Here is a 72,089-nt window from a genome sequence, read left to right on the forward strand (position 1 = left end):
CTACCAGCTGTGTGACCCTGAGCAAATCACTTTACCCTGTCTTCCTCAGTTTCCTCATCTGTAAAATGAGCAAGAGAAGGAAATGGTAAATCTCTCCAGTATCTTTGCCAAGAAACCCCTCCAAAACGGTCATGGGACTGTGGAACAACTGGGCAAAACACTATGCTAAATGTTAAATAAAAATAAAAAATAAAAATAAAAAAATAAATAAAAGCCTGTTACTTTAGGCATTTAGTATCCTATCTGACTCTTCCCCCAAGCCTCTTTGAGTTCACGAAATGACAGAAATTCCTAAATCAGAGAGGGTAGAAGGCAGTTTCTGAAATTCCTTCTAGCTCTAAATGTTACATATACCTATATTCTATAGGCTCTTCCATCTCTGAGTCTATACTTCCATGTTCTAATATTCTGTGTTCTGTAATAGTTAAAATTAAATTATGAGGCTGCTAATAGTTTTATTACATCAAAGAGAGGGAAATGTAGGAAAGAGGTAAAGAGTAAAGAGTTGCTTAGCTTAATACTCTGCTGTTTGATGGATTGAGGTTCAGCACTGGCAGGGGCTCCTTCAGGTTCCAAACTCCAGCTGGAAGAGGGAAAGGGAGAGAGAGAGGGAGAGGGAAAGAGGAAGAGGAAGAGGGAAAGGGAGAGTGAGAAGGAGAGAGAGGGAGAGGGGGAGGGAGAGGAGAGAGAGAGAGGGAGAGGGAGAAGGAAAGAGGGAGAGGAGAGAGAGGGGGGAGAAGGAGAGAGAGAGAGGGAGAGGGAGATGTGAGAGGGAGAGGAGAGGAGAGAGAGGGAGAGAGAGAGGGAAAGGGAGAGGGAAAGAGGAAGAGGGAGAGAGAGAGGGAGAGGGAAAGGAGAGAAAGAAGGAGAGAGAGAGGGAGAGAGAGGGAGAGGGGGAGGAAGAGGAGAGAGAGGGAGAGAGAGAGGGAAAGAGGGAGAGGAGAGAGAGGGGGGAGAAGGAGAGAGAGAGAGGGAGAGGGAGATGTGAGAGGGAGAGGAGAGGAGAGAGAGGGAGAGAGAGAGGGAAAGGGAGAGGGAAAGAGGAAGAGGGAGAGAGAGGGGGAGAGGGAAAGGAGAGAAAGAAGGAGAGAGAGAGGGAGAGAGGGAGAGAGGAAGAGGGAGAGGAGGAGGAGAGAGAAAGGGAGAGATAGAGGAGAGAGAGAGGGAGAGGTAGAAGAGAGAGGGAGAGGGAGATGAGAGAGAGGGAGAGAGAGAATGAGAGGGAGAGGGAGAAGAGAGAGAGGGAGAAGGAGAGGGAGGGGGAGAGAGGGAGAGGGAAAGAGGAAGAGGGAGATGGAAGAAGGAGAGGGAGAGGGAAAGGGAGACAGGTCCAGGACATAGGCAGAGAAGCATGTTTAGAGTAGAAAAAAGGAAATTCTTAAAATTGGTAGCAGGGGAAGCAGCTGGGTGGATTGAGAGCCAGGCCTAGAGTTCCTGAGTTCAAATCTGGCCTCAGATACTTCCTAGCTGTGTGTCTCTGGGCACATTGCTGAACCCCAATCGATTGCCTAGCCCTTGCCTCTCTTACATCTTAGAATTGAATCTAAGATGGAACACCAAAGGTACTTGTTTCAAAAAACATATTTTCCCAGAGATAAGCTACCAGCCAGTGGGGGTTCAAGTGCAGGTTGGATCAGTTTACTAGGACTGGAGGATGCCTCCCCTCCCAGGGGTTATGTTATTAACTCCCACCCCATTCCCCATCATTTGGACTTTAGGCACCAGGCTACACACTACTCCACATTCTAACCTCTTTCAGGAAGTTTCACTTATGAGTCAGGGCTCACAAAACCACTCTTCCTGACCTCAAATGGGCAGATTTCACACTAAAGCTAAAAGTCATTCTAGGAGAGTCTAAAATAATATGTGCAGGGAACAGAAAGGCATAAAAATTGTCCATTTGGGTCAAATTTGTTTAAAACCAGGCAGTGTCTTCTAATGACTATATTGCATGCCTTTCAGGTATGTTTTTACTCAAAAAGAAGCCAGAAATTTTAAAGGGGATCCTGTTGTACTTTTATTGTTATTATTTTGTAGAAACTCTGGCCAATTCCTAAGTCACTTAACACTTATTGCCTATCCTTTACTGCTCTTCTGCTTTGGAACCAATGCACAGTATTGATTCTAAGACAGAAGGTAAGGGAAAGGAAGAAAGGAAGAAAGGAAGAAAGGAAGAAAGGAAGAAAGAAAGAAAGAAAGAAAGAAAGAAAGAAAGAAAGAAAGAAAGAAAGAAAGAAAGAAAGAAAGAAAGAAAGAAAGAGAGAGAGAGAGAGAAAGAGAGAAAGAAAGAAAGAGAGCGAGAGAGGGAGGGAGGGAGGAAGGAAGGAAGGAAGGAAGGAAGGAAGAAGGAAAGAGGGAAAGAGGGAAAGAGGGAAAAAGAAAGAAAGAAAGAGAGAGAGAAAGAGAGAAAGAAAGAAAGAAAGAAAGAAAGAGAAAGAGAGACAGGAAGAGAAAAAGGAAGAAAGAGAGAAAGAAAGAGAGAGAGAGAGAAAGAAAGAGAAAGAGAAAGAAAGAGAGACAGGAAGAGAAAAAGGAAGAAAGAGAGAAAGAAAGAGAGAGAAAGAGAGAAAGAAAAAGAAAGAGAAAGAAAGAGAGAAAGAAAGAAAAAGATAGAGAGAAAGAAAGAGAGAGAGAAAGAAAGAAAGAGAGAGAAAGAGAGAAAGAAAGGGAGGGAAAAAGAAAGAAAGAGAAAGAAAGAGAGAAAGAAAGAAAGAAAGAAAAAGAGAGAAAGATAGAGAGAAAGAAAGAAAGAGAGAGAAAGAAAGAAAGAAAGAGAGAGAGAAAGAAAGAAAGAAAGAAAGAGAGAGAGAAAGAAAGAGAGAAAGAAAGAGAGAGAGAGAAAGAGAGAAAGAGAGAGAAAGATAAAGAGAGAGAAAGAAAGAAAGAAAGAAAGAGAGAAAGAAAGAAAAAGAGAAAGAAAGAGAGAAAGAGAGAGAAAGATAAAGAGAGAGAGAAAGAAAGAAAAAGAGAAAGGAAGAAAGAGAGAAAGAGAAAGATAAAGAGAGAAAGAAAGAAAAAGAGTCAACATGGAAATATAGAGATCCCCAGTTTATTTAGTTTGAGTGTAGAAACCCCAGGTTTTGACCTTGTCACCGGAGAGGTTTCCCCCTGAGGGAAGGTTCCTCTCCACCAGACAATGGACTTCCCCGTTTGAGTGGGAACAGCTAATCCCACCCAATATTAAGCATCCCTTTTGTCCCAATGGTTTCTCCCCCTAGGCTAAGGTCCATTACCAAAGTGGCCCAGACCTGGGCTGAGTCTTTCCCTTTTGTGGGGCATCAGCAAAACACTGGATTTCTTCTGCCTTTTTTTCCCCACCATCCGTCTTGCATCTTCCTGATCTCACGCTGCGCCTTGGCTTGGAGAGACTTGAATCTGTCCTTTTTAGGAGCAGAGTTTGGGTTATTTTGCCACTCCATAAAGGCTTTGTTCTTTATGCTCAATAGGTCTTCAATAGCAGTGTTGTTCTCGTTGAACCAGTCCTGGTGGTTGCGTTGTTTGGGGCCTAGGACTGCCTTTGATGTTTCCTTCACTGCGTCTCTGAACTGGTTCCATTTCTCAGTTGAGCTTCCAGTGAGTGGTCCCTTGGCAGACAGCTTGTCGTCCAGACAGGACTGGAATGTTTGCAAATAAGATGGATCTCTAAGACGACTCACGTTGTAAAATGTGCGAACTGTCTGGGCATGTTTTGGATGTCGAGGCACAATGCGCATTTGAAGAGTCACTCTAACCAATCAGTGGTCTATCCAGCATTCAGCTCCTCTCATGGCTCTGGTGATCTTTACATCCTGGATGTCTCGCTGGCGTACAATGATGTAGTCAATGAGATGCCACTGTTTTGATTGTGGGTGCATCCACGTTTTATATTTGTTCACCATTCTGAACACAGTGTTCGTGATGGTGAGTTTGAACTCTGAGCATTTGCTGAGTAGCAGTAGGCCGTTGTTGTTCATTTTGCCCACCCCATGTTTGCCGAGCACTCCTTTCCATCTTTCATGGTCCTGGCCAATGCGGGCATTGAAGTCTCCCAGTAGTATCAGCTTGTCATTTGTGGGCACTGAGTGCAGGGTGGCACTCAGGTCAGAGTAGAACTGCTTGATGGTCTCCTCTGTGCTGATCAGTGTTAGGGCATATGCGCTGATGATTGTGGCATACCAGTCTTTGCTGAGAGGCAAACGGGTCTTCATGAGCCTCTCGCTGATGCCCACAGGCAAGTCTGGCAGCTGTTTGAGCAAACTGGTCTTGATAGCCAGGCCAACACCGTGGATTCTGTCTTCATTTGTGGCTCTACCTTTCCAGAAGAAGGTGTATCCAGTGGTGGGTTCACTGAGTGATCCCTCTTCTGGTAAGCGTGTTTCGCTTAAGGCTGTGATGTTGATGTTTTATCGCACCAGTTCTTTACCGATTAGAGCTGTTCTTCTCTCAGGTCTTGGGGTATTCTCTCTGTCAAGTAATGTCCTGATGTTCCATGCTCCTAGTAGGAGTTTCTTCGTATTTTGTTTCTTTTGATTTCGACCGCTTAAAGGGATGACCCGCCAGCCGTGGTATGCTGACCGGGTGTTTGTAGGGCAGGCAATGTTTGGGACACCTTTTCTAGTCCCCTCCCTTGATTAGGGTGAGCAGTGCTGTACTAGAGAGGGCTGCTCAGTTGTCCAGGATGCTGCCGAACGTCCCTGCTGCCCATAGGGCTGAGTGACCACTGGTCCGTGGGCCATCTACGTGCAGGATCATGACTACAACTGCCAGTGGTCACCTCCACCTGTGGTCACCTCCACCTCCATCAGTGTTTTGCTGATACGAAAAACTACAAACAATTTTTCAGTGCCCTCAAGACTGTCTATGGGCCATTAAAACCCACCACCACTCCCTTGCTATCCTCTGATGGTGACACTCTCATAAAAGACAAAAAAGGCATCAGCAACAGGTGGAAAGAACACTTCAGTCAGCTTCTCAACTGACCCTCTTCAATCGACCAAAGTGCCCTTGACCAGATCCCCCAAAACTGCACCATTGAACAACTTGACATCCCTCCTTCAATAGAGGAAGTCCCAAAAGCCATTCAACAAATGAGTGCAGGCAAGGCACCCGGTAAAGATGGGATCCCAACCAAGGTGTACAAGGCCTTAAATGGAAAGACGCTCCAGGCATTCCACATAATGCTGACCAGCATATGGGAAGAGGAAGACATGCCCCCAGAACTCAGAGATGCCTCCATCATAGCCCTATACAAGAACAAAGGCTCACGAGCAGCCTGTGACAACTACAGAGGCATCTCACTACTCTCCACTGCTGGAAAGATCCTCGCCCGTGTTATACTCAACAGACTCCTGTCATCTGTTTCAGAGCAGAACCTGCCTGAATCACAATGTGGCTTCCGACCAGATCGCAGCACCATCGACATGGTCTTCACGGTGAGGCAAATGCAGGAAAAATGCCTTGAGCAGAACCTGAGTCTCTACATTGTCTTTATAGACCTGACAAAGGTGTTCGACACAGTGAACAGGGACGCATTGTGGATGAACCTCAGCAAGCTCGGTTGCCCAGCAAAATTCGTCCAACTGATCCAGATCTTTCATGTCGACATGACAGGGGAAGTCCTATCTGGTGGAGAGACTTCTGATCGCTTCAACATCTCCAATGGCGTGAAACAAGGCTGTGTCCTTGATCCGGTACTATTCAACCTATTTTTCACCCAAGTATTACGGCATGCTGTGATGGATCTAGACCTGGGCGTCTACATCAAATATCGGCTGTATGGCTCACTAGTCGACCTTCGCCGTCTGACTGCAAAAACAAAGACAACAGAGAGACTCATCCTGGAAGCTCTCTTTGCAGATGACTGTGCTCTCATGGCCCACCAAGAAAATCATCTCCAAACCATGGTGGACAGGTTCTCCACCGCAACAAAACTGTTTGGCCTGACTATCAGCCTCAGCAAAACAGAGGTGCTGTTCCAACCTGCACCAGGGAGGCCAACGAATCAGCCGTGCATTACAGTCGACAGCACACAGCTTTCTAACGTCAGCACTTTCAAGTACCTGGGCAGCACCATTGCCTGTGACGGGTCCCTAAACCACGAGATCAATGCCAGGATCCAAAAGGCCAGCCAGGCACTTGGGCGGCTGTGCTGCAAAGTCCTCCAACACAGCGGTGTAAGCACTGCGATGAAGCTCAAAGTGTACAACGCAGTGGTCCTCAGCTCGCTCCTGTACGGTTGTGAGACATGGACACTGTACCGGAAGCACATGAAGCAGTTGGAGCAATTCCACCAAAGCTCCCTCCAGTCAATCATGAGGATCCGATGGCAGGACCGAATCACCCACCAGGAAGTCCTCGACAGAGCCAACTCCACCAGCATCGAATTCCTGGTCCTCCAAACCCAGCTATGATGGTCTGGACACGTCATCTGCATGGACCCACAGCGAATACCAAGACAGGTATTCTATGGTGAACTGTCAGCTGGACTCAGGAAACAAGGCCGACCAAAGAAAAGATTCAAGGATCAGCTAAAGTCCAACTTGAAGTGGGCTGGCATGACACCAAAGCAACTAGAACTCGCTGCCTCTGCCAGAAGCAGCTGGAGAACCCACATTCACCAGGCCGCCACCACCTTTGAAGATGAACGACGTCGACGTCTTGCTGCTGCGCGTGAGCCGACACCAGGCCACAACCGCACCTCCCGTAACAACGGGCGTCCCAGGCCCCATGTGCCACAAACTCTGCCCCTCAGCCTTTGGACTCCAAAGCCACATGAGGGTACACTGTAGATGAAACTGCACAAAGACAATAGTCATTCTCGATCACCGAGAGACTACCAGTACTGGGGCATCAGCCCCTCACTGTTATTCCTGTCTGGAACTCCTCATTTTCCTTTCTTACCATTGTAAAGTCAATCAACTGTCCCTCTCACCCTAAGCCCCCAGGTCATCTAGAGTGGTATATAGGTTCCCCAAATTCTTTTGTTCCTCAGAGTCTAGTGTTGTGGCACTCCCTAGGGATAACATCCCCAGAGTCCAGGGTTTGCACCCTGAAAAGTTGTGGCTCTGAACTCCGAGTAAAGGGCCAAATTGAACTTATCCCTATCCTGATTAAAGACTTGGTTTTTCTGACTATTTAATAGTTCTGTTATTTCTGAGTTAACAGGACCATGAAGAAGTTGTGATTTAATTTACAAGCTGCCTTACACACGGTGGTATCTTATCCCTAATAAGCTGTCCCTTGCCATCTCTTGATTTCAGGGTCCTTGACTTCATTCACCTGGACAGCTGGAGGTTCCCTTTAGCATGACTAGTTTTCATTGTTCAGTCCTTTTTAGTCATGTCTGACTCTTTGTGACTCCACTTGGAGCTTTCTAGGCAAAGGTACTGGGGTAATTGGCCATTTCCTTCTGCGGTTGATTTTCTAGATGAGGAAAATGAGACAAACAAGGTGAAGTGACTTGTTCAAGGTCACATAGATTGTAAATGTCTGAGGCCAGATTTGAACTCATGAAGATGAGACTTCTTTATTTCAAGCCCAGTGCTCTATCTACTGTGCCACCTCACTGCCCAAAATACTATTAAGGTTGTGGATAGAATTTGGGTCTGAAATGATTATTCTAGACCACACTAACCAAACCAGCTTGTGGTCAACTATCAAAAAAGGGTAGGGGAGATCTTCAGAAAAATCTAGCCCACACTTTCAGGAGGCCATTCTTCAGTTTCTGCCTTCTGTGTCTACATAACCCCCTGAGGTCAATTTCAGAGGCAAATGGGCCTCTCAGAGTTATTATCTTATCTTTGTTGTTTTTCAGTTCTGTCTGACTCCATCTTATGACCCCATTTGGGATTGTCTTGACAAAGAATTGCCATTTCCTTTTCCAGCTCATTTTGCAGGAAATGGAGGCAACTAGGGAGAAGTGACTTGTCCAGGATCATACTGCTAGCAAGGATCTGAGGCTAGATTTGAACTCAGGTCTTCCTGACTCAAGGCCTGGCACTCTATCCACTGGGCACCCTATCTGCCCTTTACTATACCTTGAGTCCTCATTTAAGTTCACTCAGGAAATAGCCTGCAGACAATTTCCCCCAGTTTGTGGGTTTCTGATTCATCATCATGCCTCCAAAATAACTCAGGCTTCTAATTTAGTGATTTTACTAAAATAGAAGTGTTCAGTCCATTGCACGGAACCAAGATAAAAACAGGATGAGGGAGCCTGGGCTTAGACTTAGAAAAAACACAGAACTATTAAATAGTCAGAAAAACCACGCTTTAATCAAGAGAAAGGGGTTCAGTGCAATAGCAGGTTTCTACACAGAGCTGCACATCAATACCAATGAGAGTCCAGACACTGATCCTTGGGAAAGCCAACTTAATCCAAAATCTTTCTGAATCTCCATGAAGCACTGGGGCAATTCTCCTTACAAAATGTGTAGATCTCTAAACTGGCATTTCCAAGAGCATTCTGGTAAATGTTTAACAACTGACTTTCCAAAGGAAAAAAAGTATCCAGGACATAACTTTTATTTTCTCAGAACCCTTAATGTCTGTCCTAGAAACAATTCTAAGATAGAAAGGCAAGGGGCCAGGCAATTGGAATTCAGTGATTTGCCCAAGCTAGGAGGGCAGATTTGAACCCAGGTCCTCATGACTCCAAGCCTGGCTCTCTATCCACTAAGCTACCTAGCCTTCCCAGGATGTGTTTTCAAATTTAATCTGAATTATTAGTTACTGTTATCATTTCCTCATCTCTTTCTTAAATTGAGATAATCAACAAAACAAATAATTCAAGTTCTGATTGTTTGCTGATTTTTTTTTAAACCCTTACCTTCTGTCTTGGAGTCAATACTGTGTATTGGCTCCAAGGCAGAAGAGTGGTAAGGGCTAGGCAATGGGGGTCAAGTGACTTGCCCAGGGTCACACAGCTGGGAAGTGTCTGAGGCTAGATTTGAACCTAGGACCTCCCCATCTCTAGGCCTAGTTCTCAATCCACTGAGCTACTCAGCTGCCCCCCTGTTTGCTGATTTTTAAGGTATAATGCTCACACTAAAAAGGGTTAAGCTGGTTTCAGCACATTCCTGTTTCGACTCCCTCCTCTCCTTTTTTTACCCATGGTAAAGATCTGTACCCATCTAAAAAGAGAATAAAATAGGACAAAAGGGACTGAAGAGAAAGGGAGAAGGAAAAGGAGGGAGGAGGAAGAGCCTGAGACAGAAAGCGTCTCAAATGATCATGGAGAGTCGGAGAATGACCCAATCCAAAGACCATCCATGATAGATGGAAAGAGGTCTCCAGTGGAATGTTCCAGGGAGTTGTTTTGTTTGTTGTTTTCATCAATTACTTTGATAAAGGTATAATTCGCATGATTTTAAGCCTTTGAAAGGTTATCATATGCAGAATTATTAGACTTACTTGACTTGGCCCTCAGAAGTCAGAACTTAAAACAGCTGGTAGATGTTGCAAAGAGTCCATAAATTAGATCTGAAGCAAAGAATGCCTTTGTAATAATTAGAACTATCCCAAATAAGAATGAATTGTATTGGGAAACAATGTGGTCTCAAACTTGGTGATCTGCATTGACTTAGAAAACCACAAATTAGCATCATCTATCTTGGATTATATTTTTATTTATTCTGTTGAACATTTTCTAATTCCATTAAAAAAAAACAGCACCCTTACCTTCTGCCTTAGAATCAATACTAATTATTGGTTTCAAGGCAGAAGAGTGGTAAGAGTTAGGCAGTGAGGGTTAAGTGACTTGCTTAGGGTCACACAGCTGGGAAGTGTGTGAGCCAATTTCATTTTAACTGGTTCTGGCACCTTAGATGGATACAGTAGGTCTATAAGTAAAGGTTGAATGACCCGCTGGCTAGATATGTGCCAGAGGTATTATAAGTTGGCTTCTGAGGTCTTTGCTAATGCTAAGATTCTGTAGTGATTAGGAATCACTACCTCCCAAGAGACCCTATTTCAATTCTGTACAGTTCTAATTATTAGGATTTTAAAATTTTCTCTGAAATTTCTGCCCTAGGGTTGAACAGAACAAGTCTAATGCCTCTTTTAAGTGAAAGTTCTTCAATACTCAATTACTCAATGACAGTAGCTGTTCCTATTCTTCTCTTTTCTGGGCTGAACTATAAAGGAAGTGACTTGTTCAGGGTCACATAACTATTAAGTTACAAAGGGTTTAAATCCAGGTCTCTCACTCTCATTCTAGATCTCTTCCCTCTATGTTACCTCTCAGATTCCTAGGAGCAATAGACCTAGGGGATGACACTTGTCCTGTCAAGCCATAATAGAGAGGAAGTAAAAAATGGTCATTTTTCAGGGGAGGAAACAGGAATCCCTGGGAATACTCAAGTTCAGGTAGGTGGCACAGTCATGTCCAACCCTTGGTTACCTCATCTTCCTGGCCTCAGATACTTACTGGCTTGTATGACTCTGGGCAAGTCACTTAACTCTGTTGGCTTCAGTTTCCTCCTTTGTCAAATGATTGGAGAAGGAAATGGCAAACTACTCCAGCATCTCTGCCAAGAAAACCCCAAATGAGATAACCAAGGGTTGGAAGTGACTGAAATAGTGTTCAATAATGGAGATAAAAATATAAGGGGGAAAAAAGACCAACAAAGAGTTTACATTCTAATGGGGGAAGACAATCCCCCCAAAAGCAGCTGAAAAGTGGGGAGGAGGGAAGGTATCGGCTCCCCCAGGGACACTTCTGTGAAGATCTCATAAACCTGTGACAATTAGAAGGAGAGGCTTGGAGGTGCAAATTCTGAGATCCTATCAAGTCAGTTAACAAGCATTTTTAAAGCACTGACACTGTGTGTGAGAAGCAGGCTTGCCCTAAACCCTTGGGTCATGCTGATCCTCTTTGTGAAGAGGAGAACAAGATAAAAGGGATGATAACTATATTTAGCATCTCTCTTTTGCCTGTCTCTTCATTTCCTTGGAACTGAGTCATAAAGCATCAAGACTGCAAGTTGCCGAAGCTGGAGTCTGTTTACCCCAAATCAGCAAGAATCCCAAACCGCTACTGAGTCTGGTTCACATAATCTGATAAGAGATTGAGGAAAAGAAGCAGAAGCCCCTTCTCCAAGGATCCCTTGTGAACTGTTGCTGTGTGTGTCCTGGAAATGTTTCTGTCAGTCAGGAAGACAGAGGAGGGACTGAAGTAGGAATGACAGAGAAAGATAGCTTTCTACAGTGCTCTTCTGGCCATCAGATCTCCTTGGGAGAAGAAGGAGTGAGGCTGAATTTCTTTTTTATTTTCTCCTCCGTGCAATAAAGCCAAGGTGATCACGTAACAGGTATCTACAAAGTGACTTTAATAGAGATACTGAAAGAATCAGTTCTTTCAAGAGGATGCAGGCAGAGATCCAGAAGTACCAAATTTTATTTCTTTCCCTAGATTGCAATCTACCCCAGAGCAAGGGATAATTGTTTTGTAGCAGGTATCTGGGCTGGAGCAGGACTAGGGAGCACTGGAATTATATGGATTGGGAAGCTAGTTGAGTCTTTAAATATTAAGCTTTTTACCCAATAGGAAGGAAAAACTCTGGGAGACAGAATATTACCTGGAGGACTAATTCACATTATTCCCTACGCTTTATATAGGGGTCAATGCTCCAATTCAACAACTTATATATGTATACAACATATCTGTGTATTATGATTTTTAAATCTCCTCCATCTTGCTTGGTCTAACACCCAAAATTGTGCATAATTCTAAGGCCTAGACTCCCTCTGGCTCTTCCAGAAAGTTGGGATAACCTCTTTCCTTGTCCCCTTCTTTCCTTCTCTCTCTCTCCTTCTTACTCCCGTTGTAATTAAACTGCCATAAAACTCCATTCTGACTTGAGTGTTTCATTTAGGAATTTCATAAGTGAATACCTTGGCGACCTTAAATCAATATATATCAGTCTTTAAAAGTGATTTCACTGCTACAGTATAATGTTAAATGCATCTTTGAGAAGGAACTATGTTGACCGCACTAACTTCATGGATGGAGAATTGTTGTGGAAATTTATTACTCCTAGAGCCTTTGATTTGATCAGACTTTAATCATGGCTGGATTAATTCATCAATGTCTAGATAACTTAATTAAACAGTGAATAACTAACCAACTAATCAAATCTAGAGCTTTTGATCTCTTTAAATGTTAGTTACCCCTCCCCATTGCTCCCCCCTCTGAGCACTACCCTGTTTATTGTGAGGTAATTGTGAGGTGAACTACAGTTCTTCTAATCTAATTACTCTTCTTGTTACTTTGGTAGTCCTTTTTGTTTCAGGTTGACAGTATTAAAAACAAATCACCCCCCAACACACACACACACAAAAGTCATGAAACAATGAGAAATTAAGTTGTGAAGACAAAGGAAGCTTCAGCCTGGTTCATGAAGAATTTAGGTACTAAGTGTGAACTTTAGATTACTCCACCCTACTTAGTCTAGCAAAAATCAGGAATGTCTACACCCATACTTAAGGATTAAATATCTAGGAGGATGGCTTTTGATAGACATGTGCTTGCAAATGACAAATCAGAAACAGCTGACAGACCCCTGGGCTGTCCTAAGTCAAGCCTAAGATATCATTGGTACATGTGAGATGCATCTATATATTTGGCATCACGTCCTCTCTCTGGTCTATTTGGTGGCAGAGAGGTCTCTGGCTGGCAGCATGCTGAGCATTTCAGCATCTTGGCGTGGCGGCAGCTATTGTCCAGTTTGTTGGTGAGTTTTCCTTGATACTATTCTGGAAGAAGCTGAGTAGCTAGTTCAGGTTGAGGCATCCTTTAGATTAGGTCACGACCCTAAATTATCCTTACATAAGTAAAGGTGCCACAAGTCAGCTGTACATTGACTCAGAAAACCACAAATTAATATTATCTGTGTTGTATTGTTATATACTTTCATTTTGTTTGTATTTTTGTATTGTACAACTTTGTATTGTTGTATTGTATATACTTTAATTTGTTAAACATTTTGCAATTACTTAAAAAAAAAACCCTTATCTTCCATCTTAGAATCAATGTTATGTATTCCTTCAAAGGCAGAAGAGTGGTAAGGGTTAGACAATGGGGATAAAGTGACTTGACCAGAGTCACACAGTTAGGAAGTGTCTGAGGTCAAATTGGAACCCAGGACCTCCCCTCTTTAGGCCTAGCTCTCAATCCACTAAACTACCTACTCAGAATTGACTCCTCAGAATTAGATGATGTCAAGGATTTCTCCTAGATGTAACATTGGACCTCCAAATATTCTACAGTTAACTGTAACATTTTGTGTCCTCACATCCAATAGATTACTTTCAGCTCTAACATCCTATGTTTCTAACATTCAAAATTCCAAGGCAAAATAATCAATAAATCAGTCAACACTTATGAAGGATACAAAAAGGGGCTAAAGATAACCCCTGTGCTCAAGGCACATGCAATCTAATTCAGAAGATAAAAACAAATATATATATATAAATAAGCCATATACAGGATACACAGGAATAAATTATCAGAAAGAAGGCACTAGAATTAAGAGGGGGTGGTAAGGCTTCAGGTAAAAGATGGGATTTAAAGGGAGGCTTTAGGAAAGCCAGTTAAGTCAGGAGTTGGAGCTGAGAAGGGGAGGGCATTCCCTGCACAAACAGCCAAGAGATGGAGGATCTTGTTCATGGAACAAGTAGGAAGGAGGTCAGTGTCACTGGGTCAAAGAGTAATATGTTGAGTAAGGTATTAGAAGACTAGAAAGATAGGAGGGGAGGGACCGAGGTTGTGAAGGGCTTTGAATGTCAACCAGATATTTTGTTTTTGATCCTGATTTTTTTTGTTTTTTTTATTAATTTTTTAAATTTTTGATTAATTTGATTAATTTTTGATTACCTTCTTCAGAAATAGGGAAGGAGGTGGGGGAAGATAAGCACGGCTTAGGAGGAAAGAAGAGTTCTCTTTTGGACATGTTGAGTTTAGGATGTCTACCAGACATCCAGTTCAAGATGTCTGAAGAGCAATTTGAGATGCAAGATTGGAGTCAGCAGAGAAGGTTGGATAGGTTAGGTAGATTTGAGAATCACCCACATAGAGATAGTCATTAAAATAACAGGAGTCAATGAGATCACCAAGTATTATAATAATAGTAATGAAAATAGCTAACATTTATAATGCTTACTATGTGCCAGGCACTGTGCTAGGTGCTTTATAATTATTACCTCATTTGAACTTCACAATAACCCAGAGAAGTAGATGCTAGCATCACCCTCACTTTACAGATGAAGCAACTGAGGCAAACAAATGAAGTTCAAGACTCCTATCTCTCAGCTCTATACTCAATCCACTGAGATATCTAGCTGGTTGAATAATATATTCAGTAGTATTAGAGGGAGACAAGAAGAGGATCCAGGCAGAAGAACCCTGAGGGTCACTTGGGGTTAGACGGTACAATCTGTGAAGCTCTCTCAAAGGAGCCTGAGGAGTGGTCCCACAGGAAAACCAGGAGAGAGGAAACTTAGAAAGGAGGATAAAAGTGATCAAAGGCTGCAGAGATCAAGAAGAATGAGGACTGAGAAAAGAGTCCCGAATTTGGTCCCTTTCAACTCTAACCTGCTATGTTCTAAGGTCACTGCTAACACCAACGTTTTATATCCTAATAATCTAGATGGTCAGTTTGAGCTCTAACACTGCGTCCTCATATTCTATAGTCTAAGGTTACTTCTCCCTTCACGCTGCCTTCTAACATGCTATGTCTTAAAATCTTTTTAAGCTCTAATACCGGAGTTCTAACTTAATATTCTAAGATCACTGCCGGCTCTGACATCGGTGTCCTAACATTCCACATCTAAGGTGCCCTGCTGGTTCGGACACCCCGTGTTCCACACTCTCTCCCTTCTCGGGTGAGTGTCCCCCTGAGGTCCCGAGGTCAGCCCTGACCCTCTCTGTCCTGATATTTTAGTCTAAGGTCCGCTGGCTCGGACACTGTGTGTTCCATGCCCACTCCGCTTTGGCAGGTCTGTGCCCCGCTGAGGTCCCGGCCAGCTGTGCCGTCGCCTTCTCCCCGGGGACCCCCAAACACTGACATCCTGCTGGATTTCCCAAGGTCCCTACCCGCCCTGACATTCACTCTGTGTTGATTCCTGAGATCCTGGTCCCATCTCGGGGCGGGGAAGGGGTAAATGCCCCCGCCCCCGCTCAGGCCGCCCCTCCCTTCTCTCCCCATGCAGGCCAGGCGGGGATAAGCGAGGTAAGGCGAGGGGACGAAGCCTCCGACCACCCTCCTCGGGCTCTTCCCATTGGGCCCCGCCCCTAGTCGTCACCGGAGGGGCGGCTCCCGCTTAACCAATCGCAGAGGGGAGAGGGGGCCGGAGGGTGTGCGTTGCTGCCGCTTTCTCTTCCTAACCTGGAGCCCTGGGGGAACTTGGAGCAGAAGGAAAACCTGGTGGCGGAGGGCGGAGCGCTCTCGCGGGCGACTCTACAAGTAAGGCGGCTCTGCTAGTTCAGGTGAGGCTGGGGGCGCGCGCGGCAGGGGCCACGGATCGAACCGTGGAGGGAGGAGAATCGAAGAGCGGCGACCGCAGCCGCCGCCACTCGGGGGGCGCTGACCCGGGACTGCCCCTTGCCCCTTGCCCCAGCGCGGGCCGCCCCAACTTTGCTTCGAGGGTGGCGGAGCCTGGGGCTCCCCGTCGGGCTAGGGGGCGGACCCGAGATGGGGCAGGGCGGGTCCGGCGGGTCGGAACCCTCCTCCTTCCCACCCCTGCAGCGACGGGCACCTACGTAGCCAACGTTCTGGAGTGTCCCTACTATTTTACAATTGGAGAAACTGAGGCCCACCGAGGTGCACTTGCTCCGGGGTTGCCCAGATAGCAAGTATCAGAGTTAGGATTCCAGCCCTGCTCTCTTTACAGCTCAGGCATTCAATAATTCACCTGGCCCAAAACCTAGACTAATCCCTATATAAATGTTAGCTAGGCATCACCACCACCAATTTCATCATCAGCATCAAGGCAACCACCCATCCCACCTTCCCCAACATACCTCAGCAGCTTGCCTAGGGTCAAAGTAAGTAACCAAGCCACACTTGAACCTTTCCCATCTTTGGCCTCACTATATACAGGCAAGCCCCTCTCCCCTTTATGAGCCCCTGAGTTTTGTCAAGGATAAAATGCTAAGGAGAATCCTGGTACTGCTCCTCCTCACTCTGGGAGGTGAGTAACCCGGAAAATGCGTGGTCTCCTCTAATTTGCCCATTTTGCAGATTAAAATCACCTGAGGTCCAGAGCCTGCTTGATTCCCTTCAGAGTCATTCATTAGGAGATTCCAGCCTATGCCTTCTTTTTACTTATTCTCCCCAAGCACTTTTTCCCAGAGATCTATTAAATCTACCTTTTCTAAAATTTCATTCACTTCCCTTATTGTTTATTTGTTTGGTTAGATTTATCAGATTCTGAGAGGGGAAGGTTGGGCCCCCCACTAGTGTTGTTTTGCAATCTATTTCCTCCTGAAGCTGATTTAATTGAAATTTAAATTTGGAGACTTGTACCTTTTGGTGCATGTGTATTTAGTGTTGTTTATTGTACCTTTTTATCAAATGCCTTCTTTTTCTAACAGAGACTGCCTGGGGCCAGAAGGGCCAGAAGAACCTCAGTTGTGTGGATTGATGATTCTAGAGGCTTAGTCCTTGGGGATGGCTAGTTGAAAAGACGGAGCTGCCCTTTGTTATCTGCAGGCCTGGTGATGCCTGTTGTGGCCAGGGGTAAGTAAACCAGCCCTGCCTTCCCTTGCTTGACTCTGAGACTGACCTTTGAGTAAGTTGAACCAGATTTTTATGGGTTACCCAGCTGACTGGAGGCCTGCCCACTGGTGACGGCCTGGAGCCTTTGGGTCCTGGAGTTAGTGACTTGGACTTGGTTGGTGGTTTTTGTTTTAGATGCTTGGTGGCTTTTTGTTTTGAAACAAACACTTAAACTGAATAAAATTATCCAGTATTTTGTGCATTTGAGTTGGTAGGAGTAAACTTTGGGTGTCTAATGTTATACGGTTCCAAAATCTTGTTTGTCTTTTCCTGCCTAAATTTATAGAAGTTTAAATATCTGTTGTGTTAGATTTAAAATAGTTTTGAGTGTTAAATAGTTGTAGATAAGAGAGTGGGAGCCATAAACTGTGATAATTAAACTGTTTGGGAGCAAGGGAAATATATATATCAATTATGACCGCTGAAATATGTTTTCTACTGTGTCTTGGTTTTATATAAATATAAGATGGTCGCCAGGGAATATATTCCCAATTTATGAATATGCCCAAGCCAACTGGGTTTTATAGAGAAATTTAATTTATAATATACTGATTAATCAATAGAAAAAGAGAGAAAGTAAGAAAGGAATAAGAATGAATAAATCAGTAAGTTGGGTTTATCACTCACCCAAGATCTCTCCAGGTAAGGCTTCTCATGCCAACCTCAGGCTCCACCTTCAAGAGAGCCTCCTTTCAAGAAATGTTTCCAGAGAATTTTCCTCCTTCAGAGCCAGCCTTCTCTCCTGGTCCTCCCACAGAGCAACCTCCTCAGTCCTCCTTCAGAGCCACCTTGCTCAGAGCAAAACCTCTCCCTCCTCTCCTCAGACCCCGCTATCTTTAAGGAAACCATCTAAGTCCCCTCCCTTCAATTCTCACATCTACCAATCACTGTCGATGTCTCCCCTGTGCCAATGGTGGCTCTAGCTTAACCCAGGACCGCCCAGAGGTCTGTTTCCTTTGCACATGTCTGTTGTAGGTCATATTCTCAAATAATTAAATTTTGGTCTATGCTGCAGCCCTTCCTAAATCCTGTTAGACTGAGTAGGGTGGAGATTGGAAGTTCCAAGACCTGGTTCTGTCATTCCAAGTATCTCTATTGTATCAATTCTAAAATCAATCATGACTCAAAGAACTTCCTGTTCTATGCTTAAGCATAGGTCAAAGCCCTTTCCATTGTTTAGCAAAAGGTTTCTGTCCTAAAGTAGTCTTAGGTAGGGAGGAGAAGGACCCTCCCATGCCAAGGGTTTTCACATTCCAATAGAGTTCTTACTATCAGTAGGAAATTTTTCAAGTATTAAATTTCCCAATGGGGAAATTTCCAACATTCATAAGTCTAAGAAATTTTAAGGTTTACAGTTGAGAAGGATATTAGGATTTAAAACTGGAATTAGCTTCATAGGCTTGTTGACTGGGAAAGAGCACAGAATTATTTAATAGTCAGAAAAACCACTCTAAGCAAAGGGGTTCAGGCTACTCTGGTCACTGACCCCTGGGAACGGGGACAGCACTAGATGGGACAATTCTGAGGAGCCATGAAAGTGGGAAGCTTAAATAGGTTTCTTGGGGAACTTGGGCTGAGGATGGGAGGGATAGTTGATTAACTTCACAATGGTAACTCCAGACAGGAAGAACAGTGAGGAGTTTGATGTTTTACTTTGGACACAAAAGGGAAGGATCCAGCCCAGGGCTGGGCCACTTTGGTAAAGAACTTTGGCTTAAGGGGAGAAACCATTGGGACAAAAGAGATACTTAACATCTGATAGCATTAGCTACTCCCACCCTAACTACCTTAAGGTCTATTGTTAGTCTGAGACTAGTGAAGTTGGACTTTCACTCAGGAACTCTCTAGAGATGTGGTCAAACTTTTCATCTTTAAGCTAACTAAACTGGGGGTCCTGGAATCTCTCTGGGCTACAAGTTTGGGGTCTTCTAGATTCCACATTCACAGGCTCTTAGAACTGGGAGGGACTTTAGAGATCATCTTATTCAGTCCCCTCATTTTATTATTTATTTTTTTAAAAACCCTTGCCTTCTGTCTTGGAATCAATACTGTGTATTGGTTAGTGGTTAGGGCTAGGCAAAATTGCCCAGGGTCATCCAGCTAAGAAGTGTCTGAGGCCAGATTTGAACCTAGGACCTCCTGTGTCTAGGCCTGGCTTTCAATCCACTGAGCCATGCAGTTGCACCCCCCCCCCCCCCTTATTTTATAGATGAAGAAAGAAATTGAGACCTAGCTAAGTTAAGACTTGTCCAGGATCCCACTGATGGTCAGTAATGGAGATAGGACTTGAATGCTGGTCTTCTAACACTAAATCCAGCCTTTAAATGCTTTGAATTCTTTTAAAGGACAGTGCAATAGTTTCAATATATATTTATCTGTCATTTTAAGTCTTTCTTAAACTTTGAATTCTTTTTTTTTTAGGTTTAAAAAAATCTGGTTCTCTTCAAGGAATAGCCCCATCCAGTCTAATTTCATAATGTCCAGCACTATGTCCTGTCGGATTTTAAATTCAGCCAGAAACAGCATTTCTGCCTTACGAGGAAAAAGACATTTGTACTCAAGATTGGTCCAAAATGAGAATAAGTTGAAATGGAAGGATTTTTCTAAAAGGCTATTTCGACCAGTAGCAGTGGATTGTAGACCCCACAATCATGGCTTTTTTCAACAAAAAGCTTTCCGACACACTTCTACCGAAGAAGATGACTTCCATCTGCAACTCACACCTGACCAGATAAGTGTACTCTTGAGAGCTGGTGAATTATCACATAAAGTTCTCGAATTTGAGGGCAAATTTCTCAATCCAGTGTTAAAGTTTGAAAGCAACCAGTTGGCTGCCAACTCTCCGGTTGAGGACCGTCGAAGTATAGCGTCGTGCCTTCAGACTAAAGGAATGATGTTTGGTGTCTTTGATGGGCATGGGGGCCATGCTTGTGCCCAGGCAGTGAGTGAAAGGCTCTTCTATTATGTTGCGGTGTCCTTGATGTCTCATAAGACCCTGGAGATGATGGAGGATGCCATGGAGTGTATGAAACCTCTGCTGCCCATCCTGCAGTGGTATAAGCACCCAGGTGACAGCATTTACAAGGAAGTCACATCCTTGCACTTTGACCACCTCCGGGTCTATTGGCAAGAGATGCTTGACCTGCATATGGAAATGGGGCTCAGCATAAAGGAAGCCTTAACGCATTCCTTCCAGAGACTGGATTCTGACATTTCTCTGGAAATTCAGGCTCCCTTGGAAGACGAAATTCTAAGAAACCTCTCCCTGCAGGTGGCATTTTCTGGCACAACAGCATGCATGGCCCATGTTGATGGCATTCACTTGCATGTGGCGAATGCTGGGGACTGTCGTGCTATACTTGGGATTCAGGAGGAAAATGGGACGTGGTCTTGTCTGCCCCTTACCCAAGACCATAATGCTTGGAACAAAGCTGAGATCTTGAGGATAAAGAAGGAGCACCCGAAGTCTGAGGAAAGGACTATCATTGTTGAAGATAGGCTGTTGGGTGTTCTTATGCCTTGTAGGGCGTTCGGTGATGTCCAGTTAAAATGGAGCAAAGAATTGCAGCAGAGTGTGCTGCAGAGAGGTTTTGATACTGAGGCTTTGAATATTTATCGGTTTACCCCTCCTAACTATTACACTCCACCTTATTTGACGGCAAAACCAGAAATCACGTACCACAAACTGAGACCTCAGGATAAGTTCCTTGTTATAGCTACTGATGGACTGTGGGATTTGCTGGGTAATGAGGATGTGGTGAGGCTTGTCGTGGAACACCTTGAGGAGGCCAGTAGGCAGAAGCCTGAACTAGATAAGAAACCAGCTAATTTGGGCCTCATGCAGAACCTGTTACGCCAGAGAAAAGCAAAAGGGATCCATGCTCCTGACCAAAATGCAGCCACGCATCTAATAAGGCATGCCATTGGATGCAATGAATATGGGGAAATGGAGCAGGAGAAGCTTGCTGCCATGTTGACTCTGCCTGATGATTTAGCACGGATGTATAGGGATGATATCACAGTTACGGTGGTTTATTTTAATTCTGACTCAATTGACATGTTTTATAAGGAGAGCCAATAAGCTTCTGCCCCTTTCCCTACCTCTTGCAAAGTTAATTTAAGTATTGGGATATAAAATTTTTTATTTGTTTAAGCTGTCATATTTGAACTTAACTGTAAGAAATGGAAAGCAATGTTCAAATTTATGCTGAAAATATTTAATTTAGTTGATTGGGCTAGATTTTAGCCTAATTAAGTTAAATGGAGACAGCAGTCTCCATTGTGTATCTGTTGCCAAAAGCACAAAGAAACCCAATCTGAGGTCAGAACATAGCTGGGATAACAGATAGGTGATGGTATTTTTTTAAAGAGTATTTGAATTGGGAAAATTTGATCCTGAATGATCCCTGGAGCTTGAATTACAGAGTAAAAATATACCAGTAGTTTCTCTCTCAACATTTCCAGCCTACTGTTGAACCCGTCTTCAGGAATATATAAATTTAAAAGCCATAGCTTTTTAAAAAATGAAGTATGACAGGATCATCTTTGGTCACATCCCTCTACCTGTAAACTTGATAATTCTCATGAATGATTCACCATTATAGACTTAACACGCTGTTGTACTATTTATACCATGGTATACATTTTGTAAAGTCATGTTCTACTTAGAAAATGTGAACAAAAACCTTGCAATTAGATCTCTGCATGGATGCCTTAAAATCTATAGGAACAGCTAGTTCCACTGTGGCTCTTCCGATGCCTTTAGTTATTGGTAGAACCTTCTTCCTACCCCGTTCCCCCTTCCCTAATTTAAGTAGCTGTTAGAATAATTATACAGGTGAATTCTGACACAACTGTCAGTATCTATCTCTATTTTCTAGCTCTTGGCAGAAGACCTACATTTCTAGGTATAGTTTCCCCTGTCGTGGCCCATGAAGATCCTTCTAGCTTAATACCTTTTGATGCAGCAATCCTTCCTTCCTTCCTTCCTTCCTTCCTTCCTTCCTTCCTTCCTTCCTTCCTTCCTTCCTTCCTTCCTTCCTTCCTTCCTTCCTTCCTTCCTTCCTTCCTCCCTCCTTCCCTCCCTTCCTCCCTCCCTCCCTTCCTCCCTCCCTCCCTCCCTGCCTTCCTCCCTCCTTCACTTCCTTCCTCATTCCCTCCCTCCCTCCCTCCCTCCTTCCCTTCCTTCCTCATTCCCTCCCTTCCTCCCTCCCTCCCTTCCTCCCTCCCTCCCTCCCTGCCTTCCTCCCTCCTTCACTTCCTTCCTCATTCCCTCCCTCCCTCCCTCCCTCCCTTCCTTCCTCATTCCCTCCCTCCCTCCCTCCCTTCCTCCTTCCCTCCCTCCCTTCCTTCCTCCCTCCATCCCTTCCTTCCTCCCTCCCTCCCTCCCTTCCTCCCTTCCTTCCTTCCTTCCTCCTTCCCTCCCTCCCTCCCTTCTAGCTAACAGGATTGTTCAGATTACCTCTGCTCCTTTGACCAAGCCTTCTGTTTGCTGTTGCTGGCAACATAAAGGGGAAATGCTATAGAGAGGAAAATTCTACATTTTTGCTTCTTCCTAAATACCACTTGCAGGAGAAAACTGAGAATCAGATAGATGGGAGCCTGTATGGGCAGAAGAGCACTAAGGGCTAGGCAGTGGGGATTATGGGACTTGCCCAGGGTCACACAGCTGGCTAGGAAGTATCTGAGGCCACATTTGAATCCAGGACCTCCTGCCTCTAAGTCTGGCTCTCTATCCCCTGAGCCACTTGGCTGCCCCAAATGGTAGTTTTTATTTTTTAATCAAAACCCTTACCTTTCTGTCTTAGAATCAATATTATGTATTGGTTCCAACACAGAAAAGTGGTAAGGGCTAGGCAATAGGGGATAAATGACTTGCCCAGGGTATATAGCTAGGAAAAGTCTGAGATCAGATTTGAACCCAGGACCTTCTGCCTTTAAGCCTGACTTCTTAATCCACTGAGCCTCCTGATGCCCCCCAAAGGGGAGTTTTTAATAGATGTCTGAGGTAGAGCTGTATTTGCTTTTTTTAAAAGTCTTATTAATGTGCTATGAATGAACCACATTCATTTCCTTTGGGGTGGAGGTTGTTGACTTTTAAAATTTCTCTTGCTCTTCCTATTCTCCTTCATTCCCTTGTGAAAATGGAACATTCTTCAAACAAGCGATCAACAACTGGGACTGCGCCCATTGGGAATGGAGTCCACAGCTCAGTTGGTGGCATCAGAAACTCTTCACATCTTTGAAGGGGACAGAAGAAGCCATAGGAAGGAGCTAGGGGACAAACTTGATCACTTTTTCTTTTTTTTTTAACCCTTATCTTCCATCTTAAAATCAAGAGGCACAAGAGGGGTAAGGGCTAAGCAATGGGGGTTAAGTGACTTGTCCAGGGTCACATAGCTAGGAAGTGTCAGAGGCCAAATTTGAACCCAGGACCTCCCCATCTCTACCCATTTTAGTTTTAACATAGATTTGGTACTGTTGAGTACCAAAACCTGCCTCTTGTATATTTATCGAAAATAACTAGCAACTGGTTTTGAGTAGGCCTATATTTTTTCATCTAGACAAATATCTTTGTCCCCTCATGTCCATGATAGTCGCCTTATGGATGAACTCATGTGACTTGCTTTAATTTTGTTAAAGAAGTTGCTTGAGTCAAGGACCTGGATTTCTTGGAATACGAATGCTGATTCTGACAAGAAAATTCCTATGAATTATTTTCCTGTCAACAATTGAGTTGGCTGCTAGTACTGACATTTCATTCAACTTCCCTCTTTTTCTTTTAGCTTGCTAAACATCAGCATGTTTGCAGCAGGGTAGGGGCGAGGGAGGAAAGCCTTTTAAAAAATTATAGTCTTAGAGATAGATTTGAGCCGTCCTTGAGACTTGAGCTCTCCGTGTTCAGCATTATGATGATCACAAGTCATTTATTGCATAGTGTGATATGGATCAAGATTTGGAAGAAGTCCAGACTTCACTGCAATAATGCACTTTGCAGGCAGGGTGGGTGCCTGGAGATCCTTTCTTCTGCTTCGGAGAAATTCTCTCCTACCTGGTATATTTTCTCACGTTCTGGAATGATGGACCAAAAGAAGTGACTTGTATTCCATTTTGGGGATAGCTGGAAACATTAAGACCCAGCCAGCAAGCTCCAGAGCAGTTTGTGTTAAAGAATCAAATCACGAGTGTTTAGAAGGCTTCAGCCCGATGGACTACGAACTCTTGGCTCAGATTTACCTTCTCTGGCATGTATTTGGGTGGGAACTTTTATGGGATGAGAGCTGAGCAATAAAGTTCTCTTAATCTAGGAGAGAAATGAATATAAATGTGTAAAGCCTATTGGATCATGTGTCTCATCTTGTTTTTAGGTTCTTCCAGATTATCTTGTATTTCAGTAGCAGTAGGAATCAAATGGTATTGCAAGTTTGTTGTAATTTGGCTATAGATTTTGCAAACATAATTTGGTGCTTAATGTGACATTCTTAAAACTGAACAAACCTATAAAACTCAGGTAGTATTTGCAATAATCCTTAAGAATTGTTTTATTCACAAATAATTTTTTTCCATCGGTTACTCGGTGGTGTCGAGCCTAAACTTTTGTCAGGGGGATGATGGTACTGATTCCAAGTTCTAATGAATAGGGCTGATTTGAGTTGTTCAGTTTAGCATTCCAAGCCACGTTCTGTGATTTTGCTGACTGCTAATGTGTTTAGAGAAGCACATTAATGCACAAGTACATTCTAAATTAAGAAATGCTCCCCCCCAAATTTGATGGATTTAGATCTATCTTCCTTAGCGCCGATTTAGATACAAAAGTTAATGATTTTTTCATTAGTAAATACACAAAAAATGGAATCTTAATGACTGAGATGAACATTTTTCAGGACAATCTTATGAATGAGGAAAAATCTTACAACTTGTGCTATTTCTAGTATTCATCTACTAGTGCCACTAATGCGGATGTACTCATAGCACTTACTTTTCTGATGATTTCTAATCAACACTGTAACAGCACACAAATTTCCTTAGCTACTTTTTAGCAGTCCAGAGAGTCACTGAGTAGTTACTTCTCTCCGGGCTCAGAATAGCTCTTTAAAAGTCCTTTTGAAGCATTGGTTTTGGGGCAAATAATATCTGTTACAGGTCAGAGTGATGTTCTTTTCACTGTGAACATGAAACGTGATTTGACAGAACAGGATATGCTAACTGGCTAAGCACTTTCTAATGGATTCCATATCTTTTATCTCCAAATTCCTCAGGCACCTGCCAGTTTAACTTGCCAGGAGAAAACATATTTGTCTTTTTTTGTTAAAAATTTATTGTGTTGGGGGAAAATAACAATGCTTTTTAATAACTTCTGAAATTTGTAATATATATAGATGTTCATAAGACTGATTTCTTTTCTTTTGAAGGTATTTAAATGAGCAATTGTGAATAAAGCTGTGAAACTAATCTTTGCGCTTGTATTTCTATTTTTTTTGTAATTTTTTTAAAAGGCCTTAGATTGGACTAGCTTCAGTTTCACTATCTATATTTGACCCCGAAAATTTTCACAGACTGTTCAAAGTCTACCTTAAGAGAAATTGGATGGATACTCTGTGTACTTGGTGGCTTGTAGCACAAGAAGTTCCCATCACAGTATTTGTTCTCCTTCCTTTAATGTTCAGTTTAGTAACCTGAAATGGGGAGCAATTGGATACAAGAGGGCTTTATTTAAGAGACAAATAGGTTCTCTTAATTGCATGTGAGCCCTAGTTGGGAACACATTCAAATTCTTTAACTGAGCTTTTACTGAATTTTTATGTTTATTGTTTGGCAATTTCTTGACTAAGTGATTACAAAGTATAGAATTTGCTTTGGATGCAAGGAGGGCCTCCTTACTCCATTCTTCTATTCCCAGCCTCATAACTAAGAATGGATCGGTTTTGAGTTTCTTTGAAAAGAACAGGGGCAGTGAGGTGGCTCAGTGAGTGGATGGAGAGTCAGGCCTGGAGGTGGGAGAGTTCTGGGTTCAAATATGGCCTCAGATAAGTCCTAGCTGTGGGACACTTAACCCTGAATGCTTACCCCTTATCCTTTTTCTGACTTGGAACTGATTCTTAGGATCAATTCTAAGCCAAAGGCAAGGGCTAAAAAAAAAAAAAGAATTGATATTGACAGTAAAGATAGGAAAAAATAACTATCACTGTTTTAAGGATCCAAGATTTCATCTGTGTGAGTATTCTCTCCAGATGCGTTCATAGCTTCTCCATGCCTTTGTTTAATGAGTTACCATGACCAGAATATTTATCTCCTAGTTTACAAACCTGGTGATCAACTCTGGTCTCTGAACATAGCCAGGCTAGTCCACAGTGAGCAGAGATGGAGTCTTTTCTTTAACCCATAGTCCAAACCTTTCCAGCTTGGCATTACTTTATGAAAAACAGCTATTAGTATATTAAAAATATATTAAAAGCTATTCATATGTTAAAAGTAAAAATTGATTTAAAATATTTGAAAATAAATGTTTTATTTTTTGGGGAAAACATTTTTAAAGAATTTTCCCATGGTTACATGATTGATCTTTCCCTCCCCTTTTCCTTCCCTCCACCCCAGCTGACAAGCAATTCCACTGGGTTATACATATGTTATCACTCAAAACCTAAAAATTTTAAAAGTGAGGTACTTCCCCCTTTAATATATTAAAGTGGACAAAGCAATGAGTAAATGTTTATTGACTGATTGACCATTTTGAAAAGTGTCATCACCAGTCCTGGACTTTCTACCCCTGGCCCCCCCAATATTAAATTTGAGGGCAGGGACTGAACTTTTTGCTGATATTGGTAGTCTCTGTCCTTACCAAAATGTGTGGTACAGAGTAAATGTTTAATAAATCCTTGTTGAGGGGCAGCTAGGTGGTTCAGTGGTTAGAGTGCCTAGAGTAAGGCAATAAGAATCTCTAGAACAAAGGTTGGGGTACTGGGTAACCCCTAGAATGGCAGGCCTGCCTAGACTTCAAATTTGGCCTCAGACACTCACTAGCTGGGTGACCCTGGGCAAGTCACTTAACCCTGTTTGCCTCAGTTTCCTCATCTGTCAAATGATCTGGAGAAGGAAATGGCAAACCACTCCAGGATCTTTGTCAAGAAAACCCAAAATGGTGTCATGAAGAGCTGGACACAACTGAAACAAATAACAAATAGGTATGGTTTGTGTCTTGGCCATCCCAAAGGTAGGTAGCTGGTTCCCTTGTGGAAAGGGCACTCAGGTACAAAATCACAATCAGGTGTAAGACTGATCCCAGAGGACTGGCTGTTAGCTAGTTTGAGATTCCTGAGCCTGCCTGAGGTGTTGTCAGTGTGCGAGGAGAGTCAATCAGGTAGCAGTGGGTAAGATCACTCACTGGCCTTCTTTCAGAACTTATTTAACTATGTGATCTTGAACAATTCAACCTCTCTGCCTCAGATTCCTTATCTGGAACATGGGGATAATAATAATAGTACCTACCTCACAGAGTCATAAGGATCAAATGAGATAATATGTTGAGTTTTTTTTCTTAAACCCTTTCTAAGACAGAATGGCAAGTGATAAGCAAACAGGGTTAAGTGACTCTCACAGGGTCACACAACTAGAAAGTATATGAGGTCAGATTTGAACCCAGGTCCTGTTGACTCCAAACCTGGTACTCTATCCACTGTGCCATATAACTGCCCCAAAATGTAGAGTTCTACAAGCTTTAAAGTAGTTATAAATACCAGCCCTTATCAGGTAGATGAACTAGTGTCAGTTTTCCTGACTCAATGGAGTCTTATTTTGGTGTTCCCTCTTCCTCCACCACAAGAGGATGCCTAAAAATATTCCAAATCTCATAGATATGCTCTAACCAAAAAAGAAACAAAGGCCAAACCCGTCACACTCATTCTACTCAACAGAAGGGTAAAGAGCACTTGACCAACTACTAGATAAATATTTAAGATGTTTCCTCTCCACCTTGGACTTATACTGCCAGCTGTGTTGTGAGCATCAGTCAGAGGAACCAAGCAGGAGGGCTTCAGTATCTGAGAGGTGGCTTCAGTAAACTTCAGTAAACCATTCCATATCCGACTGCTCAATCCTGCTCTGGACATCTGGAAAAACCTCCTGTTCTCATTGTGATTTGGGGAAACTCAACTTTCCTGACTCCAGAAGGGACTTAAATCTTTCTGATCTTTTGCCAGTCTGGTGGCAGGCTCTTTGTCAAGAAAATCCAAAATGGTGTCATGAAGAGCTGGACACAACTGAAACAAAATTTTGAGTCCTTGATGTTAGTCCTGTGTTCATTTACTTCCCCTCCAAGAAAGTAGGTAGTTATGATCATAGCTTGCAGGGAGGGCAGACATAGCCACACGTTGCTCAAAAATGTTAAGCCTCTTCAGATGGCTTCAGAAAACTTCAGCCTCCTAAAACTGAACTTCCCAAGCTCCAGGTCCACAGGCAGAAGACCAAGAGTTTCTTCAGAATTCTCTCAGAACCATTTGAGTCCCATAAGTCTTTGCCCCTTCCAGCTGTCACTCCACTTCTGTCAATCATCCTCAGAATTCCAAACCTCACTGTCCCATCCTAACACCTGTCAACCTACAAAGGTTAGTCACAGCATCCAAGGACATGGACACAGAAAATAGGTAATGTGGGACTGTGTAAATAGAATTTTGTACTCTTGAACTACATTTCCCAGCATCCCTTTCCCTTTGTCTCTTCATGGTTGCCAGAAATGTAAGATTAAAAATTAATATGCAATAGAGTATTGATATTAATTTTTAATCTTACAAGGCACAGCTGACTGTTGGGGTCACAGCACTCCAGTCCTCGTGTCAGAGATGCCCATTACCTGGTGTGAATCAATATTCATCCACCTTTTCCCTCCTGTGGAGTGCCTGTGATAAGTGGCTCAAAGACAAAGGGGCATTAAAAAGCTTTGCTTCTGTAGGGAAATGTCCTGGGGTGAGGAAGGAAGGTTCCAAGTATGGGTTTAAATGTGCTTCTGGTGCTGTTCACATCTGCAGTAGGTTTTCTGGGTGAGGGGCACAACCTACCTGCAAAGGCAGACCTCTCACCCTGTGACCAGCTAGCTCGGTCATAAAAGCAGCACAAAATGCTTTCGTTGTCAAATTAATCGAAACAGAAATGCCTCTGTTGACGTCAATGTTGATTTTATTTGAAATGTATTTAAGCAGAGAGGCAGCAGGGTATAGGGCAAAACACTGGAATTGGAGTCAATCAGTAAATGGTGATGAAATACCTACTATGTGCCAGGCACTGTGCTAAATACTGGGGATATTTGTTGTTTGGTCATTTTTCAGTTGGGTCTGACTCTTCATGACCCCATTTTGGGGTTTTCTTGGCAAAGATACTGGGGGTGGCTTGCCATTTCCTTCTCTAGCTCATGTGACAGATGAGGAAACAGGCAAACAGGATAAAGTGACTTGCCTAGGGTCACACAGCTAGTAAGTAAAAAAAAACAAAACTCTCACCTTCTATCTTTGTATCAATTCCAAGACAGAAGAACGGCAAAGGCTAGGCAATTGGGGTTAAGTGATTTGCCCAGAGACATACAGGTAGAAAGTGTCTGATGCCAGATTTGAACCCAGATCCTTTTGATTCTAGATTGTGCTTTCTAGCTACCCCTAAGATCAGATTTGAATTTGGGAAGAAGTGTCTTCACAAGTTCAGGTCCAGTACTCTAGACACTGTGCTGGGGAATATAAAAAGAGGCAAAAGAGAGTTCTTGTTGTCAAGGAATTTGCACTCTAATGGGGGAGACAACATGCAAACAAATATATACAAGATGTATACAAGATAAATAGGAAATAACTAACTGAGGGATATCACTAGAATTTAGGGGTTTGGAAAGGCTTTTGTTCTGGGTTCAAATCCCAGCTCCAACATTTACCAGCTGAATCACATTGGACAAATCACTCAAACTTCTCTGAGCCTTAGTTTTCTGATCTGTTAAATGGGAATCTTAGTCTTTGGGTTACTTAAATAACCAGACTATAACTATCTAATTATGTAGAGTTATTATTATATTATATTATTTCATATAATATAGTATATAACAATTATATTTATTATATTTTATGGTGCATATTATAGATAAAATGAATTATCTAAATATGTTTCTATAGATAAACAGGTCTCTTTAGGTATTTATATCCAAAAATGCAAAGTGCTTTGTAAACCATAAAGTGCTATAGAGATGTGAACTGATGTGATTGATTATTTACAGTTTTCTTCTCATCTCTTGGGCCTTTTTCTTCAGTTGATAACAAGACTCATTTTGAATCCCACAGATCAGAGACTAGAGATAAGCAAATAACTTTATAGACCAAGTGAAAGTCATGCTGGATTCTCAAAGTTCACGCAACAGCCTTCTGGGCTCCTTGACACAAGCTAAGTTTATGTGCCTCTGTGCATGCCAATGAACCGAAGGTTCCCCATGGCTAAGCAAATTGACCCTAAGTCCCATTTGGTCAATTTCCCACTCTCCCCATACCTCATCTCTGTATGACAACTCTTTCTGTTCTCCCCTGTTCAAATATTGTTTCAATTTGCATCTGATTCCATCACCTTTGGACCTTCAGCCAGTCAATGACTTTGTTGTTGTTATGGTTCAGTCGTTTCAGTTGTGTCCAACTCTGAGTGACCCCATTTTGGGGTTTTCTTGGCAAAGATACTAGAATAGGTTGCCACTGCGTTCTCTAGAAAATTTTACAGATAAGGAAACCAATGAAAATAAGGTTTAAATGATTTGCCCAGGGTCAAACAACTAGTAAGTGTTTGAGGCTAGATTTGAACTCAAAGATGAGTCTTTCTGACTCCAGGTCCTGTACTCTTTTCACTCTGCCACCTAGCTACCCTTGGCTAATAGCTCTATAATTTCATTGTCAAGTCACCAAGCATTTATTATACTATCTAAGCATTGTGCTAAGTGCTGACAATACAATGGCTTGGCTCTCTACACATTGAACCCCCTTTTATTTTATTTTTTACATTTAATTTAACTTTTTGAAAATTGATAATATTCTCTGAAATTCACCCCTTTCAGACACTTTTGAGAATTCATCCCTGAAAACTCAAAATTATCACCTCCAATACAGTTCATTGTTTCCATAATATAATAAAGCTATTCTTCCTATCCCTGCATACATTCGTGTTATCTCTATTTTATGAAGCATTCAGGGATTTTGGTGTTAGAGTCCAAAGTTGCAGTAGACTTTGCTTTCATTGATGAAGAACATTTTGTTATAGAAATTTTTGTGGATCCTTTCCATTTTAATAAATCCTCCTCATTGTCTTCCTTCCATTTTTATCCAAAACTACTGTAGGATTTTGCTAAATTGTGTCTCATGCCAAGCTTTCTTCAAACGTGTTTTTCTTTTCATTGCTTCTAATTATTTTATGAGGCAATATCATTTATCATCTTCATCTTCTGCTAAGATTTTACAAGCAAGTTTATATTTTAAATTGGTATTTTCCTTGGCTGCTAGCTCTCTCTGACTGGCAAAGATATATATCACATTTTATGACTGAGTGTTTCTAGGCTTTTTTGCAATTAATTTATCCTGCTTAATCTCTCTCTCTCTCTCTCTCTCTCTCTCTCTCTCTCTCTCTCTCTCTCTCTCTCTCTCTCTCTCTCTCTCTCTCTCTTTTTAAAATAACCTTTACCTTCCATCTTAGAATTGATACTATGTATTGGTTCCAAGGCAGAAAAGTGGTAAGGGCTAGGCACTGGGAGTTAAGGAACTTGCCCAGGGTCACCCAGCTAGGAAGTGTCTGAGGTCATATTTGAACCCAGGACCTCCCATTTCTGGGCCTGACACTCAATCCACTGAGCCACCCAGCTGCCCCCTTGGTTAACCTTCTTTAGTAAATAACCATAGGCCAATCAATGTCTATTCTATTATTCATTTCCCGTTGGACAGGCTCAGTTCATTTCAAAGACCTTGTTGAAGTTGCTTCATTTCTTTGCAAGATTCTCTTATCGTTTTAAATCTAATTTGCAATACCTTTTGATCTTTGCTTTAAACTGATGTTCTAGTTGTACACGGACAAGCCAATTGAGGAATGACCTCTACATTGGTAACTACTTGTTTGCTGACTGTTAAACTATAATCAATTTCATTGTAGTGAGTGATGGTTTTTGTTATTTTTGAGAAGCCAGTGGAGTTGTTTTTATCTTGAATCCAAAGGCAATAAGAGCTACCATCTCATGGGATTCTTGACCATTTCCTTTTGTAGTGCTCCTGAGACCACCATGAAAACAATGATAGTTTATGTGCTATTGGCTATTGCAGAGCATGGGAGGGAGACATTACATGAATACTTTAAAAGATCCTCCAAAATCAGCTTATACTTTAATACTTGGTGAATTCAATACAATGATAGGTACGTGAGACTACAGTGAAAAATAATGGGAAATGGAGTTCCGTAGTAAGACACTGAGAGAGACCATAGGCTCCTGGACCACATAGAAGCCCACTAACAGCACCCACATCTGTGTTCGTCTCCTCTGATATTGTCCCCGTTCTGAAACAAGCCTTTATCTCCTCACTCTTGTGTCTCCCCACTTCAGTCCATCCTCTACCCAGTGGTCAAGTGACTTTCCTAGATCTACATGAACTGATGCAGAGTGAAATAAGCAGAACCAGGAGAACAATATACACAGTAACTGAAATATTGTACGATGTTCAGCTGGGATAGACTAAGTTACTCTTAGCAATACAGTGATCCAGGATAGTTCTGAGTAACATGGTAAAGAATGCTATATACCCCCAGAGGAAGAACTGTTAGAATCAGAATGTAGATCAAAGCATACTATTTCCCCCTTTAGTTTGTATTTTTATTTTGGAGTTTTGAGTTTAAATGAGTATTTTCTCACAGCAATGAAAAATATGGAAATATATTTTGCATAATCATATACATACATACACACACACACACATACACACACACATATATATAAAACCCAGATCAAATTGCTTACTATCCCAGGGAAAGGTAGGGAAGGCAGGGAGAGAGATAATTTGGATCTTAAAATTTTAGAAAATTATTACATGTAATTGGGAAAATATTTATTAAATCAAATGATTAAAATATTAAAATGTTTTATTAAAATATTAAAAATATTTTATTAAAACAAAAAATGATTTTCCTAAAACACTAAATCTATATCATGTCCCCTATTTAATACACTCTAGTGGCTCACTAACATCTGTAAGATCAAATATAAAATCTCTGCTGGTGTCCAAAGTCCTTATAACCTGCTTCCATTTCCCTCCTTTTGCCTTTTTACACATTTCCATTTCATCTCCCTCAGGTGCTCAGTGATCCAATGGCCCTGACCTCCCCTCCTGTTCCCCCAAATAAGATATTCCATCTTCCAATTCTGTCCAAAGCTTGGAATACTCTCCTTCATCTCTGTCTCCTGGCTTCTTTGGCTTCTTTCAAAACCCAGCAAAAATCCCATCTTCTATAGGAAGCCTTTTTTCAATTCCTCTTAATTCTAGAACCTTCCCTCTGTTGATTATTTCCTATTTCTCATGCCTCCATTTCACCTGGGAAAGTCTTCACATATCTGGGATAGGCATCCTCCTAACTCCCTGATGGGTTCAAGGCTTTATTGGTTACCCTGGTTTAGCTTTGCCTGCCAACATTGCAATTTTTTTTAAAAAATATATTTTATTTGATCATTTCCAAGCATTATTCGTTAAAGACATAGATCATTTTCTTTTCCTCCCCCCCACCCCCCATAGCCGACGCGTAAGTCCACTGGGCATTAGATGTTTTCTTGATTTGAACCCATTGCTTTGTTGATAGTATTTGCATTAGAGTGTTCATTTAGAGTCTATCCTCTGTCATGTCCCCTCAACCTCTGTATTCAGGCAGTTGCTTTTCCTCGGTGTTTCCACTCCCATAGTTTATCCTTTGCTTATGAATGGTGTTTTTTTCTCCTGGATCCCTGCAAGTTGTTCAGGGACATTACACCGCCACTAATGGAGAAGTCCATTACATTCGATTATACCACAGTGTATTAGTCTCTGTGTACAATGTTCTCCTGGTTCTGCTCCTCTCGCTCTGCATCACTTCCTGGAGGTTTTTCCAGTCTCCATGGAACTCCTCCACTTTATTATTCCTTTTAGCACAATAGTATTCCATCACCAACATATACCACAGTTTGTTCAGCCATTCCCCAATTGATGGGCATCCCCTCGTTTTCCAGTTTTTGGCCACCAGCCAACATTGCAATTTAATAGGGCCATGGCTGCTGTGCGTGCCACAGTTTCTTGGAGCCAAGGGCAAGAGCTGGGTGTCAGGAGGACACCAAGGGAAGAAAGCAGCCCTGAAATCAGGTTTGGCAAGCCCTCACACCAGAGACAATAGGATTCTCTGAGAACCCGAAATAATTTGATCCATTGACCACAAAGGTGATGGAAGCAGGTGCAGGAAGCACTATGGAGTGCTTAGAGCTTGGTCAGAGAACAAAGAAGTCAACTGTCACCAGCCATCTTGACTTTTGTTTTTCCACTGGACTTTGATGACTCTGGAAGAGTGAAGGCAACAACATTGCATGATTCTGTCTCACTTAAATCCAATTTATGTTCAAGTCTGAAGATATCACCAATGATGCCATTTTGGTCCTCTTTGAGTATGAAGGACAACAACCAATCAGCCAGTCTCCTATTTCTTTTGTATTTGCTTCTTTGTATATAGTTGTTTGAATGTTGTCTCTCCCATAAGGCTATGAGCTCCTGTTTTTTTTTTCCTTTCTTGGATTCCTCAGCACTTAGCACAGTGCCTGGCACATTGTAGGTATGCATATAGTAAGCACAATAAATGTTTATTGTCTGACTGCTTTTTAGCATGTCTCAGTTCTTCCCAAGAACTAAGCCCCACCTGAACTCTCCTTTAGGAGGTATTATTCTTGAGATCTGCACATTTGCACAACAGTCAGAAGTCTCTTCTAGGTTTTTGCTCAAGAACAAAATTTAACGAATAAAAAATAATTTATTAACCAGCTACTATGCATCATGTTTTGAGTTAGGTAGGTCCTGGGGAGACAAAGATGGAAAAAAAATTATGTAGGCATTGCTCTCAAGGAGCTTCCAGTGTAGAATTAGTTGAATAAGTTATATATAAATAATTATAATACATTATTATTTATTATAATATGTAAATAAAATAAAATTACACAACATACTAAATTATGAATAATATTAATATTTATGACAATATATTAATATAATCTATTAATATACATATTTTTAAAAACCCTTACCTTTTGTCTTAGAATCAATACTGTATAACCGTTTCAAAGTAGAAGAGTTGTAAGGGCTAGACAATGGCAGTTAAGTGATTTGCCCAGGGTTGTATAGCTAGGAAGTGTCTGAATCCCAATTTGAACTCAGGACCTTCTGTATTCAGACCTGGCTCTCAATCCATCCAGCTACCTACCTTCTCTTTATTAATATATATTATATAATACATAAACATACTTAACTATAATCATAATTATATTAATATATAATATTATAATTATACAAATATATGTCATTTAATATAATTATATAATACACCTGTTATATAATTAATGATACTATTAAGCAGAAGATAATGTTAAGTAATTTTAATAAAATAGAAATTATAATAAATAACAAGACATAAGATAATTATAATGAAAGTTGTATTATGTTATAGAATAAGTGTGCAAGATGTGTCCAGATAAAAGTCACGAGGGAATCTGAAGGCAAAATCCTCACCTATTGGTTGCTAGAACTGGGGAAAACCTAATGAAGAAGGACTACCTGTGCCTGGAAGGAAAGGTAGGACCACAGAGAGAGGAGAGAAGATGGAAGAATCCTGTGAGTGTTGGATGAAAGTTGGCAGAGAGATGGAAAAGGCCAGGATTCCCTCAGGGAACAGTAAACAATCTGTCTGGAACATTAACTGTGTCAAAGGGAATGGATTAAGGACCATTGTTTTCATCTAGTCATCTTTTTCAACTTTAACCTAAAAAAACTTTGTAGTTGACCATTGATTTTGTTCACTCTTTCTTAACTCCCACAGTCCAAATGAGAGTTCCCAGATTTCTGGAACTGTGTGGTATTTTCTGCAAATGTCACCTCAGGATCATTGAATGTTTAGCCTTTGCCCTTTTTTACCTCTCTTTTTTTTTTATTATGTGTTCATAAACTGTCATAACTGCTGCCACTCCAAGGGATTTTGGGGGGAGCAAATGGCTATACTTACCAATCAATAATTCTCTAAGATGACCCCTCTCTCAGTAGACAGATTACTTTTCTCAAAGGAGAGGAGCGACATAAAATGAACACTGCCAACCTCTGAATTTGAAGTGAGAGAAACTGGGTAGGAATTTTAAGCATGACTATTTACTCTCTGTAACTTTGGGTAAGTTACTTTATCTCAGTTTCCTTATCTTGAAAATGTGGTCAATAACTGTAGTTCTCACTTCAAAGGGTGGTTGTAAGGTTCAACAAGATAATGAATGAAAAGTCTTTTTCAAACCTTTAAGTGGCATCAGTGTGGATCAGTTATTATTATTATTATTATTATTATTATTATTATCAATTGACCAATGATTACTGGGCTCTATCCAAAAAGAGAGGGAACAGAGTCTTGATACTGAGGGTCTTGCCTAAAGATTTTGGTTAGTATTTAGTGAATCTGTTATATGTTGTTAGTTCACTTTGTACTCTTTTCCTGTCTTTTTTTGTATTCCCAACACTTATTATGGACCCTTAAATGCTTATTGACTTGTCCACATTTTTATGCCCTATTGTCCATTTTCTGACATGTCATTTCTACAGTATTTCTGGTGACATAGTTTTGTTTTGTTTTAACAAAGTGTACATTAACACGTATTCTCATGACTGATAGGGATATATAGATGGAAAATGACAGAATTCTCCCTAGAACGAAGACTTTACAGTTTTGCCTCGATACGCCAATGAGACTATTACCTTTCTGGAGATTTAGAATCATTTCTGGTCTTTCTTTACTTGCCACAATGACCTCTGTAGAAGTCTAAGCATACTAGGTTTTAATAATATCTGTTCAATGAATGAAAACAGTCACTAAGTCTATAACTTTGGGTGTCATTTTCCTTTTCCAGGGTCTCATTTACCTCAGGTGAGGGGATGTTGGACTAGATCAGGGCTTCCTCATCTTTTTTTTTTTTAGTAAAGGACTCCTTTTTGCTATTCTGGTAAAGTTTAAGGACCTTTTCTCAGGATAATAATTATTAAATGCATAATAAAGCACATAGTTAGAAAAGAAACCAAATTATATTGAAATATAGTTATATAAATATATAATATATGAAGACTACTATTACATTTAATTCATACGAATTCCTCAGCATATATGAAATAGTTATATATAAAATATGCATAGATATTTATAAAAATACAATGTGTGTAAATATACCTACATATTACCACTTCACAGCTTTTAGTTTAAGAACTCCTGGATAACTTTCTAAGGTCTTGATAGGAGTGTTCTGGGGAAGAATGGATTGGCTATGGTGACAGTTGGTGGAATATCATACAGTAGGTTGGATGGTGAAAGGGGGTGTAATAAATTATAATATAATACAATACAATAAATATAATAAACATATAATAGTTATGTATAATTATCTCATATAATGTAAATAATACCAGAATAATGATAATAATTTACATAATATATAATAACTATAACATATAATATAATAATAAATCATCTTTGCTGAGGAGAATGGAGTAGAAAGGTAGAGACTACAGTACCTAAGTAGCCCAGGACAGTCCCAAGTTTATGCCCCTGGTATTGGTGTTACAAAAGACAGTGGGAGCTGTCCAAAGTTGAAAAGGCTACCTGTGTAGGTTCCCTATCAATTGTGGTCTTCAAGTGAAGACTTGGTCATTTGTACTTGTTACAGACAGCATTCTTTTAGATCTGTAAAATGAAGGTAATAATAATATATATATCTGGGGATGTTTTGAGGAACAAGTGAGATTATATATATATATATATATGTATATATACATATATATGAGAGAGAGAGAGAGAGAGAGAGAGAGAGAGAGAGAGAGAGAGAGAGAGAGAGAGAGAGAGAGAGAGAGAGCGCATTTTTGTAGACCTTAAAACACCATGCAAATATTTTTTCCTCTGCTTTTCCCTGCTCCTCCTTCTCTGGCTCTTTCTCCTGTTCCTATTCCTCCTCCAATTTCTCTTCCTTTTCCTTCTTTGGAAGAACTATAATAGTAGAGTCTACCATAAGATGTCCCTGTTTCATCTCTTATAGTAAGCTGATTATGAGGCATGCGTTCTTAAGAGCTTTGATTAATTTCATGGGCTTTCTGTTTGGAAGGGACCTACAGGTCATCAAGGCTAGGGATGAGGTTCTTCACCTTCTTTGTATCATGGACCCCTTAGGCAGTCTGGTGAAGCCTATGGACTCCTTTTTAGAACAGTGCTTTTAAATGTGTAAAATTATATATGTGTGTGCATATGTATACATATATTCATACACACATACATATATGATAAAGGAAATTAAAGTTTCAGGAAAATAAAGATTTTTTTCCCCATAGAAGTACATTGACCTCCTGAAATCTACCCATGAATGCCTGAGAGGTATGTCTGAGAGGTATGAGGGCCCCCAGGTAAGAGCTGCTGAGATAGCCCAACTTTTTCATCTTACAGGTGATCAAACTGAAGTCTAGTGAGCTGAAGGAAGATCCTCCTTCTCTAGGAGGAGAAATATTCCCTCATCCTCTTATCACTTTAGTTGGATTTCTTATTGAGGGCTATGTTGTAGTTCTTTCCCCCCAAGAACATCATACATGTGGTTTTTCTGTCTCCTTCCCTTAACTTGTGGAAAAACAAAAAACAGTAAACTCCTGGAAGAGTTACTGTTCTTTGCTGAAATCTCCCTCTTGTGTTGAAGGTGGGGAAGTCTTGTTATTTTCCTTACTTTTATTAAGTGAATAAATAACTAGGGCTAGATGTAACTATTTTATGCTAATTATTTGACTAATACTTATTGTATTACATGGAATATATACAATTAATACAATATTATATATAAAATATATAGTATATGTACAAAAATAAAACATTATATAAATATACAATAATATGTTATTATATACAGAGTCCTGTGCTGGGAGCAGCAGGATACATACAAAGATGAGTAAGACAAGGTCCCTAAAGTCATTCAACTTAATTCAACGAGCATTTATTATATTACCTATCTGGTGCAAGGCACTGGGGATACAAAGATAGAAATAATTCTGTCCTCCAGGGGTTTTCATTCTACTAGAAGAAGTAATGCATGTGTGCGTGTAAAAATAATATATATCTATACCTGTATATCTATATCCTTATCTATATCACCATCATCTATATTTAGATCTATAGACAGGTGGAGTATTGTCTGGGTGAAGTGCATCTACTTATCCCCTCCTGCTACTGTCTCGTTTCTTTGTTAAGTGTCTCTCAGGGTTCATAAAATAGTCTAGCAGGGATGTATATTGCAAAGTTAGTACAAATGCAGAAATTTTCTCTCTAATCAGTTTCTTCCCATCCCAGCCCAAGATGCAAAGAATCTTCTCTGTTTTTTGGATTCGTTTCTCCTCTTTTAATCTCAGACCACACACTTAAAGGTTAGAACAAGAATCATTATAAATGGTTCTCTATTTTAATAACAATTTCAGATGGAATAGGCATGTGAATAAGTGGTAAAAATGAGAATTCAGGCTGCAATATGAATTGTGTGTGTGTGTGCATGTGTGCGTGCATGCGTGCATTCATTTGTGTAGGAGATAAATCCCTACTGTTAACCACTCTTACCCAGAAGAGGAACTGAGAAGAAAATGATCAGACAGGCAAATAGAGGGCAGCTTCCCCAGGCAGTCTACAGGGAAGTAGGGGAAAGAAAGATTGTGGACTAGATTTTGAATTCTTCCAAAGCGCCAAGAACACTTCTCAGTGTGGGGATTTAATGGGGTCCACTGGTATTGTTGTCAGAGAACTGGAGTTCAACTTCTCTCTCTGACATTTACTAATTTTTTTAACATTGGATGAGTAATTTAAACTCCCTAACCTCATTTTTTTAAATCTGTAAAATGAAATGTTTTAAAATTAGATTAGCCTTTAAGTTCTATTCCAACTTAAGTCTTATAAACCTGGATTTGGGTCTGATTTCCACTTATGCATTTCATTATCTGTGTGGTTGGTCTTTGTTGCTCAAGGTCTCTGATCCTCAGTTTCCTCATGTTGGAGGGATTTAGATGAGATAACCTCTGAGATATCCTTTCTAGCTCTGAGTCTGGAACCCTTTCCTGGGTCCCCTTAAAGGACTCTGTTGTCACACTGAACTCTGTGAAGCTATTTGTAACTTCAGCAATGATCCAATAACAGGAAAAAATCTATTCTCTTAGAGCTGAATTTCCTCATCAGGGGATTTTTTCATTTTTAAATTATCTGCCCGCTACAACTGAGTCAGGTGGACAGGTATAAGATCTGGACTTAGATTTTGGAAGATCTAAATTCAAATATTCTCTCAGTTATTTACTGCATTTATAATCCTGGGCAACTTAGCCTTTCTTAGCCTCAAATTCTTCATCTGTAAAATGGGCATAATAACAGAACCTACTTCACATGACTATTGAGAAGAATAAGATGATTTATGTAAAGTACTTTACAAACCTTTAAGAGCTACATAAATGTTATCTATTATTATTATTATTATTATTATTATTATTATTAATGTTATGACTTTTCTATTATACAGTAGAGAGAGTGAATGAGACCAGATAGGTGGTGCAGTGGATAGAGAGCTGGGGTGAATAAAGCACAGCTTTGTAGTCAGGAAAACCTGAGTTCAAATTTGGATTCAGATACTTACTATGGGACCCTGGCAAGTCAAGTCACTCAACTTCTGTTTGACTCAGTTCCCTCAAGTATTTCTCCCTCCCTTCATTTATTCTTTCTTTTGTCCATTCCTTTTTTAATAAGAAACTTTTTTTTATTTCACTTTAATAAACTTTATACTTTGATTACTTGCACACTATACAAAATATTTACTTAGCTAAATAAATAAGATATAAAACATTACTGCAAATAGCATTTATACCTCCAAGGTAAGACTTCCTGGCCTAGGCAGGGGTGCTCCTGAGATCCAGTGCCCCATCAGGCACAGTATATGCCTTTTGGGGCTAAGATAAGGAAGAGGTCTAAGAAGTGGGGGGCTGTATGGACACCATATTGAGGGGCACGAAGGAAGAGGTGGATGTGCCAGTATCAAAGGGAACAGACCTGAAGCTCAGGGATGAAACCAAGGCAGCAGAGTTGGTGAGAAGGGATGCTAGGGAGAGGAACAGTGCTGCAAAATGGAGGAGGATGGAAAGGGGCAGGTAGCACCGAGAACAGAGGAGCAGAACCTTTGGCGACTGGCTAAGTAAGAGACATCATTATTATTTAGTTTCTAGAACCATCACTTCCAGAATGGATCACCTGGCAATGACAGCTTGGCTCAATCAACAGGAAACCAGTCCCTAAAAGATCTGATAGCCCATTGGGCAGAGTTAGCAACTTCCCCATCTCTGGTAAATAAATAAGTGTAACTTATTATACTAAGAGGGTAACTGAAAGCAGACCAGAATTGGAATTTTCTTCAATTTCCAAGTTGCATTTTTCTTGTGTTTGATTCAAGCACCTGGTAAAATTGCCTGGTTGTGGTAAAAATAACGAACCAGTGAAGTATATCTGTAACTTGTTTTTCAAAGGAATGATTGATGTATCTGTCATGCTTGGCCTGCAATGGGTGTGAGGTCTCTGAATGTACCTCTGCTAAAAGAAAGAAAGGAGGGGTAATAGCTAGTGATCTTTGGGTTTTAATTCTGTGAATGTAGTCTTTTTAGGGTAATAATCTGGGGGGATTAAAGTGGGGCATATGTGTGTTAACCCTGTGAGTATTTGCTCTTATGTCATTTCTCCTGTACTGGGAAGAGAACAATAATCACAACAATTCCATTAGTAAGGGAAGTTAGAGGGAGAAGTCACACGGGGGGGGGGGGGGGTTCAGTGGGTGCCTCATCTTTTCTGAAGGCTGCTCTGCAGCTTTCATCATTCCAGACTGCGACTCTGTCAGACAGTGGGGGTATGATGGCTTCCCACACAAGTCTGGATTAACCGCCTTTTTGCCCCGAAACCTTTGAAATATTGAAGCTGGAGCTCTGCCAGACATCCACGATGCCAAGGCCATCCCCACCTCCAGTCGTCCTAATTTTTATCTCGCCATTGGACTTTGATGACTCTGGAAGAGAGAATGAGACTGATGATTTTGTGCATCTCTGCCTCATCTAAATCCAATTCAGTCTGAGTAAAGGCATCACTCTGTGATATCATTTGTCCTCTTCAAAAACGAAGGACAAACAATAGTATTGACTCTCAGGCCCTTATCATGAGTCACTGTTTTTCAGCAGCTGCTTAATCTCAAAATCTCATTGAGGCAAGAGTTATAATAGCTTGGCCTTGGGGGAGGTTACGTTGGTGTCTATGATTAAAAAAAGTCTGTTAGGAAAATAAGTAAAGTGCTCTCCACCCCTAGAGAGAAACTAATGAACCTAGAATGAAGACAGGTGTGCTTTTTCTTTTGTCTGTTTTCTTTGCAACATAGCTAATATGGAAACCATAATAACACAGATGACTTCACATGGATAATAAATATCAAATCGATCTCCTTCGCAAGGAGAGGGGAGGGATGGGAAGGAGCAAGAGAATTTGGAATGCAGAAATTTTTTAAATGTTAAAAAATTTTATATGTGATTAGGAATATTTAATGAAATTATTAAAATTTTATTAAAAAGAAATAAAAATATAAAAATAAATTTAAAATAAATAAATAAATGAGAAGCTTTGTATCCCAATGACTGATTGCTGTTACTAATTAAGAATTTTTTATATGCACTTTGATCCTCTATAAAAGTTATTTTTTTTCCAAGTTTCTTTTTTGCATGAAGGAGATGACCTAAATTTCCAGAGGCTGTGTTGGAGAAATGTGAATTCTGATGGTTTTCACTAAGATGGAAAGACTTTGTCTATTGGGTAGTGTAGCAGATAGAGCACTGAATCTGGAATCAGGAAGATGATATTGTGGGCCTCAGGTCTTTTTGCATGACCCTTATAAACATAGGCTGCTACTCTTCTCAATTCTTCGAGTTCCGTAGAGTCCCAATTAGGACAGCTAGTTTTAAAGTAGTCTTTTACCACTAAACAACAATTCTCAATGAATTGCCTATGTTTTTGTCTAATGTCCCTCTCTCTGGTCAAATCAAGGTCCATAGATGTATTTCCTATGTCAATAATTCTGTCCATAAACTGGGAGGGGGTCTCATCAATTTCTTGTTGGGACCTTTCAAATTTTGACCATGTTTCAGGTCTATCAGAACAAGCTCTTATGGCTGTCAATAATGCTTCTCTGGCCTGGTTAGTTTTGTGTGATCTGGTGCAACATTGGGGTTCTAGTGTGGATCTGCAGTTGGCCAGTGTGTTCTCCTTTACCTTGCTTCTGATTAGCCAGAGAGATGACATTATTTTTTTCTCTCTTTGTCAGAAAATTTTCTAACAAATTTTCAACATCCATCCAAGAGGGGTCAAAAGTTCTGAATATGTTCTCCAATTTTTTTTATAACTAATATTGGTTCTTCCTCAAATGATGGAAGATCTTCCTTGAATTTTTCTAAATCATCAGGGTTAAAAGGTGTATGGTGTCTTATAGATATCAAATTACCATCTTTATTAAAGGTGGGTACTTCCCTTAATAGAAATAAACTTCTAGCTGGATTATCTAGTGTTCCTGTTTCTAGGCTTCTTGCTCCATTTTTAATGGGGTAGGTAAGAGAAGGGGAAGGGGTGGGATGGTTAAAAGTGGGGGGGGCAGTTAAGGTAATGTGGGCAGGGCAGGTAGCATGGGTGGGTGGAGTAGCCAGGGCAGAGGGGTTGGGGGGAGAGGCTGAGGGGGCGGTGTAGGAGTCATAGGTAGGGGGAGGGGCTGGGGCTAAGTGGGCAGGGTAGGAAGCAGGAGTGAGAGTGGGGGCTAGGGCTGAGGGAGTGGGGCAGGGGGCATGGGCAGGGGGAGGAGTGGGTTGATTAGGAGTGGGAGGAGCCGGTTGGTCATGAGTGGGAGGGTCTAGGGCTGGGGGGTTGGTGGGGAAGCATGGGCAGGGTTAGGAGTGGGAGGGGCCAGGGCCAAGGGGGCAGGGGGAGGAGCCGGTTGGTTAGGAGTAGGGGGGGCTATTTGAGAACTAGGAGCCAAATTGTGTAGAGCAGAGTGGGACAGGGAATCTGATAATGATGGAGTATGAGGAGATAAATCACTCCTATTATGGGATGCCCTTAAGTCTCTTTTAATGCTTTGTATAGAAGCTATGATCTCCCCCAAACTTTCCTCCATAAGCTCAAACTGAGTATTTTGTTCTGCAAGTTGTTGAGTAATAGAAGGAACAATTGTTTGGTTTGGTTGGGAAACATGTTCTTCAGGGGGAGGCTAACATAATCCTATTTGTTTCTCTATCTTATGCATGGTATTTTCCAGGGTCCTCTTAGAGAAAATTAGATACAATATTACAGCTCCAACAATTACAATCCCAAGGAGGAGGAGTGCAACGATCAGATATAGCCATAAATCCTCTGGGATGAGCCATTTCAGAGAGACAAGGAATAATATATTTACAAATTTGGTCATGGAACTGATAAGACAATTTCAAAGTAAATCATGAACAGGTTGTAGTCACATTTTTTCTAAAGTCAATCACTAAGTTGCCTGTAACTTTTTCCCCTTGTCAGTAGATGGCTCTACTGTCAAGGGTCTTATTTTGTTGTAAATTTTCCTTTTTTTCTTTTTGGTTAGGCTTTTGGGTCAGAATCTATTCAGTTCTTCATTGTGTAAAGGAAGACAAAAAAAAAAACAGCCTTCTGCCAGAGGCTCCCTTTAAAAGTTTGGGAGGGGTCACAAAGGAGAAGGCAGACAAAACAAAGCCTTTTTCCTGAGGCTGGGGCTCCTTTTAAAAGTGAGTTTGGGAGAGGTCACAAGTGATCTTTCCTTAGCCCTCAAGCTATAACTTCTAGGACCATGTGCTATTCTCTTTTGAGAAAAGCCCACTTAAAATTTTAAAACTAGAGGCTGAAAAGCAGAAAAATGGGCTTTAAGCTAGCTTACTACCTTTACTCTGGTGATCTAGGCATTTTTGTTGTGAGAGATCAAAGCAAGAGCCCCTTTTCCCAGAGTTTCCTCACTGCTAATCAGCAAAGGTCAGCTTATTAGATTTTTTGTTCCCTATTTATAAACAGGTTCCCCAGCAGGTTAAAAACAGGTTAAAAAGAAAAAAAACCCCTGGTATTTTCAATTCAATTTAAGGAGAAAAGAGAAGAGAAAAAAATTGTTCTATGCTCACTTGTTCTAGCAGCTGTGTCTTTTAAGCCAAGTTAGCTGTTAAAAAGACTGACTGAGTGAGGAGGAGGTAGAGTAAGAGGAAAGAAAATTCAGGAAATTTTTGAGGGGACTCGTCACAACCTTTGTGGATTAGCCAGACTGTAAATGTTAAATTCATGGTTGAGACTGAATATAATATTATTGGTTGACAAGCATTTAATTTCTTAAATCCTAAATGAAACACTCAAGTCAGAATGGAGTTTTATGGTAATTTAATTACAACAGGAGGAAGAAATTAAGAAAGAGAGAGAGAGAGAGAAAAAAAAGAGTTAACTCAAACTATTCTGGCTCAGGCTGAGCCAGGCAGGAGTTCAAGGCTTTGGCCAAGAGTGGCCTTCCCCTGAGAGCCAAGGGAAAGGGGAGTCAGTCCTTTCACTCAACCTGACCGATTGAAGGAAAGCTGTCTGTGGGAGCACCTTCAAGTTCGAGTTCCAGGATCGAAGTGGTGTCTAGCCCTCTCCACAGGAAGTCACGAGAACTCCAAAGGCAGTTCTCTACCTCACTTCCTGTGTCTCACATGTGCCCATGATGGCTCAAGCTTGGCTTAGGACATCCCAGGGGACAGTCAGTTGTTTCTGATTTGTCATTTGCTATCACATGCCTGTGTAGTGTGGGTGTGTACATCCCTGGATGCTAGACTGAGCAAGACGGGGAAAATCTAAAAATCACAGAGTTCAAATCTGACCTCAGACAGTGAGTCACACTTGCCTACCAGTGTGACCCTGGGCAAGTCACTTTTGCCTGCCTCAATTTCTGAAACCATAAAAAAAGCTAGAGAAGGACATGGCAAACCACTGTAATGGTTTTGTCAAGAAATTCCCCCAAAGGAGTCATGAAGAGAAGGACATGACTCTGACACTTGCGAGTGGTAAGATCCTGGGCAAGTCACTTTTGCCTGCCTCAATTTCCTCATCCATCAAATTAACTGGAGAAGGACATGGCAGATCCTTCCAATATCTTTGCCAAGAAAACCCCTAATGGGATGGTGAAGAGTAGAATGTGACTGACACTTGCTAGCTGTGTGATCTTGGGCTACTCATTTAATCCCATTTGCCTCAGTTTCTTCATCTATCAAATGAGCTGGAGAAGGAAATGGAAAACCAGTTCAGTTTCTTTGTCAAGAAAATCCTCAATGGGTGGCAGCTGAGTGGCTCAATGAATTGAGAGTCAGGTCCAAAAATGGGAGGTCCTGGGTTAAAATCTGGTCTCAGACACTGCCTAGCTGTGTGACCTTAGTCAAGTCACTTGACCCCCATTGCCTAGCCCTTACCACTCTTCTGCCTTAGTACCAATACATAGTATTGATACTAAGATGGAAGGTAAGGTTTTTTAATTAAAAAAAAGAAGAAGAAGAAGAAAAGAAAACCCTCAATGCAAAGAATATTATCCACATCAAGAGAAAGAACTGTGGGAGTAGAAGTGCGGAAGGAAAATATTTGATTTTTCACTTGTTTATATGGGTTTTGGATGTGGGGTTTTGGTTTTTAAAAGATTATTATAAAATGAATAATATGGAAATAGATATTGAGTGATAATTGTGAATGTTAGTTTTATTTAACCCTGCTTAGTCTTTAGAAATTCTAGCAACCAGGAATGTATACACTCTTACTTAAGGGTTAAGTGTTGAGGAGGATGGCCTATGACCAACATGTGCTAGCAAGTGACAAATCAGAAACAATTGACTGCCTACCTGGGCAGTCCAAAGCCAAGTTTAAGCCACCATTGGTACATGTGAGATGCAGGAAGTGATGTAAAGAACTGTCTATATATTTCGTGTCACTTACTCTCTCCACGCTTTCTTGGGGAGACATTGGGCTCAGCAGTGTGAGGAGCTGGTGACTGCGTACATTTGTGCATTTGCGGCTTGCCAGTGAGGTGACTGGAAGAAGCTCTGTAACATGGGTTAGGTGAGGTGTCTTCCCTGAGCCTCCTTGGTGAGGTGACTTATTCCTCCTTTCCTCCTTTCCTTGACCTCCAACTTCTATCTGGCTTGCCAGAGTAGTACAATTTCCCTTTCCTCTCTCTCTTCTTCTTAATTTCTTTCTTCTATTGTAATTAAAACCACCATAAAAATCCCAAACTGACTTGAGTAATTTATTGGGATTGAATTAATCCCTGGCGACCACTAGTATAATATATTCATTCAGTCAACAACCCTAATTTTACACCTTACATAATACACAAATAACTCAGTGGAATTGTTTGTCAGCTCTGGGAGGAGGGTTGGAAAGAGGGGAGGGAAAGAACATGAATCATGTAACCATGGAAAAATTTTCTTAATTAATCAATTAAATAAAAATTTTTTTAAAATGGCCAAATAACGATAGGATTTACAAACCAAAAACCAAAAACCAAACAACAAAAAAACCCTCAATGGAAAGAATGCTATCCACATCAAGAGAAAGAACTGTGTGAGTAGAAGCACAGAAGGAAAATAATTGATTTTTTAACTTGTTTATATGGGCTTTAGATGTGAGGTTTTGGTTTTTAAAGGATTATTACAAAAACAAATAATATGGAATTAGGTATTAAGTGATAATGCATGTATAAACCCAGGGGAATTACTTGTCAGCTCTGGGAGGGGGGAGGAAAAAGGGGGAAGGAAAGAATATGAATCATGGAACCATGGAAAAATACTTAAATTAAAAAAAAAAAACCTCTTAATGGGGTCATGAAGAGAAGAACATGACACACTTGTTAGCTATGTGAACTTGGGAAAGTCACTTACCCCCCTTTGCCTCAGTTTCCTCATCTATCAAATGAGCTGGAGAAGGAGATAGCAAAGCAATCCAGTATCTTTCCAAGAAAACTCCTAATGGGGTTACAAAGAGGTGGACAAGACTGAATAACAAGCCTCACTAGATTAGGATAGCTCCATCCCCGGTCAGATCAGTAAAGTCAAAGCTGAGCCAATGAACTCCCTCAGGGCGAGAAAGGAACAAATATCGATTAATCAGTGATCGATTAGGTGACAAGCAATGGGCTAAGGACTTTAGCAGCATTAGCTCATCATTGGGGGCTCACGGACTGAGACACAATCATTTAATATTTGGAAGCTGATGAGAGCACTTGGGGAGAAAGAAGATAAGGCTAGAGCCTTGAGTGATGCCCACAGTGGGCGGAAGATGCTGAGCAAGTTAAGAGAGCGATGAGATGGGGAGGAGGAAAACCAGGAGAGGGCAGTGTCGCCCAAGCCAAGATTGGAAGGAGTTTGGAGCGTAGCCTACCGCGTCGGAAGCTACCGAGAGGCCAAGGAGGATGAGGACTGAGAAGAGTTGCTTGGACACAGCCATTGAGAGGCTCAGAGGGCCCACTTGGCCTCTGTGGGTCCCTTTCTCGCCTGGGGAGAGCAGAGCTCCTCAGCCTTCCTTCCCCGGACAGCCCAGGGCAGGTCCCCTGAGGGAGGGGGGAGGCTTTCTAGCCTCAAGTTCTGGGTGTGGACATCCCCTCTGGCTCTCCCTCAGAAGCCCGGCTCCCTCCTTCCCCTGCCTGCTCATGCTTCACATTCACATCCATGAGGACTGGCTGGGCTTGGGTCTTGCTGACTATATTGGGAAGAGAATTTATGTCACTAAATCTACTCGAGGCTGATTTCAGGCTGGATATTTTTTGCCTTTATTAGCATCTCGGGCCAAGATTCGTCCGGGCCTCTTTGTAAACGGTCACGTGGCTGGGTTTGCCCACCTCTCCTCCCGAAGACTTCGAAAGCGCCTGCGGTAGCCCTGGGGCTGGGTCCTGGCCCCCTTTCCAGAGAGAAATTCATGACAGAACCCAGAATTGTTTTGTTTTCTCCGTGAAATGTTTATACAGGAGGATGAATTTATTCGGAACTGGAAAAAGAAACCCAAGCAAATGTCTGAGACAGTCCTGAACGGCGAGTCCCTGGGCAAGACGAATGGGAGCCCCTTGGCACCTTCACCCACCATGTTGACCATTTCGATTCTAACCCAAAGAGAGCCCTGTAAGTAAGTAGTGACTAGTAGTTGCTAATAGGAAATGCACACTAATTAATACTACTACTACTGCTGCTAGCTGGCACTTTGAGGCTGGCAGAGTACTTGATAAGTATCATCTCATTTGATTCTCACAACAGTCCTAGGTGCCATTATTATCGTGCCCATTTTATAGATGGGCAAACTGAGGGAGGTAAGAGTTTTGGTGATTTGTCCAATTCTGAGTGCAGACCCTTTTGATTTTGAATCTAGGGCCCACACTATTGTACCATAGATGCCCCTTTTAAGACATTCATAGTCTGATAGGGGATAAAATGGGTATTTCTTGGGAAATATATCAAGTAGATGCAGAATAAAGTGCTAGAGGGATCAGAGAAGACTTCTTAGAAATGGCGGCACTGGGGGTAGCTAAGTGGCTCATGGATAGAGGGCCAGACCTAGAGATGGGAAGTCCTGGGTTCTAATGTGTTCTCAGACACTTCCTAGCTTGGTGACCCTAGCAAGTCATTGAATTAAAAATGTCTAACTCTTCCTGCTCTTCTGCCTTAGAGCCAATACCTAGTATGTATTCTAAGATGGAAGGTAAAACTTTTATTTTATTTATTTATTAAAACCCTTACCTTCCATCTTGGTATCAATACTGCATATTGGTTCCAAGTGGCAAGGGCTAGTGACACAGCTGGGAAGTGTCTGAGGACAGATTTGAACCTAGGACCTCCCATCTCTAGGCCTGGCTCTCAATCCACTGAACTACCCAGCTGCCCCCTATTTTTTTATTTTTAAAGAAGAGGTGGCACCTCTGTCACTTCTTAGTGTGGTTCTCCCTAATGGCCTAGCCTTTGCTGCCATTCTGTCTAAGAGTTGATACATAGATAGGAGGAAAAGGTTGTGTTTTTTTTTTTTTAAGGGTGTGACAGTTGAGTGAAATTCTAAAGAATGAATAGAAATTCATTGGGCCAAGAGAAGGAAGAACATTTCCAGACCCAAAGGAACAACAGATATAGGTAGGAGAGTGTATCTCTGAGGGTAGCCAGTGGTCACTTTTGGTTGAATGATGGAGTGTGTTTAGGGGGAAATGAGGTAAAATAAGGCTGGTGATCCGAGATTGTAGAGGATTTTGTCTAGTCCCAGACACATCTCTTCCCATTTCCAAAGTCCATCTTCTGCCTCTGTGCTGAAAACATTATTGAGCAAATGGGAACCCCTCCCAGAGCCAGGCTAGGTATAAAATGTGGGTCTATGTTCAGAACATGCTCCTCTGCTTCTGCCCTTTCCTCCCTCCTCTGCCAGGGGAGCTCGTGACCCCCTTATTCTCATGCTGTGGACTTGTCCCCTCTCCAATTCCCATCTGCTTCCAGGAGTTATCTTCGAAAGACTCAATAAATGCATTGCTGATCATTTTTGTGGCGAGTTTTTTTTCATCCAATATTATCATGACTCCTATAATGTGGGAAAATGACTCTTCTAAAATGTCTTTAGGCATATAATAAAAACCAACTCTGCCATCTCTTTCATATCCATTTTCACTTGGTACCCATGAGCCATCCTTATATTTAGCTGCTGAAGCCTTCTTTTGGGGGAACAGCTAGTTGGGACAGTAGATAGAGTGCTGGGCCTGGAATTAGGAAGACGTCTTCCTGAGTTCAAAACCAGCATCAGATCAGTACTAGCTATGTGACCCTGGGCAAGTCATTTCACCTTGTTTAACTCAGTTTTCTCATCTATCAAATGAGCTTTAGAAGGAAATGGCAAACCAGTTCAGTATCTCTACCAAGAAAACCTCCAAAAAGGTCACGAAGAATCAGATAGAACTAAAAAATGTTTAAACAAAATCTTTCTTTCTTCCAGTTTCATTTATAATAAATATGTCAAAATTGCTGTGCTTTAGTTCTTCCAGTAGTATGTTCATTTGCTGAATTTATTTATGCTGAACATTTAGAATACCAACAAGGAGCCAATGTTTATAGTTCAGTCAGTTGATCAGTCAACAAACATTTATTAAATACTTGCTTATGTATCAGATGTGTGCTATAAGCTTAGGATTAAAAAAAGATAAAAATAGCCCCTGAGGAATTCACATTCTACTCGTGGTGAAAATATCCAAACAACTATGTATAGATGAGATAGATACAGGGTCATTTGGAGGTGGGTCTCAGAGGGAGGGCATTACCATTGAGGGGAACTAGAAAAGACTTCTTTAAAAAGATAGGATTTTGGCTGAGATTTGAAGGCAGGATTGAGGAGGGAGAGCCTGGGAAATAGCTGATGAAAAAACATGGAGTACAGAAATGGAATATTTTGTTTGAAGAATAGCAGGGAGACCAGAAGTCTAAAAATTGTATGGTTCTTATTGGCCTTTGCCCTTTTTACACCACTCTACCACCATCAGGGCCAAAGGGACCTTCACAGGATGGAGGGCCATTTTGTAGTTTTCTTTGTTTCTTGGGTTCCTAGGGCCAAAGAATTCATCATCCAGTGATCAGCCTATGGAAAAAGTAAGAATAGTGGGTGGAACTCACAGAAAGAATCAATGGCCACAGATTTAACATAAGGAAATACTTTCTAACAGTTTGAAAAAGGAAAAAAATAGAGTGGATCATTCTGGGAAGTAGGGACTTCTCGCCACATTCAAGATCTTCAAAAAAAGCTCTACACAGACCAAATGCTATACTGTTTTGTGTGTATGCTTTAAATGAAGATGAATTAAAGATTAAATAAAATATGAAAAAATTGATGACTTATTTGACTGTAGGTTGAACCAGAGAGTCTTGAAGACCCATAACTCTTAGATTTGGAGAAGCCTAAATGGGATAGTAGATGTAAAAGTTCTTGCTATAGATTGGTTGTTGTCCTTTGTACTCAAAGAGAACCAATGACATAATAGATGCCTTTTCACTTACAGAAATTGGATTTAAGTGAAGTGGAATTGCACAAAGTCATCAACCTCTTCCAGAATCATTAAAGTCTAGTGGCTAGACAGAAGTCAGGATGACTGGCAATGGCCAGGACATGGTGGATGACTTTGGTGTCTTAGTTATATAGCCAAGCTCTAGGCATTCCATAATGTTTGCCATTGGAATAAATTGTTCTTCTCTGTCCCTTCCACTGGGAGAAGGCTTCACATGCCTGAAGTAGACACTCCATTAATTTACTGATGGGTATTGGGTCTGTCGTTTACCCTCAACCTGGTTTAGCCCACCTGTCTGAGATGGTTTACTGGAGTGTGGGCAGTGCTCATGCTATACTTCTTGGAGCCACACGTGAGAGTTAGGTGGCAGGTGGACACTGAAGGAAGAAAGTATCCCTTAAAAGGACTTAACGAGTCCTCATGCCAGAGGCACTAGTCTTTCCCAAATGTGGTGTATACCTCAATATAAATGTGTATTTATAGATATATAGACATCTCTCTGTCTACATGTATATAGACATATACACACATACATGGATACTCCCCTAGGCAGATCAATAAATATTTATAACTTATAGACCAGAGGCAGGACCAAAGTCCAGGTTATTACTGATACATGGCTGGCCATTTATCAATGCACTGTGCTAAATGATACAGAGCACTGAACATGGAGTCAGGAAGACAAGTTCAAATATGGCCTCAGACTCTTACTGGTTTGATCTTGGACAAATCACTTAACCACTGTTGGCCTCAGTTTCACCATCTGAAATATGGGATAATAATAACACTTCCCAAGGTTGTTGTGAAGATAAAATGAGATATTTGTATAGTACTATGCAAACCTTAAAGCACTATAGAAATGCTGCTTAAAACAATAACAACCATTAGTATTAATTATGACATACATCTGATATACAACTATTTTCTCTCATCCAATCAACCAGCATTTATTAAGTGCCTGCTATATGCCAGACACAGTGATGAGTACTTGCCCTTTAATCTTAAGTGGAATTTCAAGAATACAAGCCAGGAGGTTATATATTTGGTCAATCTATGTGCAAAGTCAGCTCAGAGTTGGACCAAGTTGCCTTATGTCATCTTAAGAGTCTTAGCTCTAGGAGCAACAGTTTCTGGGTTTCTGGGACCATCCCTCCTCTACTTCCTGATTAATAGATAAGGATGAGGAGGCAGAAGGACCAGTTTTTGCCCTTTATGCTTATGCCCTCATGTTTCCTCCCTGGAGTACCTCCCCCATTGGTCTCTTTTTTACTAGATAATGCTAAAGCCTGGCATCATGTGGTATAATGATTATTCCTCACTACCACTTCTGAATAATGGGGTTTTGCTCCAGAAGCTATTGCTGCTTCCATGGATTTCAGGTCTGGGGTCTCCTGTTCTCTCAGTTTGAAGTGAGAGCAACACTGCTTGCTATTAGAGTCCTGTCTCCCATAGTTTTTGTTAGTATACTCTTTTCCTTGATAATATGCATTTTGACCTTTCCCATCTCTCTTGTTTTGTTCCTGTTCATAGCAATGTTTCATCGGGCAGTTTCTTACTATGTGTTCCTGATGAGAACATAAAAAGCAAGTCCTGGTATCTCTTTGCACCCTCTGTTGACTTTGGAGTGTATGTCTATACTGTGTAGTTTGTCTGTTAAATGTCTTAATGGTAGTCATGTTCTTAACCTCCTGTGTTTCTTTCTGCCTTAATATTTCAGAGGTCTCTTGGAGTTTTTTCTTTAGATTGTTCTTTTCCCTTTCCTGATCTACTTAGTTCTCATGTAGATAGGTGGTAATGTCCCTAAGTTCATTAAATGAGATGGTGTCAAACTTAGGGCAATAGTTCCTGAAGAAATCCCTCAAGTGCTTATCACTGCCCTTGAGAAATTGCCTACTCACGTGTGCCTCTGATTTTTTTGAATCAGGGCTAAAACCCAACAGTCCCTCATTTTTTTCAATAAGACAATCAATAAACGTGTTTGGGTGTTCATTTTTTTTCTTGGGATAATCTGTCAAATTTTCCCCATGCATGGGTCTTTCAGACAATTACTTCATGCCCTGCACTATATCCTCAAGGCATTTTCTTAGATAAGTCATTGATCTTGGATTAGAAAAACCCAGATCCTCAAAAACTTCTGGCCAGCTTGTGGGTGAGGAATTTTTTCTAGTTTGTTCAATAAATTTTTTTATGTTCCAGGGGCATAAAAAGTTCAAATAAAAGAATTTCTACACCCCCCAAATCTGGTTCATAGAGGCGGAATGCTCTTTTTAGCTCTTTGATCCCGAGATAGGGCTTTGATAAAAATTTAGGATGCCTTTATGTAAAGACTCTAAGTCATGGGTGATGAATAACTTATGAACTTTTGCATGTAACATGCCAGAGTTATCAGTGACCTTAGCTATATCAAGCAAAGGCATAATCTTTTGAACCCCTAATGCATTTGCAAGATTGTTAGTAGATGCATTAATTGGTGCCTTGTTGCCCTTTGGTGTTGTATCATTAGGCATGTCACTTCCCTCTACTGCCCCTAATGGTGTTTCTTTATTAGTATTAGTAACTATAGCATCCTTATTAGTCTGTCCCATCATGTCCACAGTCACCACATTGGTCCCTTACCAAATCCTTGTTTCCTCTGCATGCAATACCGGCATATCTCAGTTATAATAGGGATCTGACCAAACAATGCCTCTAATCTATTATCGATGACTAGAGCATGTTCAATTTTCTTTTGGAAGATCAGGTTGGCACCACCTTTGATATTCTTTAAGATGTTAGTCACTACCACAAATACCACATAAATTTGGGGTATGATTTGCCAGAGGTAATTCACATCTAGATAATTCATTGGTATCTGTGACCATCCCATAGTCATATTGGTTAATGTCCCCAGAACATTATCTATCATCCCTGCCACTGTATTATAAATTTTACAGTAGCCCCAATAAATTGCAATTATTCCTACCTTAGCTGACCATAGTATTAGTTGAACATGTTTCCCATTAGATCTTTTCTATGCTCTGCCAGGAGTTAACAGTTAGAAAATGGTTGTTATCCCCATGATCTTTGTTTCTAGGTAGATAGGATCCAAGATGGCTAGATCCTATTGCTGACAGCCCTAGTACAGTCTCTTTCATACTGTCTCACTTCCCAAGTGTTCCAACTAACCTTGCGTAGCAGTTTGTGACTGGCTTTTACTCCCGTCCACCAGGAATCAAGATGTCTTTGATCCTGTGTGGAAACTCCTAGGCAAACTGCTAGCCTGAGGAGTTACAACTGACAGTTGATGACAGTTGGTGACAGTTGGTGACTAAAGCTTTTTAAAATTTTTTTAAATGGGATTCTATTAAATCCTGGGGTTCCAGTTGTATTGAGGGGGTTAAGTCCTTCAGTATTGGGAGAGAGAAAAAGAGTGGAGACCTCCCTTCTCAAAGCAGGGTTCAGGGGAGACAGCTAATGTTTAGGGTTGGCTCAGAGAGGAGAGGGGATTTGAAGATTTTCCCTCTTCTGCCTTCCCTCCTTAGCTATGACTGCTCTTCCAGATTTTCTCTTGTCCCTCTTGTCCCTCCTCCACTACTCAAGACCAAAGGGTCTCCCCTTGATCTGTTCACTCACATTTGATTCACAGCTTGGGGAAAAAATAACAATCTTAATGTCAAATTAACTCAATCAGGGTAATACAAAGGAATAATTGGCAGGGAAAGAATGGGAAAGGAAAGTGAGAAAAAGGGGGTCCCTGTCTCTATCTAAAACTCTTTCCCCTCCCTCCTCAAGTTTGGGGGGGAACTCAGGCCTTAGCAGCCTAAGCCCCCTGAGAGAAAGTCAGGTTGGCTCACCCTGGGTTTGGCCCCTTGGCCACAGTTCAGACCCAGGGCAACAGGAGCTGAGGTAAAGTCTGACAGAGATTCAAAATGCCTTTTCTCAGGTTTCTCTTTAGTGAGTCTCTTCAATTGGGAAATGTTGGGGGGAAGGATTTCCAGTCACAAGCATGAAAAAGTAGGCAACCCTCAGGAGAAAGTCTTATTCAACTTTCTCTCTTTGGCTTCTTTCGACTGAGAGACCAACTCCTCTACCAGCCAGATCTTCTGCTCCTCAAGATTCCAATCTCCTGGGACCCCACCTCTGACAAGGAGATCAGTTCCACACACTCTTCAGCCTTGCACTTTTCTTTAGTGCCAGCCTCTGACACAGTATCTCCATAGAATCTGAAAAAATGGAGGCTGCTCTCCCCAGGGTTCGGAGTAGGGACAAGAAAGAAGTTCCAGTCTGATAAGAGTCAAAAGTATAACCTAAAAGCCAGAGCGAGAGAAGGATCTTAGAATCCACTGAGTTCAAATCTCTTGTTTTAGAGGATATTGAGGCCTAGAGAAGAGAAAGTATCTGACTCCAGACTCCTACTGTCTCTGTCTCCCTTCTCTTCTCCCTCCCTTTCCTTCTCTCTCTCTCTCTCTCTCTCTTGCTCTCTCTCTCTCTCTCTCTCTCTCTTGCTCTCTCTCTCTCTCTCTCTCTCTCTCTCTTGCTCTCTCTCTCTCTCTCTCTCTCTCTCTTTCTTGCTCTCTCTCTCTCTCTCTCTCTCTCTCTCTCTCTCTCTCTCTCTCTCTTTCTCTCTCTCTCCCTTCTCCCTCCATCCCTTCCTCCCTGTCTTTCCCTCTCTCCTTCTCCCTCCCTCCCTCCCTCTCTCTCTCTCTCTTTCTCTCTCTCTCTCTCTCTTTCTCTCTCTCTCTCTCTCTCTCTCTCTCTCCCTCTCTCTCTCTCTCTTTCTCTCTCTCTCTCTCTCTCTCTCTCTCTCTCTCTCTCTCTCTTTTTCTCCCCCCCCTCTCTCTCCCTCTCTCTCTTTCCCCAAGGTATATCCTTGTAGTTGTGGAGATGAGAGGAGGGATGAGGAGTATGGGGAAAGGAGTAGGGGAAGGGACATTTATTTATTTAATGCTAATTCCAAGACTTAGTATGCTTCTCTCCCCAGTTCTCCCAACTCAGCCCTTAAAAGGCTTCCTTTTCCCTTCCCTCCACCAAGTTTTCTAATGATCTTCCCAGGTCTGCTTATCTTTACTTCTCAGGGACTCACAGGGAATGAGAATGATTTCTTCCTTCCTTCTTTCATTCCTTCCTTCATCCCTACTCTTCTTTCTTTCTTCCTCCCTACTCTGTGAATTTACATCTTCCACCTCATGAATGTTTGTTGCAATTTATTACTACATCTAGTCAATGAATAATTATTAAGCTCCTAATAGGACCCAATCCTTACTCATAGGGAGCTTATAGTTTAATAGATGACACAAAACTCACATACATGAAGTAATGAGAGAATACTATAAAGAATCCTTCAAACATGGACGCAAATGAGGGGCACAGACCATGCTGTCAGATATGAGGGAACAGGGATGACCATGGACTAGAGAAGTCTGGAAAGTCATCCTGGTAGAGGCAGGATTTGAGTGAAACCTTGAAGAGTGAGCAGGATTTAGGTAAGTTCGTTGTTGTTTGCCTTGTGTTTTTTTTTTTCCAAAGAAGACCAATGAGCAAGGTCTTGACTTGCCTGAGAATTGGATTTTAGTTAGGTCCAAAGCAGGGAGAACATTTCAGGAAATTGAGAACATTGTAAGCAAAGAATCAGAGTATAGAACAATCAAGGCTTATTCCTCTTAATTCAAATTTTTGGCCCAGAAGGACCGGAAAGTGAAATTTTCCTTGTTGGAGGAAATTTTTTCATTAGGAAAATGACAATAGTACAAAGTCAAAGAATTTGGAGAAAAGTAGCTAACAGTAATTTCCTTTTACTTCTGCCTAAGTGGAAAGCCCTAGTAGTATCTCCTTCTCCCTTAACCCCCTAGAGGCCATCATGCTAGCTAAGGGAGCAATATCCTTGTGGACTAACTGAAAATAGTAATTTTATAGGCTGTGTGGCCTTAGGAAAATCATTTCCTTCCTTGGGACTCCATTTCCTTTCCTTCTTTTTTAAGAACTGTCTTGGAATCAATGCTAAGTTATCAATTCTAAGTCAGAAGAACAGTAAGGGATAGGCAATTGGGGTTATATGACTTGCCCAAGGTCACACAGCTGGTCAGTAGCTGAGGTCATATTTGAACCCAGGACCTCCTGTCTCTAGGCCTGGCTCTCTGTCCACTGAGTCACTTCCCTGCCCCTAGACTCTATTTTCTATTCTTTAAAATGAGTGGGTTGGTAGATAATCTTTAAGGCCTTTTCCAGCTCTAACACTCTGTATAGAATTTAGGCTCCTTGAGGATGGGATGATTTCATTTCTGTAATATATCTTGTTAAAAGGAATTAGATAATCCCATTTATCCAAATAATTAACAAACATTTTTTGATTGATGGTACTGAGACATAAGTACAAAGAATGATGTACTTGGATGGTTTCAATTTTGGCTTCATTTCCTCAGTGCTCTTTTCAGTACCTTGCAAATTAGGTACTCAATACATTTATAGATTGAATTTAACCATTGAATATATTAAGGTCCCATCTCGATTTGATGTTCTATATTCTATGTTCTATCATTTTGTGTTCCAAGGTCTCTCTTGGTCTGTTCTAATATTCTATATTCTGAGGTCATTTTAAGTTTAGTGGAGACCCATAAGCTTTCCTCTGTGCCTGCTGCTGCCCCCTTCCCATGCTCCCCATCCCAAGGTAGGTTGTCCTGGCATGGCAGCCAGAGCCAGAATGAATCTCCAGTTCAGAGACTCTGCCTTAGGAGATTCCCCCCTCAAGCCCTCTGTGACCCATTCTTTCTCAGAGCTCCTTCCCTCTCTATTCAGGGCTTAGAAACTACTTGGCAGCACTGCCCTTGCCCTTCCATTCTCTCTAGGCCAGGCCCCAAAGGGCCTGAATTCCCAAAAGTCCCAGCTAGAAGGGAAGGAAAGAGGTTCCAGTCTCTAGGACAGACTCCAGCTGCTGAGAATAGCCTTGGCCTCTTGGCTGGGATTTGGGGTAATCACCAAAGGGGCTATTTATATCTCCCACTGGACAGGGAATTCTCACCTTGTGCAATAATAAGGGGAAAAGCCATGTGACAATCCAGATTACTTATCTGTTGCAGCTAGTCCATGTTCATTACTGAAATATTAATCCACAGGGGAGGGAATTGGTCAATAGACCAGGGCAAAACAAGGGCTTCCCGCCATAGAAGGGACAGTCACTTATCACCCCATGCTCTCTATATCCCATTATTGTCTGCATTAGGTAAAAATTACAATTTATACATCTATACTGCTTCACAATGGGTTTTTCTCACAACCTTGTGAGGTTGAGGGGGTGGCAAATATTATCATTCTTTTTCTGTAGATTACCAATAAGATCTAAATTTCAGAGCTGAAATGAAAGATCCGGATTCCCTCCTAAGCCCGACTCAGAATCACCTCTGACTCAGAGTTCTTGACCTCTGGTCATCAGACTCTGCTTGAAGATCCTTCCCAAGGTGGTCTGTTCCCCTTTGGAACCACTTACTGGGACATTTCCTTTCATCCAGACTAAATCTATATCTCAGCAACTTCTAGACACCCATTGTTTCCAATTTGGTACTCTAGGACTCAGTACAATAAATCTAATCTACATGGAATCCCTGAAAATACTTTAAGATATATAATCTTTTTTGAAGTAGCTAGATGGCTCAGTGGATGGAGAGATAGGCCCTGGAGCAGGAGGTCCTGGGTTCAAATTTGGCCTTAATTACTTCTTAGCTGTATGACCCTGAGCAAATCACTTAATCCCAGTTGCTTAATCCTTGTAAACTCTTCTGCCTAGGAATCAGTACTTTGTATAGATTCCAAGACAGAAAGAGTTTTTTTAAAAGATACATAATCTTTTAAAAAATATAGAAGAGCTGTAAGTCCAAAGATTTTCATAGTATTATATAATCATAAGAAAACTGGAAACAACCCAATGTATAAATTATTATTCTTTTAAATTCCTTGAGAGAGAAATTTTAGGTTAAGAAACATGTTACCTCTCCAAATTCAGAAACTGAACTGTTTGGAAAAGACACCATGAAGATGCCTCCACAGACCACAAGCTACAAGAGAAGATCAAGAATGAACTTTGAGTGTGATTGATGGAACATTTATTTGTATGTATATTTTCATGCCAAAGGGGACTTCCCCCTAACTGGCTTTTTTGTCAATGCGCCTAGCAATGATTGGTTTTGTTCTTTTTTCCTCTTATCCTCAAATTGTTGTAATTTATAAGTTGATATGTTTTCAAGCCCCAGCAGAGAGACTAGTCTTTCTGGGGCCTCAGGGGGGAATATAAAATGGAGATTTGAACCCTAGATTTCAATCCCCAGAAGTCCTTGGTATTTCCCAGAATTCCCTATAATCTCACTTGAGTTTCCACCTGGGCAAGATCACAATGAGTATTTAACTGGCTCTCTGCCTAACACCTGTCTCTACTCTTCCATTGCAATGATGTAGTGGGTAAGCTAAGTGTGGGGGTTTTGAATGGGCTAATCAGCCCTAGGCATGTGGTTTTCTTATTTTGTATTTCTTTATTCCTTGATTCCTAATAATCCTTAAAAAACCTCATAAAATATAATATTTCTATTACTAGAGACTAAATTAAAATTTTACACCAATGATCTAAAAATAAGGGAATAATTAAATAAATTATGTTTTGGTACAATGGGATATTATGATGTAATTTAGAAAGATAAGTATGAGGAATAAAAAGAGGTGTGGAGAAGTAGAGAAGAAAAGTAGAATCTGAAGAATTGAGTATATATATGATCAGATAAGGTAAAAGTAAATGAGAATAAATGGATTTAGAGTGAATGAATAGGAAAGTATTTTCATATTTTATGAGTTGAAATAAGTAAATTTAAACATAAATGGGGCATCCAGATGGCACGATAGATAGAATGCTGGGCCTGGAGTCAGAAAGATTCATTTTCCTGAGTTTAAATATGTGTGATCCTGGGCAAGTCATTTAATATCACTTACCTCTGTTTCCTCATCTGTTAAACGAGCTGTTGAAGGAAATGGCAAACCACTCCAGTATCCTTGCCAAGAAAACCCTAAATGAGTACATGAAGAGTCAGACACAATGAACAACTGAACAGCAACAACAAGAAAGGCAAAGAAAGTATAAATGATTATTCAAGGTTAAAGTTTCCAATAAAACACTGAATAAAGAAAAAAAGAGTATGCCTGCCTGGGTTGTTCTTCATCTAACATGGGGTCCCAAAAAGCTGCTCTGGGTTCAAGTACTCTGTGGAGACTCTCCCTATATGCTGATTTTTATTAATCATCCAAAAGACTGCAGTAGTTCAAAGCAAAGGCATTTGGTAAAATAACACAGTAAGAAACTCAGCAGTTGGAACGTTCTCCCCCAAAGTATGGTACATATTCTCCCACAAATTCACACAAGAAGGTGAAAGAGTAGACACATGTGGAGAGGCATGTAGGTAGAGAATACTTGGATGGTCAGAGAGAGTAATACCTCTGATATACAGGAAGCCTGATAGCCACATTGGTCTCTAGATAACTGATTTTTCCATCTCATTGAAATTGTTTCCCTTTGGGTTTTAGAATTTGATTCTTGAGAGTTTTCCATTTCTCACAGGCTCACTTCTCCTGTAGACCATGAATCCTTGGTATCATCCCTAGCCTTCTTCTGAACCCTTTGAAATCTACTCTTCCAAAATTTCAAGTGCATAACCAGACTGCCTCTGAATTTCCTCTCTTCCATCATAAATTCCAAGATGAAATGATCACTTTCCCACTAAATTTTTCATCCTTTCTACCCTGGCATGTCCCTTTAGTCAGAATCCAATCTGGGATATTGAAGCAACTTGAGGAATTATCAGCTGCTCTACTTTTTGCAAAGGGAGTGTTCTAGTTGAGTTTGGATGATGGTTCACAGGTTTGGTGCGCCTTTTGTATATGGGCTGATCTAAATGGCAGCTAAAATTGCTTCTAATTCTGATTTCCAAATAATTGAAATTCCCCTATCACTATTAAATCATGCCTTTGTGCTCAAAATATAATTTGTTTTCTTTACTTTCCATCTATTTCCTCTTTCTGTCCAGTTCCAATGACAAAACTTTCCCATTTTCCCTTTCATTCACTTTTCCCCAAATATCCTTCATTGTGCTTCCTTTGTAATTGACAAAGTGGGCTGATAATTAATTTATCTAAATATAATTATGTAATCATTAATGTGACAAGTTGACCAATTAATTGATGTTGATGACAGACTCTTTGGGAAGTTTCCTTCCTATGGTGTGTGTATATGTGTGTGTACATGTATATGTGTATATGTGAACAGAGATATGTGGGGTGCATGGACTGAGTAGGCTAACAAGCTCTATGCTGTCCAATATATTCTGTATGAGTTTCACAGGCAAGGACCTGATTTCCACATAAGAAGGGAGGGTTGGGAGCCATGACTGCTTCTTTGTATGTTTTTAATGGTCAGTCATTTTTATGGTGTCGGACTCTTTGTGACCCCCTTTGGGATTTTCTTGGCAAAGATATTCTAGTAGTATTTTATTTCCCTCTCCAGCTTATTTTACAAACGAAGAAACTAAGGCAAAGTGAAGTGACTTGCCCAGGGTCACACAGCTAGTAAGTGTCTGAGGCTGGATTTGAATTCAAGAAGGTCTGAAGTTGCCTTCAGTCAAATGAGCAGGTGTACGAGTTGTTTGCCAAGATCCCTTCCTGCTCTAAATTCCATCATCCTATGATCCTTTTGGCCCTCGATCTTCCTGTGCTGGAATCTTTGCCATCTGTTGGTTTCCAGGAGAATGGTGTATGAGGCCCTTCTTTCACAACCATGGAGAGAGCTAGCCAGGGGTGGTGTGAGGGAACCCGTGACTGGTCTAAAAAATCCAAGGTGACGGGATTTCTCCGAGTCTCTGTGCCTGAAACAGCAATAGCTCCGTATCTAATAATCAAAGGGCAGCTAAAAAAAGCTACTGGGGCTGCGCCACTGGTCCTATCACAAAGCCTGGTGGGTTTCTCTTGGTGGAGAGTGCTGACATGGACACTCAACCTCTGGGAGGGTGTCTGGGAGAGTGGAGGCCAGGTTGGGGATGGAAGGCACAGCATGGCAGGATGCCCTCTGCCTTGCCTGTCAGGGGACTGCCTGCTTAGGAAAGTGTTACAGCATAGAATCAAAAAACGGTAGAGACAGAAGGGACCTTAGAACGTAGATCATTGGAGCTAGAAGAGGCTCAGAGAGCAGAATGTTAGAACAGAGGATGTCAGAAGTGGCAGAAGCTTAGGACACTGAATGCCAGAACCCAGAATGTTAAATCTGGAAGGGCACAGAATGGCAGAACTAAATGCTTGAACTGGAAGGAATAGGTTTATTACCTCTCAATGGTATGTTAAAGTTGACTTTGCTATTTGTACCTCTGTGATTCTACACAAACTATATCCCTGGGCCTCAGTTTCCCCTTCTGTAAAATAAAGGACCTTTCATTTGATGACCTCTAGCTTTCCTTCCAGCTCTAAATCTATGTTCCTATGAACATTCGTTAGTACATAAGAACATTAAATATATGTTAGACTATTATGGTCTAAGTACATTAGAAGAGAAAATGGCAGAGACCAACTAGTCTGGGACTTCTTAACCTTTCTTATGTCCTGGACCCCTTGGCTGACTAGTCTGGTGAAGCCCAGGGATCCTCTTCTCAGATTCATGTTTTTAAGTTAAAAAATAATGTAGGATTATGAAAGAAATCCCATGGTCAGCTAAGTGGCATAGTGGATAGAACACCAGGCCTGGAGTCAGGAAGACATCTTCTTGAGTTCAAATCTGGCCTCAGACATTTACTAGATGTGTGACCTTGAGCAAGTCAATTATCCCTATCTGCCTCAGTTTCTTCATCTGTTAAATGACCTGGAGAAGAAATGACAAACTACTCCAGCATCTTAGCCAAGAAAAATCAATGGGGTCATAAAGAATCTGGCATGATCTAAAAGACTGAACAACACTGAAAGATACAAATTCTTCTGAAATACAGTTATCAAAGTTAATTTAAAAAAAAAACACCGGGATCATGGACTCCAGATTAAGAACCCTCAATCTAGCCATTATAACCGCCTCATTGCTTCCAAGTTCTGCTCTTCCTGGTAGGGCAATGTCTTCGGGATGCTGCCTTAGGGTTGGGAGGTAAGTACTACAGGTTTAATTTTCTATTCAGGTGAGGACTTCCATTCCCTGCAGTCTTATTTTCTCTCCCCATCACTGTGGCCAGACACATCCGCAGTCAGGGGTCCAATCCTAGCCTCGAGGACTCCTTGATCTTCACCAATATCTCTGGTTGAAGCCGGACCCAAGCTCCTGTCTTACTCTTCTCTATTCTGTGGCGACTCTCTTTCATGTGCTGCATCTCCTATTCCCAGCAGTGGCTGACCCCAGAATTCCCAGCAGACCCTGGGGCCCCAGAAAGGTGATGCCACTGCCAAGTTTCCAGGGAATGTGTTGGATAAGAGGCCTCGTGACTCTGTTCCCCAACTCTCCTCTAACAGTTCTCACTATCTCTCAGGTGAGTAAGAATAGTAACAGCCCCCCTGGGGCAGCTAAAACGGGCAGCTTCACACCCCTGCCCTCTGCTGGGCTCTCTCTCCCCTCCCCCAGGATGTGCTAAAACAAACATGCACCATTATTAAAGGTGTTAAAAATGCCACTACCAGCCACCACTGTCCCTGGGAGCCAGAGAGTTGGAGGGAAGACTGTGACACAAGGATGGAGTCCTCCTAAATGGGGATGGTTCCCTCATTAGCAAAATAAAGGAGCTGGACTCAATGAGATGTGGCTGTGATGGGGCTTTCCTCAAGAGTAAAGAGGAGCTCTTGTACCTTTCTGTCCTTCCTTGGGGAAACAATCAACTCTTAAAGTAGATTTCCTGCTTGTCCCTTTTCTTCAGTGTCTGGAGCTGCTGGGTTATCCCAGTAATGGTCAGAACCTTCTGGATACTCAAGGTATCCCCTAGGCAGCCTCTAAACTCCTTGGTGTCCCCAAGTCTGCCAGGCCAAGGTAGGCAGTGGGGATGAGTCAGATTTGAGGCTAAAGGGCAAGGCTGACGGGGTTACCTAATTTCCCCCTAAATCACACTTCAAGGGGAAGAAGATCATGGGAGCCACAGTCCAAGGGTCTTTGTCATTTTAGAGGAGAATAGCATACAGGCAAGCAGGCAGGTCCTGTAATCAGTGATTCATGGTAGAAACAAGAGAAAACCTCAGGGTCTTTGAAAGCTTGTTGTCTTCACTCGCCTATTCCTGTCTCATCCACCTCCATCCAACTGCTGCAGCCTCAGGCTTTCTTGGATCAAAGTTATCCTTTTGATAGCACTCATGGCATGCGACTTAGCTCCAAGAAACAGGTAACTTGGCTACTCAAACTGGTCTATGCCTCCTTCTGCATTGCCCCACATTATTTTGTACTCTAGTTTATATTCTCATTTATACAAGTTTATGCTTCCATCTACACTGGCCCATGAGCTCACACACTAGATCATAAACTTCTCATTATTAAATGTTTCTCTCTTTCCTGGTCTGTGCTTCCCTTTACATCAATCATATTCCTTTTCATTTTGGCCTTTCCTCTCATCTCTCCTCCAGACTCTCATCTGTATTGCCCTTTGCTAGTCTTTTTAAAAACTCCCAGGGGCACCTGGGTAGCTAAGTGGATTGAGAGCCAGGCCTAGGTCCTGAATTCAAATCCGGCCTCAGACACTTCCCAGCTATGTGACCCTGGGCAAGTCACTTAACCCCCATTTCCTAGACCTCACCACTCTTCTGTCTTGGAACTAATACACAGTATTGATTCCAAGATTTAAGGTAAAGGTTAAAAAAAAACAAACCTCCCATATACACACATTATTTATTTATTTTTACTATTCTGTTTTTTTATAATCCCTTATCTTCCACCTTACAATCAATACCATGTATTAATTCCAAGGCAGAAGACTGGTAAGGACTAGGAAATATGGGTTAAGTGCCCAGGGTCCCACAGCTAGGAAGTGTCTGAGGTCAGATTTGAATCCAGGATCTCCCATCTCTAAGCCTGGCTCTCAATCCATTGAGCCACCCAGCTGGCCCCTTATCATTCATTTTTTTAAAAGTTTGAGTTCCAAATTCTCTTCTTCCCTTCTGCCCCACCCCTGCACCCAGTGAGAAGGTAAATAATGTGATATCAATTATATATATGAACTCATGCAAAACATATTTCCATATTAGCCATGTTGCAGAAAAGGCAAGAAAAATACAGTGAAAAGAAGTCTGTGTTCAGGGATCATCAGTCCTCTCTCAGAAGGTGGATGGGTCCTTTGGAAGTGTTTTGGTCAGAGAAGCTAAGTCTTTCACAACTCATCATCCTTGCAATATTGCTCAGCAATCATTTATTAAGCATTTACAATGTGTCAGGGTCTCTACTAAATTCTAAAGATAAAAAGAAAAGGGAAAAGCACAATCCCTGCCCTCTAGGAGCTCCTGGTCTAACCGGGGAGACAAGAGGATCCTGGACTCCCCTCAAGACTGGCATTTGGTCTCCTCTATTCTGATTGATTTCTTCCCTCTACATTGACTTGTGTTTTGCTTGTTGCTGACATATATGCTTTCCCATGCTGACTTGGGTTCTTCCTGAAATGGCTAGCAATACCCTCCATGCTCTCCTCTCATTCAGCTCTCAGTGTAGAGCACTGGGAGAGAAGCATGAACCCTAGTCCCTGCCTGGGAGAAGCCTGGGGAGGCAGCTGGTCAGCTCAGTGTAGGAGCCTCAGCTGCTAAGGAGTGTACCCAGGATGGAGCTGACAGTAGCCCAAGGCTGGGCACACCTGGTAAAGTATACAAAGGAAAGATTGCTCAGAGCTTGGGTGGTCAGGGAAGGTTTCCCAGAGGAGGGGAGTGCTTAATCTTGAAGAACTGGTAGGGTTTGGGTGGTTGGAAGGAGGAAGGGAGACAATGAGGAGATAAGCCTGGCTGGAATACTGAGGGAAGTGTACTAATCATTCAGTCATGTCTCTTTGTGACCCCATTTGAGGTTTTCTTGGCAGAAATACTGGAATGGTTTGTCATTTTCTTCTCCAGCTTATTTTACAGATGAGGAAACTGAGGCAAACAGGGTAAAGTGCCTTGTCCAGGGTCACATAGCTAGTAAGTGTCTGAGGTTGGATATGAACTTAGGTCTTTCTGACATTGATAATAATAATAATAATTAATAACTCCATAGTGCTTTAAGGCTCACAAAGCACTTTATATAAGTAATCATATTTGTTCCTCACAATAACCCTCTGAAGCAGGTGTTATCATCATTCCCATTTTACTTATGAGGAAACTGAGGTTGAGATAAGTGACTTTCCCTGGGCTCCACAGATAGTAAGTGACTGATGCTGGATTTGGACCCAAGTCTTCCCATCTCCATATTCAGCACTTTTTCCATGACATCACATCTTGGGAGAGAAGAGGGTGAGATAAGGAGCAAAGAGACCTGGGAGGGCCTTGGAGATGAGGTTAAAGGTTTTGAACTTGATACTATAGGTAGTGGGGAGCCATTAGACATGACAAACATGTCTAACAATGGATCATACCTATGGAGTCTTTTTTCTTTTTGGTCTAGGTCGGTTTTAGCATTACCTTGCAGGTATCCAAACCTCCACACTCACTGATGCTTGCTGACTTCTTTCCATATCCCTCCTCACTTTCCAGCACCCCTCTATGTGTTGTCTTCCTTATTAGAATGTAAGGTCCTTTAGTGTGGGGACTATCTGGCTTCTATTTCTATCTCCAGTGCTTAGCAGAGTCCCAGGCACATCATAAGTACTTGCTAAATGTGTGCTTCTCTCTCTCCCTCCCTTCTCTCTCCCTCCCTCCCTCTCTCCTTCCCTCCCTTTCTCCCTCCCTCCCTCCCTCCCTCTCTCCCTTCCTCCCTCTCTCCCTCCCTCCTTCCCTCTCTCTCTCTCTCTCTCTCTCTCTCTCTCTCTCTCTCTCTCTCTCCTCTCAGTCTCTCTGTCTCTCTCTCTTCCTTCTCTCTCCACTCTCCCTTCTCTCTCTCTCCTCTCCGTCTATCTATTAATTCATCTATCTCTGTCAATTCATCTATCTCAATCTCTCTCTCCTCTCTCCCTCACTTTTCCTCTCTTCTTTATCCATCTCTCTCTATCCTTTATCTACTTATCTATCCATATACCTCTCTCTTTTATCTCTCTCTCACTATCTACCTATCTTTTCTTTCTTTCATCTCTCCATCTCTATCTATCCATTCATCTATCTCTATCAATCAAATAATCTCTCTCTCCTTTCCCTCACACTCATTCCCTTCTCTATCCATCTCTCTCTCTCCTTTATTTATCTATTCACTTACCTCTCTCTGTGTCTGTCTCTCTCTCACCTTTCTCTGAATCCCCACTTAGCCCAGTGCCTAACACATAACCATCGCTTAAAATGCTTTTTGACTGACTGGTCCACAAAATGTTTTTCTCATAGAAAACATGAGTTTAAATATTGTCACAATTAAAACTACCTTGAGAGACTGACTGATTTCAAGATAAGAATATAAGTTTATTGAATTATTGGTTAGGCCAACATCATAACTGATAAAGTAATAGAGATCTCAGTGGCTCTCCCAATGACCATGGACAACCCAAGGTGGGTCAGGTAGCTTAATAAATAGACTTTTAGGAGATTATTATTCAGCTCTTTTCTTGAACATCCCAAGGCATCTTTAATTGGTGGTAGTTAATAATCCAGAGGTGGTCCACCATTCTTTGCATTCCTCCCCCTACCTACATTATAGGGAACATGCAAGAAATGCAAACAAACAAACAAAACCCCAAACCCCTTGTTCCCTTTATTTATTAACCAAATTCTATTAAAAAGGAAAACACTTCTTGGGATTCCTAAGGACAAAAAAAAATGCAAAAAGCAAAAGAATGGATGATATCTCTGACCCAAATCCCAGACACGGGAATATATTATAATTTCCCCTAATATATAGGAATGAATAAAAAATAAATTTTCACAAGTAGTATAAGTATTATTATTCTATTTTATAGGTGAGGAAACTGAGGCACCAAGAAGTTCAGGGATTTATCCAAGATGACAAGGCTAGTGTCAGAAGCAAGACTCAAACCCTGGGCTCTGGCTTCTAAGCTCAGTTCTCTTTCTACCACAGTTGTTACCTAAATCTGTTCCCAGAAGGTTCACCCTCTCCAACATGTGCCTGTTGTGTTTGTTCCAAATCTCTCAGCTTCCCAAGGACTCGTTCAGTTTCTATCCTTGGCTTCCAGTTTCATGAATGCAGGTCCTTTGGAGATACCACCCATCTATCTCTCTTCCTCATGACTTCTTCTCCCAAAGGCCTTTCCCCTGGGAGGTCCTCCCTCTTTCAAACTGTAGGAGTTTAGAGCAAAGCTGTTTGGACATTTAAATCATAACATCACACTTTGTAAGTAGCCTGGAGACCAAGAGCCCCAGCTACCACCCTGGCCCAGTTTGTCCCTCCCTGCCTAGAGCTCTGCAGCTGCTTAAGATCTTTCCCTCCCAACTCCTACCTCCATTCCTACCCCAACCCCATTTTCCATTAGTTCAGTTGTTGCTCCATCTACCCTTTATATAAGGGCTAATAGGTAATTCCACTTTCTCATTCCCTCCCAGGTAGCACTCCTTGGGCAGAAATGACTTTTTCCAAGTCTCTTACCAATAAATTATGAAAGTCATGGGTAAGTAGGGAGCAAAATCAGGATTCAAATCCTCTTTCTCTGATTTCAAATGGATTATTCTTTCCTAACATGGCATCTACCTCACAAAGTTGTAAGGAATAAATGAGATAATCTTTATAAAGTACTTAGCATAGTGTTTAGTACATAGTAGGGGCTTAACAGCTGATTCTTTCCTTCCTTCCTTCCTTCCTTCCTTCCTTCCTTCCTTCCTTCCTTCCTTCCTTCCTTCCTTCCTTCCTTTTCTTCCTTCCTTCCTTCCTTCCTTCCTTCCTTCCTTCCTTCCTTCCTTCCTTCCTTCCTTCCTTCCTTCCATCCTTTTCTTCCTTCCTTCCTTCCTTCCTTCCTTCCTTCCTTCCTTCCTTCCTTCCTTCCTTCCTTCCTTCCTTCCATCCTTTTCTTCCTTCCTTCCTTCCATCCTTTTCTTCCTTCCTTCCTTCCTTCCTTCCTTCCTTCCTTCCTTCCTTCCTTCCTTCCTTCCTTCCCTCCCTTCTTCCTTCCCCTCTCCCTCCTTCCTTCCTATCCTCTTTCCTTTATTCCTTTCTCCCTCCATCCTTCCTCCTTTCCTCCTTTAATTTCTTTTGTCTCTTTCTCTATCCCTCATTTTCTCCCTTCTTTTATCCTTCTCTATCATGATTCTGATTCTATGACCTTGCCTCTAATCCTGCTTACTTTAAACCCTCTGTTTTCTTCTCATTTGTGGTTCCCTCCTTCCTGGGGATGTCTGAGACAAAGTTAAAGAAAATCTCCAACTGAGGAGGTAGTGCTAGCTCTTAGGACATTACACAATTTTTTCTTGGTCATACATCTGTATTCAAGGCAGGAATACAGATGGGAAGGAGAAAGGCAATGTTCTTACTCCCTGTTCTTAGTTTTTGTTCCTGTGCCCATTCTAACTCCCCACTTTATTTTCATGACATCAATAGAGTATTAGGGTTGGGCAACTGGAGGACACCAAACCTAGAGCACCTCTGGTAGTTTTCTATAAGAGCACTCTCTAAATTGATGTGGTCTGCTAATAGTTTAGCTATCAGAAATTAATTAGAGAGTCTCAAGGAATTTCTAAGTTTAGGTCAGAAGGAGACTTCTGTCAGAGATTTTGCCCAAACTTTAAGGCCCTTACAAGCCAGGGCTGTTCTGTATTCCAAAAGAGTTTGGCATCTGGGGTGAGGAATCTCTTTTTGAGCAAGAATTGATCCTTCTAATATTGTTATTTAGGTGAATGACTTGTTCAAGAACACACAGAACTGGAATTTTGATAGAGTGACTAGAGTTTTGTCTCAGAGAGTCCAAATTTATAGATCAGGAAACTAGAAGTCAGTTGCTTCCCTTTGAGGTCAGAAAAAAACAGATAGCCTGTTACAGGAAGAAAAACCACTGACAATTTTTTCCTAGCTCAGATCTCTTTTATTCTAAAAGAATTGTAGTAAAAAAAAAAGCCTCAGAGACTTAAGGTAGAAGAGTTAAGTTAGAGTTCACTTCAGAGGCAGTACCTCAGCTGAAGACATCTGATGATACCAGAAGCTGAAAGAAAAGCTTTACAACTTCATACCCATTGGAGAACCAGTGTATCAAGCAGGAGTTGCAAGAGATGAGTGGTAAGTAAATCCAGTGGAAAAATGAGATGACATTAACTGAAGACAGAAGCATCTTGGCAGCTTTAAGTGTTATGAGATGTCCTTTCCAGGTTTGGTTTATGTGTTTGAAAGAGTCTATGCCCCAGGTAGATGGGGGAGATGTTTTATTGTTACATTTTTAAAAATATGCTTTTTGATTAAATACATTTACTGTAACCTAATATGTTCTGTGGCTGACTAAAAACAGTAAACACATTGGTGGGGGCTTGTTAGGTATGATTTTAAGTGGCTGTGTATCTATAGAGTCCTTTGAATCATTTGCTTAGCCCTTACCTCTCTTCTGCTTTGGAACCAATACACAATATTGATTTTAAGATGGAAGAAACTTTTTTTAAAGAAGGACTTTCAAAATGATAACATTACAGGTGGAAGAGAATGTAGAATGTTAGAGTGAGAGGAAACAGATCATCTGGTGCAACCCCTTTAATTTTACAGATGAGGGACTGGTGCAAGACACCTAATCTCTCTGAGTCTGTTTGCTCATCTATAAAATGGGGATAACACTTTTATTCTCTACCTCATAGGGTTGTAAGACAGTACATTTTGAGCCAAAGTGGATAATATTGTTATTTAGGTGAATGACTTGACCAAGAACACAGAGAACTGGAATTTTGATGGAGTGACTAGAGTTTTGTTTTAGAGAGTCCAAATTTGT

General features: G+C 41.4%; 1 protein-coding gene and 1 long non-coding RNA gene across 5 annotated transcripts; one reads left to right on the top strand and one right to left on the bottom strand.

The window, feature by feature from the left end:
* The first annotated feature begins 14,704 nt into the window (after positions 1-14,704).
* PDP2 (pyruvate dehydrogenase phosphatase catalytic subunit 2) lies at positions 14,705-25,205 on the top strand. Of its 4 annotated transcripts, none has more exons than XM_007477104.3 (4): positions 14,705-14,859; positions 15,187-15,463; positions 16,571-16,715; positions 19,176-25,205. In XM_007477104.3, the coding sequence occupies exon 4, from the start codon at positions 19,231-19,233 to the stop codon at positions 20,833-20,835; it is 1,605 nt and encodes a 534-aa protein (XP_007477166.1). In that variant the 5' UTR covers positions 14,705-14,859; positions 15,187-15,463; positions 16,571-16,715; positions 19,176-19,230; the 3' UTR covers positions 20,836-25,205. The 4 variants fall into 4 exon arrangements, with proteins under 4 accessions (XP_007477166.1, XP_007477168.1, XP_007477169.1 ...); XM_007477106.3 differs by having other exon boundaries at positions 14,706-14,859; positions 15,187-15,440; XM_007477107.3 differs by lacking the exon at positions 15,187-15,463 and having other exon boundaries at positions 14,711-14,859.
* Positions 25,206-55,754: 30,549 nt separating this feature from the next.
* LOC130453744 (uncharacterized) lies at positions 55,755-61,151 on the bottom strand. The gene is made up of 2 exons (XR_008911279.1): positions 61,075-61,151; positions 55,755-56,414 (listed from the first exon to the last, which is right to left on the bottom strand). It is a non-coding gene; the product is annotated as an uncharacterized LOC130453744 (long non-coding RNA).
* Positions 61,152-72,089: the final 10,938 nt, after the last annotated feature.

The sequence above is a fragment of the Monodelphis domestica genome, chromosome 1, assembly GCF_027887165.1.
Source record: "Monodelphis domestica isolate mMonDom1 chromosome 1, mMonDom1.pri, whole genome shotgun sequence".
Classification (NCBI taxonomy): domain Eukaryota; kingdom Metazoa; phylum Chordata; class Mammalia; order Didelphimorphia; family Didelphidae; genus Monodelphis; species Monodelphis domestica.

Excerpts from the sequence above, each read along its gene's own strand:
- PDP2 (XM_007477104.3), top strand. The coding sequence starts at position 19,231 with ATGTCCAGCACTATGTCCTGTCGGATTTTAAATTCAGCCAGAAACAGC.